The sequence below is a fragment of the Mirounga angustirostris genome, unplaced genomic scaffold (genome assembly GCF_029215605.1).
Source record: "Mirounga angustirostris isolate CCGP_5_RB_7025 unplaced genomic scaffold, mMirAng1.0.hap1 SCAF_6, whole genome shotgun sequence".
NCBI classification, from domain to species: Eukaryota; Metazoa; Chordata; class Mammalia; order Carnivora; family Phocidae; genus Mirounga; species Mirounga angustirostris.
The window spans coordinates 10,712,756-10,784,844 of NW_026991714.1; the positions used below are offsets into that span (position 1 = coordinate 10,712,756).

The window sequence follows — 72,089 nt, forward strand, 5'->3', positions numbered from 1 at the left end:
CAGACCTATTTGCCTGAAATCAGTTCATGGGATGATGATTTTCCGAACTATCATTCATTTCTACCGATGAATTACCTGTTGTTTCTACTCATTACAGTTTAGAGTAACTTTTGTTTTACTACCACACAGCATATTTCAGGTTTTTCTGTCTTTGGGGCCTATGCTTGCTGGAAAAAACAATTTCATGTCCCTTTTGAATTTTGAATTGAATTCTATCATGTTATGATTCAGGGCAAATAGCAGAGTGGGATCATCTCGTCTGCTGATATTTCAACATAGTCATCTGCCTTTCTCCCTCAATTCACAGAACTGCTTTCTTTCTCTCCGCCGCCCCCCCAAGAGAGCGAGTGAGCGAGCATGCATGCGTGTGCATGGGGGGGGGCGAAGGAGAGAATCTTCAAGCAGACTCCCCACTGAGCGCGGAGGCTGACTCGGCTCAATCTCAGGACCCTGAGAGCATGACTTGAGCTGAAATCAAGACTCCAACCCTTAGTGACTGAGCCACCCAGGTGCCCAGAACTACTTTCTTGAGTGGGAGACAGGGGGATGAAGTCAGAGCTGGGTTATGAGGAACTGGATTTGAATTTGGGCTACCTGTAGGTGTCTGTCACCTGGGGTGCGTGTCGTGGTCCTCTGCACATCTCCACCCCCCCACACTCATGTGTGCACACAAATGCAGATGCTTCCGTCCATTTCTATACAAGTCTCTTCCCCAGTCACATGTGAGCTCTTTCTGAAAGGTACATGATTTTTCTTGGTTAATTCAAGAAATGAAAGAGCTGGGCTTCCGGTGACTTTTCACATATTCATGACAACTGAAGTTAAAAAAATAATAAAGCTCAGGTACCTGCTTATAAATTAATGAGCTTTCAAAAAGAGCTCAGATTCTGAACCAGAACGTATATATAAAATTGGTCTTTAACTGGGCTGGGTTGGCAAAGCCTAAAAAAATATGAAAAAACGAAGTGGAAAAAAGTGCAAACGGCTGAAGATAGTAGATGTACCTCCGAATTGGTTAGGAGCCCTGCGATTCTTTATATATGATACCTGGTGGAACCTTTTGGAGACTGGCATTTCCATTCTGCTGTTTTGAATGGATTCTTCTCATGTTGTGATTTGATTTTGAGGGGAACATGCCTAGGACTTCACCATGTGCCCTGGCTTTGGTAGACTCTGGTGGAAATCTCCAAGCAATTCGAGGCAGCAGAGTCTTCCTTCAGGGAACCAGAAGTCAGTGCCCTACTTCAAAGGTCCAGTGGCTTCCCTCACATGTCAAATAAAAGGTAACACCACTTACAGAGCTGTGACCTGCAGCCTGCACCCGGTCCTCAGCCTCTACTCCCACTGGGCTCCCTTTTGCCCCAACGACATGCACTGTGGCCACAGGTTTTCTCTCACCTCCCCCTCCCCGGCCCCACACAGGCCTGGTTCTCCCTCTGTCATGCCATGCCTCGCACTGGCTGCTTCCCCATTCGGAAAACCTTTGCCCCAGTTTTCTGTTGCTCCTTGTTGTCCTTTGGACCTCAGTTAATGATTACTTCCTCAAAATGACCTTCCCTGACCCCCTGCTCCTCACCAGCCCCAACTAATCTCTCAGGCGCACAGGGCTTCATTTTAATCATACTGCTCATCTCTGCGTGACATGAAAGACGTTTTTTTTTTTCCTATCTGCCTCACTCATCACTGGATCATAAGCTCAGTGAGAGCAGGAACCTCATCTCCCTGCTTAGCTGTGTCCTTGGCACCTAAGACTGAGAGTGTCCTCAGGAAGTGTTTCTTGAAACTGTACTTCACCAGAGAAGCATGAGCATCTTATTTTTCTCAGTCTCCTGTCAAAGAGGCCGTGCCATATGTTTTATTAATTTTTTTTTCTCTTTTAATGTGGGTGACAGTGGGTTTTGCCATCCAAATGTTTTGAATTCTTACGTATTCAAATTTATCCTTCATGGTTTCTCATTCTGACGACATGATTAGAAAATTCTTCACATCAGAATTGTAAAAATATCCACCTAAATTTTCTTCTAGTGTTTTTATGCATTCGATTTACATTTAAATAATTAACCCATCCTGAATTTATTTTAGAATAAGACCCATGGTAAGAATCTAAATTAAATTTTATTCAAACTGCTAGCTAGTTGTCCTAACACCATTTATTGGAAAATTTTTCATTTCTCTACCGATTCAAAATGACAGCTTAACGATATGCTAAATTCCTCTGTACGCTGGTGTCTTTCTCAGGGCCTTTTTCTGTTCCGTTGATCTGTCAGCCTACTTCTGCCCCAGAACCCCAACATTTTGGTTATCATAGCTTGATTATAGCATAGCTTCTAGTCTGGTAGGACAAGTTTCTCTTTCTCTACCACCCCCACCCTGCCCCCCAGCATTATTTTCTTTTTAAAGGTTTTCTTTTTTCTCAAATTAACTTTAGAATTCTTTTGTCAATTTTTTAAAAAAAAATTGCTAGTGGGATTTATTGGGGTTGCTTGAGTGGACTATATTACTAGTTTTAGGCTTGTTCATCTAAATATTTGGGCTGTTTCTTGATTGATTGTAATGGTTTGTGTCCTCCGGGACTTTATTTTCATTTTCTTCTTAAATCCGATGTTCTCTGGAGAATAAGACACCCTTAAAGTCTTCCACCCCATTTATCCCATTTCTGTATGTTTCCTATGGCTTGCTTTATTGCATCTCTCTATACCCCACTATTTTCATCTGGGTTGAGTCAGGTGGGGCTAGAGTCAAATTATTCTGAAGGTCTTGAGAGACTTTCTCTTTGAAAGAGTGACTAGAGCCTTCCAAGATCTTCAAGGTTTTGGAAAGCAGAGAAGAGCTTGCCAGGTGCCAGCCCTTCAGGTCAAACAATAATCCCCAGCAGGCCGTGTGCTCATCTTCTCAAAGCAGGTAATTCGTTTGTCACACTGAGTTTGCGAAAGTAAGACAAACATTCATTTTGAACTCACTTTCCAGATGCACCAGCAGCTTGACTTGGAGGGCCTAGGTGTTGACAAGTAGCCACCTAACCTGAAAAGAGACATTATGTCAGGGGAAGTGTTGCATGGGGGCAAACAAAAGCAAGTAAGATTAACTTCTGTTGGTAAGAGCTCAGGCTCTGGGCTTGAGCTGTCTTGTTCGATTGCTGACTCCATTATTCACCCACTGTCTCTAGGGCCAGGTACTTCACCTTTCTGTCCCTCAGTGGCATCATCTGTCAAAGCCCCCGCTTTGACAGTGATCATCCTTCCTGCATGGTTTGCTAGGAAGATTACGTGTGATATGCCCTGTAAGTGCTGAGAACAGTGTCTCACTCAATACCTAATGACTATCATTTTACTTACTCTCGTTCAGTTATTGTACTGGACTGAGAGGTCCTTAGAATCAAGGAGTATCCTCCTGAATCTAGCAGAGTGCTCAACATGTAATAAGGCACTCAGGGAATGGGTGCCAAATTCAACCTCCTTCCTGTTCTTGGAGTAGAATTTGCACCACAACAAGCTATATTTACCCATGCATGTGTTTATAAATTTGTTCTGTGTGTTTTTATCTTCTTTCCCGGGTCTTTGGTTCCTCTCTCTGCTGGCTCTTTCTCCCCTACCCACACCCCCAAATATTCTTAATAACCAGCCGGAATAGTCCTGTCTTATTGCTGTCCCAGTTCTTGTATATCCCCAAACCCCTCTGACTGTTTCCATTTCTCCATGCCTTCCCGGAATTTTCCAGTGACCACCTACCCAATGACCACACTTGACGACGATTTTCATTCCTTCCTTATCTGACTTGATTTGTATGAATTTCCACTAGGTCACAAACTCCACGAGAGGAAGAACTATCTGCCTTATTCTCTATTGAACTCCTGGTGCTTAGAATGATCTCTGTACATAGTAGATACTCAATAAATATTGTTGAATGAATACATTTGTAAATAGGAGTCACACTGTTGGCCATTCCTTTCTTCTTAAGACATTCTTTCCATCTTCATCCATAGAAACAGCACACTTTTGTTTTCTTCTGGCAATTCTTTGATTTCGTTCCTTTCTTCGTCCATCTCTCAAATGTTGGTATCCCTCACAGTTCAGTTCTTGGCTCCCCTCTTCTCTTAAAAGCTTCCTCCAGGCCCTCTTATATATCTATGTCTTCAAACACCGTCTATACAATACGGGTGACTTTCCCGTCTTCATCTGTACCCCAGTTAATATGAACGTCTTTAGACAATTTAGTCAATTGCCTGTAGAACACCTTGATATCTCTCTGACATTTAAAAAATATTTCCCAAATGAAGCTTATTATTTTTTTCAGAACTTTATGCTGAAAATGTAAAATAAAACAATAAGTGATTAGTTAGAAGCCAAATATTGCCATAATTGGTTACAAGTGCTAATTTGGAGGGCACTATTTTGTGTGATAAATGGTCCTACTGACTGAGCCCCAGCATTGTTTGGACCTACATAGTTCTGAACTGAGTGAATTGAGAGTGGGATACTCCTGTTTACAAAGCAAGCACCCTCTCTTATGTGCAGGTGTAGACAGTCCTTGGCAATATGGTTGTGTGGTTGCTGAAGGCTAAGACATGATCTCCATCATATGTCCTTAGGCAATCATGAACCAGCTTGAGACCACTTGGTGGTGGCTCATTTTTGAGTTGGGAAGCACAACACCTAAATCCAAGTGTAGTTCCTCCTCCTTGTGTTCTGGCACTCAACTTACTGTGATGGTCCTCACTGGGGCACTCACCTCGGACCCCTGCCGCCGGCTGTCCCATCTCAGTGTGGCCATCTGCTGTATTGCATGGCCATCCCCGGGTGTGCAGCCTGTCTGACACGGGTACGGTGGCTGCTATTCATCCTCATTCATTCTGTTTCTCTGGGATCAGTGCTCCCCTTTGCCTAAGGGCAATGTCCCAGGATTGTCCGGGAAAGTCTGTCCAGTTTCTCTCCATCGCCCTGTCCTACGTCATTGTTTTCAGCCAAATTGTCTATGTTCACAAAGGACGGGCTGGGCAGTGGTCCACTGAGCCTCAGTTTGCTCTTCTGGGCTCAGTGAGATTTGGAGCAAACCAAATCTGAGGCTCAGTTTCCTCATTTGTGGAAATGAGATTGGACTTTTGTGAAGTTGATGTCGGGCATCCTTTTCTGTTTCCAGGAGTCTAGTACGCACACTATGTAACAGTGGCAACAGACTGACCCATACACTCAGTAGTTGTCTACTGAACACCTGCTATAATGCAGGCATTGTCTTAGGTGCTGCGAGAAAGCAGTGAACAAAGCAGCCTCGGTTCTATGTGGGGGGCTACACTCTGGCTGGGGTTGCCAGGTAAGCAAGTTCATGCATGCATATGTCAGGTGGTGATGAGAATGATAGTACAGTTACTGAGTGGCTGATGAGCAGAGACCTCAAGGAAATGAGTGCTCTTCAGAAATCTGCCTGCTAGCCGTTCAGAGACAAGTGAACCCTCCCCCCACAATCCATTCCATACTTTTCTTCCCTGTCAGTCTGCTACTGTAAGCTTATATCCGTGGACTTCCCATTTCTCAGCAAAGCTCTCAGAAAGACAGAAAAGACAATGGGACAGGCTCTCCACTTGCCATCATTTCCAGCTCCACTCCAAACCTTGAGCAGAGAGGAGGATGGCCAGTGGCCAGCTGCACCTTAAACCCCAGGCACAGCTTCTGGGACAGTGGAAGGAGATGCCTCACAGCAGAACAGCCTCCCTGTGTGAGTGCTCTCCTTGCCCCACACGTAGCACCCTGGAGCAGTTAGTGAGAGGAGACAAGTGTTGACACGGAAGACTGTAGAAAGGACTTGTCAGCTTGTTTCGTGGGGCAAACGGCTACAGCTGGGCCATCTGCCACCTCAGCCCTCTTCAGAATACTCCACCTGCTCAGGTTGGGGTGCTGGGAAAATCACATGTGACTTGTGTGCCCTTATACCTACTTTTCATTCCACCTCCCATTCCTAAGGCTTTTTTGGGAAAAGGATGATAAAGTGAAGTGGAACTTCCTCTTGCCAAATTTATTTTCAGTACCCTTCTCTTCGCCTTATTTGGAGCTTCACTGCAATTTAAACAGTTGATGGTGATTTGAACATAGCTCTAATCTGGTGAAGCTAATGGACACATTTACCTCCCAGTTCCTCAGGGGTTCAAGGACAAAGAGGTAAGCTTTGAGAGGTCCCACTTCTGCTTCCCTTCTTTTGTGTGTCCCATACCAGGAACCCCAAATAAAACTAAGTAAGATAGAATTGTGTTAGGAAGAAGGAAATTGCCCAGAGTCTTCTGTTCCTTGAAAGAACTCTTTGGGTAAACTATCAGTGGATCAATTTATTAGCCACTAGTGGGCTTAGGGTCATACATACACATTCATTGAAAAGAAGCCAGTTTAAGGAATCTTAATACTCACTAGGTAAAATAAAACACTCAAATAATAAAGGAGATTCTCTTTTTCCACCTCATTTTTCAGAGCAGATATTTCAAGTGAATTTTTTTTTTCCTCAGGTAGAGCAAACCAATGACAGAATGGCTTCCCATTCGTGAGGTAGTCCTCACCTGGCTTTCTCCTCTCAAATTTTCATAGATCCCAAAATGAACTAGCTGAATGAGGGAAGGGACATTTTATTTTTCAGTGGTAACTGAGGACAGGAGGAGGAAGTGAGGTGTAATTTAAAGGATTAGGTCCGAGCCAAGGTCCTTGAAAAGCTTGGGAGCTAGAAATTAATTATAGGAAGAAGTAAATAATGGTATGAGCTAACATTTATTGTTAATGCCTTTCTTGAACTCTCATAATAATGAGCTATCATTTATTGCTTAGTGTGTAGGTAATATGGTGAGCATTTTACAAGTGCTACTCATTTTATTCTCACAATTGCCTGAGGTGGAGACAACAATCAAACTGTTTATAGATAAAGGAATTGAAGCAGAAAGATATTACATAGAGCAGTCCACTGCCCCCCCCACCCCCCATCCATGGCGGGGGCAGTGGACTGAATGAGCAGAGACCTCAAGGAAATGAGTACTCTTCAGAAATCTGCCTGCTAGTCAGATTACTGCTAGGCACAGTAAGAGATTAACAATAATAATAAAATAGAACAATTATAACAATGTACTGTAGTAAAAGTTACGTGAGTGTGACCCCTTCCTCCCTCTCTTTCTCTCTCAGAATATCGTAATGTGCTGTACTCACCCTCCCTCTTGTGATGATGAGATGATAAAATGCCTGCTTGATAAGATAAGTGAGGGGAATGACGTGGGCATTGGGACGTAGTGGTGGGCCGCTATTGATCTTCCCACGGTGTCTGGAGGATCATCTGCTTCCGGGCTGTAGGTAACAAACCACCGAAAGTGAAACCATGGATAAGGGGGCACTACTGTCACTTGTTCAAGGTCAGGTGCCTAGTAAGTGGAGTATTTGGGAAGGCCCCCCGCTGGTTCCAGGACCAGCACTTTACCTCCATGCAACACCGCCTCACGGAATGGCTCTCTGAGTTTTGGGGATGCCTGCTATAAAAGAACAGCTCTCGACGGCTCCGTTTTTGCTGCAGTCCCCAATTCGCACAGGTGTGCTGGCCACACCCCTTCCACGTGCTCACCGCAGGGTGGGGAAAACGCAACAAGAGGTGTCATCAGGCCAGGGGACAGGTAATGCCGTTTACCCGGAGTTTTTTCAAAAGAGATAGAATATTTAGTTTTATATTTCAGTGGCTTCTAATGTTGAGGGCTCTAGTTTGCACGAGATAAAATTTTTACAGTCTCCACGTCATCGTCATCGTGGGATGCCTGATGATGACATTTGGGCGGGGTTTGCTTAGGTCACTCCTGTTGGAGGTGGTCTCCGAGTCTGATTCAGAGGGAACTCAGTGTCTGGGAGAGCTGTGGGAGTAAGAGATGGATTTGTCTCCTCTGGTTTTATGTCTACAATAAGGCAGTGAGTGTATTTCCTTTGGAGGAGGAAATAAAACAAGAAAACGTCCAAGTTTAGAGATTCAAGATACTGGCTTTCAAGATTTTACCATAAGCTCTAACGTGAGGTTGACAATTTCCTGTTCTCCATTGCTGGTTCCTTTCACTATATAAATTCAGGTTTGAAAGAGGTATTACTAAATATTGGAGAGAGATATTAAAGAACTATCTTGAATAAATATATAATACCTTTAATAAAGAAACTGATATAGAGCTGATACTTTTTAAAAGAACTGAATGGATATTTAAAAGAGTACAGATTTGGTAGAAAGGGAACATTTTCCTTCACCTGGTGTATGTATAAGGAATGAGTGTCCCAGTTAAAAGTCAAACCCCCAAATTTTTGCAACCATGATGGGTAAAAACTATACAACCTACCATTTAAACTTGCTACATATTTTATACCTAATTAAAATTGGAAATATCAATATTTCCTTAGGAAAGACTATCCCTTTGTTCTAGAAGGTTAGTTAGAATATGCCATCTGATTACCAGTTTTTAAGCAAGTTTTGAGTCAAAGTTCAAAAGTGTCATTAACCGGAATAAAACGGTGTAAGAAAATAGGTGTCTTGCTTGGTCATGTAAATTGTAATATATGGCTGGGTCAGAGCTATATTCACTTTTTCTTTTAATGCTCTGGAATTTTTCAGAGGAGAGGAAATGGGGGACATAAATGTTTCCGGCTTTGTGTGAGTGTAGAGTACCCCACGCTACAATCTGTGGCATGTTCCTAGGGGCTTGTAGGTTTTGGCTAGAGTAATGACTGACAGATGAGTACGTATTGATAAGATTATAGAAATGACTTACCCCCACACTATTCACCACTTGATGGCGTGGGCAAGTTCAGCACAGCTACCCCTGGGGGAACTTTTTGTCCTAACTGTAGGGTTATTTTCAAACAAAATGACTAAGGTTTGGGGAAATGTACTAATGTTTGATATCATATTCCGATAAGATTGTCCTTCTGGGTCCAGAGAATGAGACCACACTTCCTGGGAATTCCCTGGATGGGTCAGGGAAGGAGAGTATGTGCCTCATTACGCATCCTGAGTGGAGGCAGAGACTGAGGCAAGAAATGGGAATTTGCATGATGGAGTGAAGTGGACATTTTTCCCATGTGGGGTTGGTAGCACATGGGAAACACAGATACATTTGGTACCCTTGAAAAAGTGGGATGACCTAGCCCAATCATTCACTTATTTATCTAATTTCCAAAAAATACGTATGGATACTATGTGCTAAGCACAGGAATACAACAGTGAAAAAGTAGACATTGTCCCTGTCCTCAGAGAGCTTATGGTCTAGAGGGGGAGATAAGTATTAAATGAATAGCCTTTTATGATGTAATGTATGGTGATTAACATAACAATTAAAAATTTTAAAAAATAAATGAACAGTCTTTTAAATTAATTAATTAATCAACCAATTGTGGTGAAATACACATAACGTCAAAGTTATTGTGTTGCTCATTTTTAGGTGTATACTCCAGTGGCGGGAGGTCCATTCCCGTTGGGCGCTTATCACCATCATCCATCCTAGAATTTTTCATCTTCCCAGACTGACACTCTGTACCCATTAAGCAATAACTCCTCATCCCTCCCTCCTCTCTAGGTCCTGGAAGCCACCATTCTACTTTTTGTCTCTATAAATTTGACCACCATATACATCTCACGTAAGTATAGTCACAGAGTTTGTCTTCTTGTGACTGGCTTATTTCACTTCAGATAAAGTCCTCAAGGTTCAACTGTATTATACCATCTGTCCTAATTTCCTTTCTTTTTTAAGGCTGAATAATATTCCTTTGTGTATGCAGACCACATTTTGTTTCTCTGTTCACCTATTGAGGGACACCTAGGTTGCTTCTGCCTTTCAGCTATCGTGAATAATGCTGCTATGAACACAGATGTGCAAGCATTTCTTTGAGACCCTGCTTTCCATTCCTTTGAGTAGCAAATGGCTTTTTAAATATGAAAAATAAAACACACCTCTGAAATATGAAATAAAAGGGCACACCAAGCGGTGAATATAAAAAGGCCATTGTTGTCTGTGTAGTGAGAGGCTCATCACGGCAGCCTCCTGGAAAAATGGCCACTTAAGACAAGGCCAAGATTAGCCCAGAGTTAACCAGGGGAGGGAATAGAAGGGAGAGCATTCTAGGTGGCCAGAGAACAAGCCAGAGGCTTGAGGCAGCCTAGCACAGAGCACTGGAAGAATCTCATGTGCGGATTGACCTGGAAGTCCACAAGGAGGTAAGATATGCAGAGTAAGCAGAGTAAGATATGCAAATACTGGCAAACCTCAGTTTGCCCGGTTATGATCATTTCTTTATTCCTGGACGTTTAATAAAACCTTTTCAGAAAGTTCTACTGTATCTCAAGAATCACAAAGACCAGGCTAATAGCACATCAAATTATTGCTGAGTATGTGTGAATCATGTTTAAGTTTGTGGCTATTGGCAGAGTCAAATACAGTGGTGAAGTTACAGCTATAAAAATTGGGCATAGGGGCGCCTGAGTGGCTCAGTCGGTTAAGCATCTGCCTTCGGTTCAGGTTATGATCTCCAGGTCCTGGGATGGAGTCCCACATCTTGCTCCCTGTTCAGCGGGGAGCCTGCTTCTTCTTCTCCCTCTGCCCCTCTCCTCTGCTCGTGCCCCCCCATAAATAAATAAATAAAATCTTTAAAAAATATTGGGCATATACTTCATAGGGGATGAAAAGCTTGAATCTTGGCCATTTGGGGTGTGTGTGTGTGTGTGTGTGTGTGTGTGTGTGTGTGTGTGTGTGAGTGATAAGAATGTAAAACACACATATAATAATCAGTATGTCTTGTTAATCAGTTAACTGCTGGGGCAAGCTCGTCATAGTAAAAGGATAGCAAGCTGAAAGTAACAGCAGTCTGGAGCCCTGTGTCCTTGCCCAGGGAAAGGAGCTTACAGTCAACACTAATATATTAAAATAATCAGACACTTTGTGTATGAATAGAGGACTCTGGTAGTGTTTTAGAAAAGATTTTAAAAATATCTACTTGCGGGTCTTTTTAAAACCATTACCTGGTAAAATTCCCATCTCTACTGATCCTGTTCATCAGACCATGTACACTATAAAAATAAAACTCAAGGGACGCCCGAGTCGCTCAGTTGGTTAAGCGTCTGCCTTCGGCTCAGGTCATGATTCCAGGGTCCTGGGATCGAGTCCTGCATTGGGCTCCTTGCTCAACGGGGACCCTCCTTCTCTCTCCGCTTGTGCTCTCCTCTACTCTCTCTCTGACAAATTAAAAAACAAAAGCAAAAACAAAAAAACCTCTGTCCTTGGCCAGTGAATATATTTTTAGGAATCCTGATAAATTTATGTAAGTGGGTGCATAGGATATATTCTACGTACTACAAACGATTTGGATGCATATAAGATTGTGCTTTCCTAGTTAACAGACTACTGGAGATTGGAGGGTGCAGAGAAATGAGGTGTATTATTGCTTGATGGATCTCAGACCAGGCGTGTCATACAAAGAGAGTGAAACATCTCATTCATTAGCAGTGCAGCCCTGTGAGCTGTTCCCCTTGCAGTTCTCATAGAACTGCAAGTGGTCTCTGTAAATGCTAACACCTTCACATTTTTTTTTTTTTTTACCACTTCTGGCATAATTTCTAAAGTTCACTGCACATTTCCTTATTGTCTTAAATGTTGGTAGACATTTGTGACATGGAAGAAACATGCTTATTTGAGGTAAAAATAGCTGCTGGTGTCATTTCTCTCTCTGGGAATTACCTGTACCGTGCACAGTAGGTAAAGGGGTGGCCCCAGGCTGTTGTATTTTTTGAGGGTTATGATCCTCTCTAGTCACACAAGATGAAACCAGGAATGTCCGCCTGACTCAGGCCCGTCCCACAGATCCGAACTGTGAGAATTTAGGTTTGGGACACAGAGACACTGAAACAGACGAGCGAGGCTGGCTGAGGGGTGCCTTAACTCTGTCGGGGATGGCGAGCTACCCCGGGCCAGACAATGCTCCCTACCGGCAAGCTGAGGCTCCGGGGCAATGGAGAGCCGTCAGTCACAGGAAAGCAGACAGGAGATGCGGTCCAAGCAAAGGGGCCACCTCCAGGCAGGGTAACAGGATCACATGACACAAAGCAGAGCAACTTCTGGATAAGGACGGCCCCTAGGTTTTGTTATCCTGTTTTTGAAATTGTTAGACACTTTGAAACCTCCTGATACCCAGTATTCCTCTGCTACTTCACTTCAGGCACCATTCCGTCCCCTGAACTGTGCTAACAGCTTCTGATGCATGCTCCCCAGGTTGGTCTTTGCACCTGTGACTCCTTCTGCCTGAATTTTCTTTTCTTCCTCCTTGCATCTTGCATGTGTGCCATTCTACTAAAGCTTCAAGGCCCAGATCAGATCACATTTTCTTCAAGGCTTCCTTGGATCACGGAGCCAAGGGAACCTCTCCCTCTCTTGAACTCCCACAGTGCTCTATGAACCTGCTGGTGGCTATCCGCTGTCAGAGTCAGCCATACACATTTCTTCTGCCTGGTGATTGACTACCAGCCTCTTATGAGCAGGATCTCTTTCGAAGTCAAATCTCCAATGTACCTGGCATGCGACACAGGACAAAGTAGCTGTTCCTTAAATATATTTAAATGAACGAAAGCATGAACATCTCTTCAGCTACAAGAATTCAGGATCAACATTTTTTGGTTTATCCTAGATCTCACCATAATTGTACAAAATTATGTTCTCAGAAATGTTTTTTGTCTCCACAGCCACCATCTTTAAAATCAAATCTATGTGGTTGTCCAACTGTAATAGGTAACGGTTTCCCCTTTGACCTTGTAATAAGAAATCCTAACTTTGTAATAAGAAATCTCCTTTAACCATGTAATGAGAAATCAGAAATCTATCTGATTTTTGAGCTGGTACTATCTTCCTCTTTCCAGAGTAATCAGGCAAGTCCCAAAGGAGCCCGGCATCCGAGGCACTCCTGGTGTTAGGATTGGGATGGGGAGGATGCAAGGTAATGAGCAAAGTCTGGGCTGGGTGACTTAGCCATTATTTCCTATCTATGACTTAGGGCTCTGTCAAGGAAAGGTACCAAATAATGCATTTTTGAAGTGGCAGCATTGCAAGCAAGTGATGATGACAGAAGAACTTTGATTTGCTCCCTCTCTTATGTGATTTAAAAAGCAGGAAAGGAGGAAGCAGGAAAAAGAAAAAAGAAAAAAACCCAAACTCTCTGAAGCTGCTGAGCTACTGACGTCCTTGCTTTCCCAGTGCAGCATTAAGCGTAGGCCAAGTGCGTAGTGAATGCGTAAGCAGGAATATTTAATATGCGTGATATAATTATGTGGTGTTGGTTCACTGATTTCCCAGCGTTATTCTGCACATCTCTCTCAAAGGAGCTATCCCAGTGAAATGAGATTTTAATAAAAGGAATCTGTATGGTATATTGTTGAACATTCAGGACACTGCCTGCCTTCCCCAGTGATGCTGGGCTGAGAACACGATTCTATTTGAAAATATGATGTTTAGATATAAATGTAATTTGCCAGAGCAAAATAATTTCTCTCCAGGATCAATTGAACACATGCATTTTATAGGCTGTCCTTTTGTAGGACATTTTTTTTTTTTTTTTAGGTGGGTTCTGTTCATTTGTTTGAGTTCTTTCCTCCAGTTGTTGCATTGGAGCCTTGTGTTCCAAAGGTGAATCGTTCTTAAAAATTCAGGAATCAATAATTTAGTTGGGTTCAGGACAGCTCACTGCAGCCTGCTCTTTGATGCCTGCAAATCTCCACGGATGCAGTAGCTTTCACAAATGTAACATACAAGCTGCTGTTGAAACCAATCTGACTCATTTAACATCAGTATGCACACTCAGAGCAAGGTGGACATAAGGATGATTTTCGATTTCCCTTCTCCTCCCTTTCTGACTACCGGCCAAGATGAAAAATTTCTTGGCTGTCAAGGTGTAAGCTATTGTTGGTCTCCTTGTTAGAGTCATGCAGAGCAGTGTAATGCTGACCTTTGAAGAGCTCGGCAATCCTTGTAGACGTTATCTAAATGAGTACTCACACCCAGGTTTTGGAGAGAGGCCCAAAAAGTCAAATATGTTTCTAGCCAGCAAAAGCGCCTCTGTAGCTGCCCCTCCAGCAGCCTCATCAAGAGATGGAGATCTGCAATGCATTAATTTCCATATCTCAGCTCTCCTACCTCCCCATCATTCTGGGTGTGTGTGTGTGTGTGTGTGTGTGTGTGAGAGAGAGAGAGAGAGAGAGAGAATGCCCTAGTCACAGCAGACAAAGAGGCAAAGATTAAGGAAAGAAGAAGCTTTGGCACTTTTACTCCAAATAAGGCTAGGTCACCAGTAACTTCCTACCTGTCCTCAGGAATGAGGACCAGAACAAAGGAAAGAGCTGGGCTGGAGACATGAATTTGGGTTCTTTCCCGTCTCCAATCCATTGTATAACCAGTAAGATGTCCCCTGCCTCTTCAAGCCTCTACTTTCTTCCTTGTGTGTGGGGATAACTGGGGCACGTGCCTCTTGCCATGCGTGGGTTTGCTGGGTAGTAGCCGGGAAGGGCTGGACTGGGGAGAAAGAATAATCTCAGAGGGGGCAGAGCAGGGATGATGAAAGCCTGGAAAGTCAGAGAAAGAACATGAGTGACTGCAGAGTGGGTGTTCCAGAGAGATGGAGGTGAAGAGAACAGAAGGTGAGCTCTGACCTCAAAGGAAACCAAAGCCCGAGGTGATGCTGGGTTACCAACCCCACCCAACATGGGTAGGAGATTTCAGAGTGGAATCATAGGTCCTGCTGTGGAATTGCTAGGTCCTTCTCCTGGTTTATTGATTCCCGGACAACCCTTGTATTAGAGATGCTCCCACCACAAACACCTAAGACCTGACAAGACCGAGGGTCTGACCAAAGGAGGAATGGAGCATCCAGCAGCAACTACACGGACAGTCAGGCATCCTGGGCACAACGGAGCCATCTTCACTTGCAATCCAGTTAATGGGGGAAGGTGATGGGGCATCTGAGCACAATTCCCAAGATGTCTCACTGAGTGCACTTGAGGGGGCTTCCACATTATGGGATTCAGGGGAGCGTGCCAGCTTTCAGGAGATGACCAAATTGGGGCTGACTCAACGTTTGGAGAAGAGTGGCATACAAGGTGATTTAATAGAGCTAAGTGCTAGAAACCAAGACCAAGGAAGAAATATATCTCTAGAAACTGGAGACCCAAAATGGTTAGAAGGTGTGATTTGGGGGAATGACAGCAGGTAAATCTATTTAAATATTTAGTTTTTGAATTTTGTTTATTTCTAAATCTCCCCATTAGAATGTAAGTACCAAGAAGACAAGGGTTTTTGTTTGTGCTGTCACTTGCTGTGTTCCCAATGTTTGGAATAAAGCCTGGCATCTAGAAAGTCCTCTGCAAATATTTGTTAAATAACTGACTCCAGATTGTTCAGGAGCTGGTGGGTGTGCTTGTGTGTGTGGTGGTGTGGTGGGGCAGTCTGCAACTTCATGTGATTAAACATGGTTCACTTGAGGAACAGGGTCCTTCTGTGGCTGGCAAACCAGATGGGAGCAGACAGGCAATCTTCTCTGCCATGGGGCTGCCATTCTCTGCATTGATAACATTGGCCAGTTTTATTTGATATATGGTCACTGTGGCTTATAGTCAGGCTTTTGAATCAATGACTATTAAATAAAAGTAGGCAACATTCAGATTGCAGAGTACAAAGGAGGAATTTGGGGCAATAAAATGGTTTTCATTTTAATTTGCCTCCAGTTTTATATCAGAGAGTAACACGATGTCAATAATCAGGAGAGAGAAGGGAGACCCAGAACTACAGCCTGGTGAATCCCCAAACTGGGTAACCTTCTGCCACTTTAACACACCAAGAGATGGATATCATGTACCCATTCCTGGTTGTGTGTCTGTCTCGCCCTAAGGAAGCTCCTTGTTGGTGAAGGGAGCAGGGGACTCTGGTACCCTAGGGCTGTCACACCATAGAGGGCACTTTGAACCCAAGTTAACAAACCTTCCAGGTTCTAGAATCTTGAGAACTAAAAGACCTCTGTGGACACAGGAGAAGAGGATGATAGCAGGAGTCCTAACCTAGACACTGTCTGGGGGCTCTGTCTCTAATTCCTTCTCTGGCCTGGGGGACATCGTGGACCTCTCCAGGCCTCTGTTTTCTCATCTTCAGATGGACATAGCATTGTTGTGAGGATCAGAGGGGAAAACTCTGGAAGCCTTACATGATGGTAAAGGAGTATCAATACTTCTATATCTCAAATCTAATTAATGACTGGCAAATATATTTAAATCAATGCTTGTCTGGCTTTAGTGTTGGGACTATGTGTGCATGTCATGTAGATGAAGTAAACCTCCAACGCTTTCTCCTGAAGCATTAAAGTCATCAAAGCCAACTGTGATTAGTATTATTACTTGGTGGGGAGGTGAGAGAAGGGGTTCTGTGGATGGTATTCTGAGGGGTATCATGGATCCTGAGGGAGTTATCCTGGTGATCTCTGGATAGAGTCACCACCACTGAGCTCACTGTGAATGTGACAGAGCAGGAAATACGGAGTAAATCTGCGGTCTCCTTGCCTCCAGCCGCCTGCCCCAGACTTCTGGTGGGAGCTCTATGCCACACAGATATCTGTGCACAGTGTTAAAGGCACTTAAAAAAATTTTTTTTTAAAGATTTTATTTATTTTAGAGAGAGAGAGTGAGCAAGAGCAGAAACAAGGGGAGCGGCAGAAGGCGAGGGAGAAGCAGACACCCCACCGAGCGCAGAGCCTGACTCGGGGCTCGATCCCAGGACTTTGAGATCACGACCCAAGCTGAAGGCAGATGCTTAACCGACTGAGCCACCCAGGTGCCCCAAAGGCTCTTTGTTTTTTTAAAGTTAAACATCAGTGTGAAATCACTGTGCTAGATCCCCAAGGAAAGCTTTCTCCTTACTGTGCCTCCCGCCTTCCGAAGGGTGACAGAGCTCCCACTTAGTAGAAACCCACCTCATGAAAGCCCAAGGCAATCCATTTTAGAAGGATCACCAGAAACTGCCCTTGTCAACCCCCCAGCTTGGACTGTTTTCTGCTCCCAGCTGTTCTGCGGTCCCTGCGAGCTGGGTTCTGGCTCCGCCCATTTCACACTATTTTTAAAGTTGTTACTCTTTTGGATATGACTGTTGATATTTTCTTAGAAAGTTACCATTTTTTCTTGGCAGTATATATCATTTCTTTCCTTAAATGTCATTTCATTACAGCCAGGGTCTAGAATGTCTCCCAGTACAACTTCTCCTCAAGAGTTACACAGGAAATCAGTGGGAAAACAGGATTCCTTCTCAACTGTTTTTTTTTTTTCCTTCTCTTGTCAGAAAGATGGATTCTTGCAACTTTTCTGATCTATGTCCTGTAGCATATACTTAAATTCTGGATCTTTCCATCTGCTTTCCCATCGCACGAAAACACATACGAGCTCATGGCAAGCTTTAGAGACAGGACAGGTATCATCATTACCATTTTACAAAGGAGAGAATCGAACCTTTATATGCTGAGTGACTTTTTCAAAGTTATCAGCTAGTAAGCAGTGAGGTATTGAATCTCGGGTGTCCTGGTGTGGTGGTGGCAGAGTTTGTGGTGGTGTGAATGTGTTTAACTGTACCACGTGCCATTTATAGATCGGGAAGTGGCTTAGCCAAGCAGTTGAAACTGCAGGCTTCTGGAAACTGCCTGGTTGTGACTTTGGACATGTAGCATATCTGTCTGCATTGGCTTCCTCATCTGTAAATGAGGGTAATAATAACACTCCTATGAATGGGGATAATATGAGTACTCATCTCATACTTACATGTAAAATACCTAAAACGGGGCACAGCACATCCTAAGCACTCAGTAATTAATTGCTAATATTTTAATAGTTTATTAATCAGATTTTCTCCCATTTGAATTTATTTTAAAATTTTAACTTTGGGGGCGTCTGGGTGACTCATACAGTTAAGTGTCTGACTTTGGCTCAGGTCATGATCTTGGGGTCCTGGGATTGAGCCCCATGCTGAGCCCCACATGGAGCCTCCTGTTGGGTTCCATGCTCAGTGGGGAGTCTGCTTGTCCCTCTTCCTCTTCCCATCCTTTGGCTTGTGCTTGCTCTCAAATAAACAAATAAAATCTTTAAACAAATTAACTTTTATTTTATTATATTTTATTTCATCTATTTATCTTTATTAAAAATTTGATTTGGGGTGTCTGGGTAGTTCAGTTGGTTAAGCGAATGCCTTAGGCTCAGGACATGATACTGGAGTCCTAGGATCGAGCCCCGCATCGGGCTCCTCCTGCTCTGTGGGGAGCCTGCTTCTCCCTCTCCCTCTGCCTGCCACTCCCCCTGTTGTGCTCTCTCTCTCTGTCAAATAAATAAATAAATCTTTAAAAAAATTTGATTTGGGCATTTTGAATTTTAATGTTCTCATATGGATCAAACATTCAAATGATCAAAATGTATATTCTTAACATTTTCCCTTTTCTTCCTGTTTCCTATCCTTCCCAGTGTCAACTCCTGTCCTCAGAATGGCACCACTGTTACTAGCTTCTTTTTGTGTATCTGTCCAGGGGTTTTCTCTGAATATCCAGGGAAATATAAATATTTAATTCCTCAGACTCACAAACTTTTACATGAATAGTAACTTACTCTGCCCCTTGTTTTGTGTCTTTGTTTTCTTTCTTAATACTAGCCTTAGTGTTATTCCTATCCCATGTACTTAGAGCTTTCTTACATTTTTCTTTTCTCTGTATTCAATTTTACACCTGCATTCTATTCCATTGTATGAATGCATCTCCCTGACGGACAGGTAGGCGATTTCCTATCTTTTGCTATTATTACAAAACGTGATAGAATGAATGACTTTGCACTTATGTTATTTTGCGTGAGCATATTTGTAACATGAATTGGACAGGTCTCAGCATCCAAAAGTATGTTTGCTTCCAATTTGATAAGTACCATTAGCCACATTTCCTTCTGTAAGATGAAACCAATTCAAACTCCTGCCAACAATGTAGGAGCGTGAGTGAGGGCTTCCCCACAGCTTCACCGACACAGGAACAATTACATCCCAACTTTAAACTGACATAGGGAAATTGATATATTTTTGGTGCTGTGTTTTCGTGTTTTCCTAATAATTTTCATAGTCACTTGTTTTAGTCTTCGGTCATTAGAGGCTGTTTTAAAGTGCTTTATATATGCTTTACCCGTTGCCCATTTCTTATGATACTTATTTCTAGATATTTTATCACATTTTGTTGCTAGTATAAATGGAATCTTCCATTCTCTTCTCTATAATTTGTTGGTGTTTGCATGGGTGTAAGTCATTGATTTCTGCATATTAATTTTGTTCTCCATAACCTCACTGAATTCTCTAATATATACAGTGAGTTTTCAGTTGATTCTCTTGGATTTTCTAGATATACAGGGATAGCTGCAAATACTGATACTTGTCTTTATCTTTCCATTTTTTTACCCTTCTCTTGTCTGCTTCCAATGGGTAATAATTTATTACGATGTTAAACAAGAGTGGTGAAGTGGTATCTCTTTTATCCCTGGCATCAGGGGGAATACATATGGTGTTTTCCTATTAAGTATGGTGCTGGCTATTGGGCTTATTTTATAAATCTGTATTGGCTAGCTTTCTCCACAGAAACAGAAGCAGCAGGATGGTTCTGTTTCTAAAAGAAGATATATTATGAGGAATTGGCTTATACAATTATGGAATCTGCAAGCTGGAGACCGAGGACAGCAAGTGGTGAAATTCGGTCCACATCTGAAAGCTTGAGAATCAGGGGAGCCAAGGATGTAAAGCCCAGTCCACATATATGCATTTTTTTTCTGACATATGTACACGTGTATAGATATAGTGTGTGTCTTTTTTTATTCTTATCTTGAGTGCCTTTTATCAGTTCAATTATTTGAGTAATGTCAAATATCTTTTCAACATCTGAGATGATTATTTGATTTTCTCTTTCAATGTATGATTAAGATAAATTTTCTTAATATATTTCCCAATATTAAAGTATCCCAGAATAGTTTCATTTCCTGGAGTATATCCCACTTGCTTATGGTGTATGTATGATTCTTAATGCCCCACTAATTTGTTTTTGTTGTTGCTGACAATTTATTTGGGATTTTTGCATCTAAATGAGTAAGTGTCTACATTAATAAATGTTATCTTTTTTTGTGTACTGTTGGTTTTTGTTACCAATGTTGTATTTACTTTTTATTATGAATTTAGAAGTTTTCAAATTTGAATTTATTTACTTGGAACTGAGAGAAGGAGTCTTTTGTGATTCTTTTGTTTTCTTCAGTTCCTGAATTATTTCCCACAAACTAGTTTTTTATTGTTTTTATAAGCTCTCCAACTTTTTTCTTGATTAGGCAATCTAGTAATCGATCTAGTTTTTGCTTTTGCTTTTTGGTTTATTGTTTGTTTATTTTTTCCTAAGATCCAGCTTTTGAATCTGTTTGTTGGTCCTACTATTTTTCTGTTTTTTTTTTTTTTTTTTTTTTCTAACTCATTAATTTCTGCTTTTGTCTTTTACAAATTCTTCCCTATTGTTTCCTTCGGGGTATTTTGTTTATTCTTTTTCTAACTTCTTGAGTTGTATACTTATTTATTTTCATTCTTTCTTACTTTCTGATATATGTATGGGAAGTTATCAATCTATAAGAATTAAAGGGTATAAATGTACACACTTCGAAGGTGTAACATGTCATAGAGACCAAGAAGAGTCTGTTCCCTGCTCTCTTTCTTTGGTGACTCTCACAGTATTAGGCACGTACTATGTTCCCAATAATTATTTGATTCAACAAATGCAAAGTAAACAGATCCATGGCAGAAGAAAGTGCCCCCTTTTCTTGCCCTTCTACCCTGCAATACAAGTTTTGTTGCATCATTGTTGTTAGTAAGCCCATGGGCTTTTGCTTCAGCAGAAACACTGGAGTGCTTTAGCCAAAATGATTCCTCGCCAGCCAGGGATCCTGAAGATTGACTGCTTGATTTCTCAACAGGAAAATATTTTGATAAACTGTTTGAGTTGGCGGCAATGCCTCCAGATTCCTTGCCCGAGGGCACAGGGTTTAGGTCCATCTGTAGATCCATTCAATAATAATGACAGCTTGTATTATAGAGGACTTAGTTTGGAAGAGTCTGGTGTTCCTTAAACAGACTGTGTCTTTCACCCTCTTACCATCCCAGAGAGGTAGAAGGAAGAACATCAGGGACATAAGGAGAAACTAGAATCCCGTCTCTTGCTAAGAATTTTTATCTCCTGTCAATGATGATCTATAACCTTTTTACACTAAATATGGTCATTTAAAATAATATATAGTTATATATTATTATTTAACATATACGTGTATATATTATAAAATCAGCTTTGAGGCATAATCTATATACAATTTACCAATTTGAAGTGCACAATTCAGTGAGATTTAACAAATGTATACAATTATGAAAGCATCATAAACATCCATTTTCATCATCCCAAAGAGAACTGTCATGTCCCTTCGCAGTCAATACAATTACCTAAATTCCTGGCAACCACAGATAAACCTCTTTCTTATCACTACACTTTTTTTAGAATTTCATGTAAATGAAATCGTATAGTATGTAATCTTTGTGACTGCTTTCTTTCACTTAGCATCAGTTCCTTTAAAATCCATCCAGGTTGTTGTATCCATCAGTAGTTTGTTACATTCTTATGCTAAGATGTATTCCATTGTGTGGATATACCAGTTTGTATAAATATTCACCAGTTGATGGTTATTTGGATTCTTCACAGTTCTGGGTATTTTAAATAATGCTGCCATGTCCATTCACACAAGAATCTTTTTTTTTTTTTTTTTTTTTAAGATTTTATTTATTTATTTGACAGGGAGAAACACAGCGAGAGAGGGAACACAAGCCGGGGGAGTGGGAGAGAGAAGCAGGCTTCCCGCTGAGCAGGGAGCCCGATGTGGGGCTCGATCCCAGGACCCTGGGATCATGACCTGAGCCGAAGGCAGACGCTTAACGACTGAGCCACCCAGGTGCCCCTACACAAGAATCTTTTAGTGAACATAGGTTTTCATGACTTTTAGGTAAATATCTAGAAGTAGAATTGTAGTATGATAGGTGTATATTTAACTTTATAAGAAACAAATTATTTCTCCAAATGGCTGTGCCATTTGCATTCCCACCAGCAAAGAGAGTTCCAGTTCTTCCACATCCTCATCAACACTTAATTTTGGCTATTCTAATGAGAATTAAGTGGTATCTCATTGTGGATTTAATTCACATTTCCTTAAAAAATAATAGTGATGTGAATTTTCATGTACTTTGCCATTAGTATATCTTCTTTGGTGAAGTGTCTGTTCAAATCTTTTGCCAACTTTTTAATTGGGTTGTCATTTTATTATTGAATTGTAAGAGTTCTTTATATATTCTGGATACCAGATTTAAATTAGATGCATGTTTTGCAAATATTTTTCTCAGTCTGTTGGTTGCCTTTTCATTTTATTAACAGTGTTGTTGAAAAGCAAAAGTGTTTGATTTTGACAAAGTTCAATTTATCAGTGTTTTATAGTGTGTTCCCAATAATTATTTGATATATCCTATTTAATAAATCTGACTAATTCAAGTACACAAAGATTTTCTCCTCTATTTCCTCTAGAATTTTTATAGCTTCAACATTAGATTTAGGCCTGTGATCCATTTTGAGTTAATTTTTGTATATTATTGGGGTAAAGGTCAAGGTTTATTATTTTCATATATAGATATTCAAGTGTTCCAGCATCATTTGTTATAAAAATTGTCAATTTGCACCTTGTTGAAGATCGATGATCATATATGTTGGATTCTTTGTGATTATCTGTATAGATATTAGGTTGTCTGCAATACAAGTGAATTTTTTTCTTCTTTATTTCACTGTATGTTTTTATTTATTTTTCTCCCCTTATTAAATTGGCTAAGACCTCCAGTACAATGTTGAATAGAAGTGATGAGAGCAGGCATTTTTGGCTTATTCTCAAATTTAAGGGAAAACATTCAGTTCTTCATCACCAAAAGGGATTTGTTGCCACAGAAGACCTGAAGGATGGTTAAGGCAAGATGTTTATGAATAAGCCCAAACAAGCCTATGCAGAGAGAGGATGTAGGACCTGAATCTTTTTACCACCCATAAGAAGAAATACTCTGACTCTCATGTCCCTCTTGCCACCAACTTATGATAAATTTGCCCATACTCCTTTCCTAAGCTGAGACCTGGAGAAGCTAGTTTAGTATCTCAAGGTCACCTGGTAATCCAGTGACGCAATGAGGAACAGATTCCAGATAAAAAATTTCAGGCTCTTAAACTATGAAGCTGGGTTGGATCATCATGACGGTCTCTGAGCCTGTGTAGGAGATCTCATGTCTAGGTAGCTCCAACTCGGCTCCCTGTGAGAACTTTAGGTACCCTTACCCTCTTCATCTCTGTCCTTTCTCCATGGCCCTGTAGGGGACCAGGACAAGCTATCCCAAAATGTGCCACCATGGCATATTGATTATTTTGAATTGAAGCTATGTGGGAAATGGCTGATGCAAGAACACCCAGACCCTCCTCTGCCCCCTGAAAGCAGGAAACAAATCTCCCACATGAAAGATACCCACCCTGTACCAAAAAGTAAAAAGACATCCTTATTGGCAGAGATAGAAACTTTAAAGCTGAGAAAGCTGTAGAAACAAACCTTGATACTTTTTACTAATCTATTATTTCAGCTCAAATTCTGTTTAGAATTCCTTACTAATAAAGCTCTCAAACATCTGTCAATTCCTCATAAATTTATTATCTCTCTCTCTCTCTCTCTAAAATGTATAAAAACGGTCTGCTTTGATAATTTCTTTGGGTCTCAATTTCATTGTATGGCCTTTGTGCACATGTAATAAAACTTTCATTTTTTCCTGTTAATCTGACTCATGTCAATTTAATTCCTAAACCAGCTGGAAGAAGCCTGGAGGGTAAAATAAATGTTTTCCTGCCCTACAGTCTTTATTTTGATATAGTTACTTCTCCCTACCATTGTGGTAAAGAGGCAACATCAAAGCTAAAATAACTTTTCCCAACCATGCCCCTGCCTCATATTTCCATTTAGAAAACTCAGAAATAGGTCCTAAGGCTGAAATCTTTGTCACAGAGGGTTTTTTTTTTTTTTTTTTTTCTCCCTTGATAATTGTCAACCAAAGCTTCCTCACTGCTGGAATCAATACTGCCCCAAATGGCTAACTTCTGAGGCCATTCACATAATAAAGAAGTGATTCCACAGAGGTTGCTAGCATGGAGATCATCATACTGGAGCAGAAAAAATCTCACACAATCGAAACTATGTAGCCCATTTTTAGAGGCTTGGATGCTGCTTGGAATAATCTCTAAGGTTAACTAGGCCATTTGCACGTTCAGAAGAAATACCTTCTTGCTTGTTAGGAAAGAGATATTGTTGGATTTTAGCAAGCATTTTGTCCTTTGTTACTAGAAGCTTTCCCAGTCAGGCAGAGGGCTAGTTAATTAGGAAGGCTGAGGTCACAAGCTGGTTTATTGGAACAGTAGCTGCTAAATGACAGATTTATTGTTTATCAGGGATCTTGAAGGTGATGTTTTGGTGTTCAGCTTCTCCTTATCCAAGGTTTGGGGATATTACCACACTCTCAATCTTGCACCATCCTTGTTAGGATCTTGTTCAATGTATAATGGTGGTATAGCGGTTTAAGGTGAGAGTAGATCTGTTCCCTGGGCCTCATATGCTTGAAGACCTATGGTCATCAAACTTTCTCTCTTCTGGCAAGGCAGAGAGGGATAAGAGAAAGCTGATGAAAATATCACAGTTTTGTTTCAATTAGTAAGTCAGTCTGGTCAACAAGAAAGATGCCTACAGATTTTAATTGGTCTCAGGGGAGGAGATCAGAATGTTCTAAGATGTCCTTGCTCACCCTGATATTGCATTATCTGGGCCACAGGGCAGCTGCAATCTTTCCTCCAGGGCTCAGAATGTCTGCCTGAAAATAAAATTCAAACTTTAAGTATTAACCTTTTTACCACCATGTTGCTTCAAAACAGATATTCTTTTTTTTAAAATTTTTTATTCTTATGTTAATCCCCATACATTACATCATTAGTTTTAGATGAAGTGTTCCATGATTCATTGTTTGCATATAACACCCAGTGCTCCATGCAGAATGTGCCCTCCTCAATACCCACCACCAGGCTAACCCATCCCCCCCCCCCCCCCCCCCCCTATAACCCTCAGTTTGTTTTTCAGAGTCCATTGTCTCTCATGGTTTGTCCACCCCTCCGATTTCCCCCGCTTCATTCTTCCCCTCCCGCTACCTTCTTCTTCTTCTTTTTTTTTTCGTAACATATATTGCATTATTTGCAAAACAGATATTCTTAAGTGGAATTAGCATTAGACATGCAAAGTCTGTCCCATTTCTAAACAGGCTGATCTTATTCCTAGAATACTAACCCCAGAGGACACAAATATTGGGGGAGAGGAAATTCCATCCAGGAAGAGGGATCAGAAATAGCTTAGATGAAACTGAGGTCTGTGTTCTCATGCTAATTTCACTTATAATTCCAGAAGCCAATCCCTTCACTTCTCTGTGCCTTGGATTCTCCATCAATATAATGGGGATGCTTATGTTCTCCCAGAAAATGACTTGTATTTGCAATCATCAAATCCATGGCACAAATCCTTACTTGTTCTAGGTTATGAAAAGGTTTCACTATCAAATGATAGCATCTATTCTAAGAGCTTCTCTCCTACCTACAATTTCACATGAAACTCATACGCTGCATTAGTCAGGGTAAGCTAAGTTTTGCTGTGGCAACAAACCTTCAGATCCCTAAGGTTTATTCCTCACTTACACTACAGTCTGATATAGGCCATTCTGCTTTGCTTGGTGGCTACTTTTTTTTTTTTTTTTAAGATTTTATTTTTACTTATTTGTCAGAGAGAGAGACAGAACACAAGCAGGGGGAGAGGCAGGCAGAGGGAGAAGCAGGCTCCCCGCCAAGCAAGGAGCCCGTCGTGGGGCTCCATCCCAGGACCCTGGGATCATGACCTGAGCCGAAGGCAGCGGCTTAAGCGACTGAGCCACCCAGGCGCCCCTTGGTGGCTACTTTTTAACAGTGGTCAGATTTGAGTTGCTTCTAGCTTACAACTTTGCTGTCTCTGGGTTCTTTGCTTCCAGCCATAGTGGCAGGAGAGAGAGCCTGCATGGAGCTCATGTCCCCTTTTTACTGCCCCAGACAGCAAATATCACACATTGCTTCACTCACACTCACTCCCATGAACCAGAATCAGTCACGTGACCCCGTCACAAATGCAAGGGAGGCTGGGAAATATGGGGGAGCTTGTAGAATATTTGGAGAGCACTAGCGTTTATGTCACCTGTTATTATTTGTTTTGTTATGTCCAACCCAGGCAGGGATTCAAAAATGAGGAAATGTCCATTCGAAAAACTTGCCAGGTACTACCAGCTAGAGATACAAAGATAAATAAGACTCAGGTCCAGCTGAGGAATTCTTAATTGGGGAACGGAGGCGGGGAAGGCTGCACAAGAGGAAATGACTGGGCTATACGTAATAGCCTGGAGGTATAAATGAAATTTATGGAAGGCAGAGGCAGGAGTGATGAACCTTGTAATAGTCAGGCAAGGCTCTACAAAAGAACGGACTTGAAAGGTGGTCCTCTGGTTCTTGAAGGAGAGTTAGGAGTTCACCAGGTGGTGGTGTTGGGATGAATGGATCCCGTAGTAGAGAAAAAGAAGCTTAGAGTCAGACTTCCTTTCTTTTCCAGCTGAAGTCAACAGGAGACACTTCCTTCAGTCCACCGGGTTAAGCCTCTTTAAAAACAGTGAGTTGGTAAACGCGAAGGCCTCCAGTTCACAGCACCCCAAATAATGGGTAAAAATGAGAAGAGAGAAAATAGATGGAATAAAGATTTTGAAGACAGCGGAGGAGAGGCCCTCACAAATTACTCCCTGCTAGGGTGGCTCAATAAAATTTTGGTTGGCACCAGGGGCCTGTCTGCATTGGTATTCAATTATTGGGCAGAAAAGCTCTGAGAGTAGGGGCGCCTGGGTGGCTCAGTCAGTTAAGCGTCTGCCTTCGGCTCAGGTCATGGTCCCAGGACTCTGGGATCGAGCCCCGCATCGGGCTCCCTGCTCGGCGGGAAGCCTGCTTCTCCCTCTCCCACTCCCCCTGCTTGTGTTCCCTCTCTCGCTGTCTCTCTCTCTCTGTGTCAATTAAATAAATAAATAAAATCTTAAAAAAAAAAAAAAAAGCTCTGAGAGTAATGATTGCTGCCTTTGCCTGAGGGTCCCTCTCACTCATTATTTACCACCCCTATCACCCTGGAAGACTGACATTTAGGCCTAAGAAAATAGGATCCAAACCCAAAAACATTATTTCCAGAAAATGACAGGATATAGAATAAAACCCTCTGGAGCGTACTGCCCCATCAGGGGCTTGAACAGCTACTTTTAATGTGGGGCCTTTCAGAAAAGGTTACTAGTCATAAGACCTGGCATTTGCATAGCATTTAATCATTTGCAAAGCACTTTTAAATATCCATTAGGTGGGGGCGCCTGGGTGGCTCAGTTGGTTAAGCGACTGCCTTCGGCTCAGGTCATGATCCTGGAGTCTCTGGATCGAGTCCCGCATCGGGCTCCCTGCTCGGCAGGGAGTCTGCCTCTCCCTCTGACCCTCCCCCCTCTCATGTGCTCTCTCTCTCTCATTCTCTCTCTGTCAAATAAATAAATAAAATCTTAAAAAAAAAAAGATGTTTTAAAAAAAATAATAAATAAATAAATATCCATTAGGTGAGCCTCTAAAAAAAATGAAGACCAGTGTTGAGAAGGATGTGGGGAGCTGGTCACTTCTTTGCATTATCGGAAGAAAATGTAAATCGCTGTAGCCTTTTTGGAGGGCAATTTGGCAAACCTAAGCAATCACACCTTTAGGGCTTTATCCTCTAACCACATTTGTGCAAAAGCTAAAGAGAAACATACAAGTAAGTTTATTGCATGATAATGTAAAATAGAAAAAGGTGAGGGCAAAACTTACTACCAATTGGGGAATATCCAAAAAATTCATTATATGCTGGAACTAGGAAACAATACATATCTATTAGAAAATGAGAGAAATTTGAGGCCTTGCTATGGAAGAGTATCCATGATAAATTACTTAGTAGAAGTCCCAAGATGTGCAGTGTGTGTGTGTGTGTGTGTGTGTGTGTGATTTGTATAAGCACAGGTATTACTTCTACAATATTCAGTGGTTAACTCTTGGGAGTGGGCTTGAGGTTGAGAGGGACATTATATATGTACTTTACATAATTCCTTATGAGAACACAAAACTGACCTCTTGCCCTGCTTTATAAGTGTGTATATCACCCTTAACAAGACAGGCAGGAGGAAAGCAAACAACAATAAGCACTAGGAGGGTTACCCTGTCCCCATGAAGTCCCCCAAATAAAGGAGATCTTAGTTAGGCCAGTTGCCGTAAGTTCCAAATTCCTTACCGAACAGCATCATCTACCAACAGTAGCTGGTGCTCAGGGATACAAAGGATGCAAGAACACCTGACTCCAGGGTCCCAAACTGGCCAGGTCTGGTCACTTGCCGCTGATAAAACCCAAAGGCAGAAAAACAAACGGTAGTGAAACAAGAAAGGGATTTACTTCAGTGAGGCCAACACTGGGAAAACAGTGGACTACCCTCGCAGATTGTCTCCAAAATGCAGAAAATATTTCCAGGTATACTAGGAAAACATGGGGCAAAAGTAGGTGCGTACCTGCAGGGAGGCAGTGAAGGTTCAATCAATCATGGGCAGAGTCCGTCACAGGCGGGCAGGGTCTTGCTGGCTCAGGGCGTTCCTGGCAGCTGGAGGGCAGAGTTTTGGTTCCCATCTGGGGATGCTTTGCCCACAGGGTCTTCCACCTGAGCCAAGGGACAAGCTGGAAACAAGAACCCAACTAAAATGTTTGAGGTCAAAATGGAGGCAGCCAAAGTCCTCTTCCACCTTGACCTTTCCAATGGCTGATATCTGTGTGTGACTTTGCCATGTGCTAGCCATTTGTTAAAATGGCTCTTTTCCCAGTGTGAGCGGACAACCTGTAATCTGTGTCTTTTCTTTACATACCTGGAGTATATATTCTTTAACCCGGTGAACTATCCTAGAACTATAGTTCTCAATCATTGCACATCAGAATCACATGGGGAAGTTTTAAAAACGATTCATGTGTAGGTTCCATCCCCAGAGATCCTGATTTAATTAGTCTGGGGTGTCAGGGCACCAAGACTTTAAAATTTCCCCAAGAAATTCCAATACACAACCAAGGTTGAGGACCACTGTTCTCAAATTTAGACTCACTTGTGCAAGTAAATGACTATCATTTTCTAAATGCTTTTGTCTCTACACATTCTTTTCAGCAATTTTTCCCGCAAACTATTTACAGCCACCATGTATTATTTTAAAATTACAGAAAAAAAGAAAAATGTTCTCGATACAAAAAAAAAAAATCATATTGCTAATTGATTTTGGAAAGTTCTAGATTTTCTCAATACTGTGTGCGGTAGGTGTAAATGAATGCATCCTCTCCACTTACCAGTGAGGAGATTGAGGCACGGAGGGGATGATGGGATTCACCGAATTCTGCATCAACCAAACAAAGAATGGGATTCATACCTATGTCATCTCAGTATAGACCTGGACCATCCACAGAACGCCCGCTCCGGCACCTCTGGGCTAGGATCGGGCCATAGATGAGACTCCTTGCCAACCAGCTCCAGGAAGTTGGGAGAAGAGAAAAATCTAGAGGCGGTCACTCCGGTTAAAAGTGACAAAATTCAGGCTTCAGGTCCTGCTCTTCCGCTGTCAGCCATGTGACAATCTCCTGACATCTCTGGCCTCCAGCTTTCCAACCTTCCTTATCCTGTATCCCTCCCTGCCCAGACTCCCCTCTGTGCTGTTCTGTATGGGGCATCCATGGGCCACAGGTAGCTATTGAGCCCTTGAAATGTGCCGAGTATGACTGAGGTACTAAATTTTTAGTTTGTTTGTTTGTTTTAAAGATTTTATTTATTTATTTATTTGAGATAGAGCAGGCGCTCGAGAGAGAGAGAGAGAGAGAGAGAGAGAGAGCACAAGCAGAGGAGAGGGGCAGAGGGAGAGGGAGAAGCAGGCTCCCCACTGAGCCAGGAGTCCGATGCGGGGCTTGATCCCAGGACTCTGGATCATGACCTGAGCCGAAGGCAGACGCTTAGCCGACAGAGCCACCCAGGCCCCCCTTCGGTTTGTTTTAAATTTAAATGACTTCAGACAAAAATGTATGTAGCCACATACGGCTAGCGGTGGGGTAGTAAACAGTGCTGTTCAGAGTGGTTTTGGAGAACACCCCACCCACCCTGAGAATGATTGCAGAACAGGCAAGATGTATTTGATGACACCGGGCTTATACATGGGGTGAAGGCTGATTTTTTAAAAACTGGCTTGAGAACTGTTATGTACAGCATAAAGTCAAAACAATTCAGCTTGGCATTTGCAATCCAGCTGCTGTGTCTGCACTTACATTCCAGCCATACCGATATTCATTAGGCTCCAAAAGACCATCATTTTTTCTCATGCCGTTCCCTCTGCCTCTGATGCTGGCCACCATTCTCTTTACCTGGATTCTGCCGTTCCCTCAAGACACAGCTGAATGCATCTGCCCCTGGGAAGCCCTTTGACCTTCGCCAGCTCCCCGGTGCAGGGACCCACTCCCTACTAGAACTTCCAGCACTCGACTAGCTTTCATCTCTTTACATTCAGGTTAGTGGTTCAGGTCTCAGGAGGAGACCCACGGAGATGGCACAAGGTGGTATGGTCAGTCCTCCGATGGAGAGAGATCTGGATTGCTCTGGAAACCCAGAGAAGGGGCCCCCAGAGCCAGGCTGGAGAGAGGGGGTCCTTTGAGAAGCAGCTGTGAAGACAGGATAATAGGAGCAACAACATTTTTTGAGGGCAGAAGCCTGTGGGGTAAAATAGGGCTGGAGCTGGAGCTGGCGAGGCTGAGCAGGCTGGCAGACCACGCCGCGGACACGCTGTAGCTTCCAGAGCAGCGTCGGGGCCGGGAGCCAAGCGTGCTCCCCGCGACTGAAGACCTTTGAGGTACCTGAACCGCCAGCCGCAGAGGGCGATGCACGAAGTAAAAATACCTGGGAAATCACTTCGTAAGTGACTAAGTGCTACACAAATAACAGTCATTTTTATGGGAAACCTGTAGGAATAGCTTTAGTGGTGACATCAGGAGAGCAATACAGCGCTAACCAGGAGGCCCGCAGGTGGAAATTGACCAATTAAACTACAGAGTTGTTTTGAAATTGAATAAGAGACAGTATGCAAAATGCAGGCTTTAGTTTTGCTATCACAACCTCTTTCTAAATGAGTTTAGATTTAGGATTTGGCAACTGGTGAGGCTGCGAAACCCCTTTCCCCTGGGGTATTAAAGATTGAGAACAACCAAGCAACAAGTGTTGAGTAAGTGTCTGCCATGTGCTTGTCCCAGTGCTGAATGCCACAGGGGATTAGAACCCTGAGAGGAGGCTAGTTCTTTGGAGGAACACGTTGGCGAGAGGCGACCTAAACTCATAAATGACAGAAACAGAAGGGACCACACAGGTATTTTGTCTGTAATCTGGACAGACACAATACAATCTGCTCAGAGGAAGGAAGCAGCACTTGTTATGGGCTGGGAAACCAGGCAGAACCCACCCGAGACTGTGTTCTATCAACTCCTCTAATCAAGGTTAAGTAACTGACGTGACAGAAACAAGATAAAGATGGGAGTGAAATCAGCGAGATGGAAGGAATGGAAATCTGAAATGAAAGTTTCAGATTCAGTAGGATCTTCCTTGGGGTTCTGGACACAATGTCCCACCTGTCACCCACGCTTCTGGGATAAACTCATGTTTCCCTCTGAGTTTCTGAGCCACTGACCTGAACTTTACTCACCCCATCCTTCGTGCTTTCCAGGTGAGGGGCAGTTCCGGTGCTCTCCCAGCCATAGATGGGTCTAATCGACGGTCCCCCCCCACCCCCGGCCCTGGCCTCAGAGTCCCTTTTCAGGGAGTGGGAGGCTTGGGCTGAGTCATCCCAGTGATAAACGCTGTAGTCACTCTAGGGAGGTGTCCCCAGATGCCCCTTCTGGAGGGCAACCAAGTGAGTAACCCTGCCAGTGTCACATGGTCCTGGAATGGAGCTGGCTTGTGCCCAGGCCAAGTCCATGCGATGAACAAGTTGCTCACAACACACACAAACCCTGATGGGTTCCACTGAAGGGACTGGAGGTCTGCCTGGGGGTCTTATAGACTTACCTGAGCCTGTAGAAGGAAGGCTTATGACCCAGTGGACAGGCAACTGATTCTCCCATGATGGAGCTCTAGAGAATGTTCCTGGGGAAATGCTGTTCGCAAATCCCTGGGTGGAGATGTGAGGGAATCATCTGTCCTCTTCCACGTATTTCCTTGTTCTCCTCATCACAGCTTCTGTGGCTGACATAGAAATGTCAGCAGCTTGCTCACTCTGTGCAGAGAAGGAGAGAAGCGGCAGTCTCCCAGACACAGGATGGTGTGAAAGCTAAGAGCCATTGTCAGACTGTGAGTCAGGAACTCAGGTGACCAGAATGCTTCCCCTGGGAGTTGACTGCGGTGGCTAGAGTTGTGAGAGACGGCACAGCAGCCCAAGAGCTGAGCTTTGTGTGGCCTCACCCAAGGGAATTTCTTCCCAGGTCCCTTGTATTACTCATGGTGAGGTTTGGATATTTGCTTTGGGTGTTAGTATGCATGTCCTTCCAGCTGAACTTCCAGGTCCCTTGAATTCTCATATTCTCTCTCTTCCTCCCTCCTGCCCCATCTCCTCTTACTTCCTTCTGTCTCTCCCTCTCCCCACTCCCATCCCAGATTGACATCTGTGCCCTGCAGACACTCCATTTCATGAGGGCCATTAGTTTTCGGTGGTCAGCTTGTTCTTTCTCTCTCTCTCTGCATCCCCTTCAGTGTCTGTCCAGGGGCTCATGGCCAAAGTCTGGGTACCAGAAGTGGCAGCCCATCAGCAGGTGGCAGAAGATGCTTAGATTACCTGCCCCAAGGGCTTGTCCTGCGGAAGCACGCAGCTCATCATTTCCAACAGGAAGCCATTCCATTTTCTGGGGTTAGCTATGAAGGCCAATGCTATTCCAGCCTCCGAGAACACCATCAGTGGCTTCTATATCTGAAAATGGAGATAAATTAGAATAACTTGTGTGTGTGTGAGCTTTGACTTTCTAAATTCTTTCCTTCTTTCCTTCATTCAACCAGTATTTTTTTAGCATCTTTTTTATTAGCAAAACATTCCCTTATATTCAGAATAATAGCCCAGGGACACAGGACCATGTGAACACTGCTCATTTTGTAGATGGGCAAACTGAGTTCTAGAGAGTTAATTGTGGGTCACCCTGATTCCTGGTGGGAAAATAGGGTCTAGAGATTAGGTCTTCTGATCCTCCACCACAAGGGCGCCTTTTTCTAGAATAGGTAAGTTTGTATATGTAAGGATCAGATTGGTGAAGATAAACAGTTCCGGCTTTGGAGCTAAGAAACATGAGTTCCAGATCCAGCCCAGCCCTAACTAGCTCTGGGGCCTAACATATAACAACATTTCTCTGAGCCTCTGCTTCAGAAAAAAATGAAGTGATGAGCATAAATGACTTCCAAAGTGTCTCTAAACCCCATTGTTCCAAAAGTCTGACTCCCTAGAACTAAGGAAATGGTCCTGAATGAAGAAGAGTCTGGGTCTTTCCATCTGGCTTAGCTACAGTGTGGCTTGCAGCATTCAGCCTGCACAGCCCATGGGTTGACTGCCCTGGTAAAGCAGCAGGAATATTTTCTAGGTTGATCTGTCTGTGTAGGTACACCAGAAAGCAACCTAGAGTGTCCTTATTGAGTATGGCCAAGGGCCCCCAAATAGCCCACGATACCTTGTCACTGGCCTATAGGGAGATCTCCTAGAGTGAAGATACCTTTTGGTGTTGATTTCTTTTCTTTTCTTCTTTTTTTTTTTTTTTTTTTTAACTACCTGGGATATTCAATTACCAGTGTTTCACCATGTGATGTTCACCCACCTTGGCAGGTCACCCATTAGCACTTATTAAAACACTGGCATAGATGAATTGATCAAATTAGCCCTATGCCTCCTACTTAAGTGAATAATTACCCGGAGAACCTGGGACTCAAATGGTGGGGTAGAGAGAAAGAAGGTTGGAGGCAGTGTCTAGGAGATTCAGACAAGATACCAGTGGTAGTGGGGGTAAATAAAGGGAGTGGGGCCTTGTAGGGAATAAATGAAGCATTGCTGATAATAAACTTGATCAATGTGCCAGGACAGCTGCAGGAGTTCAGCTTCTTTCAAAAAGAAAGAGGACTAGCATTAGCAGTGGCTAAAATCTTGGGACTGGAGGAGATGCCTGGAGATTACTTAGCCCAGTGACCTGGTCCTGGACACGAAATCACTTGTGTCATCTAAAAGAGAAAATTCTATTATCTACCATTGATTTAGTGTCCACTATGTGTCAGATATTATTTCTAAACTTCACAACAACCCTGAAAAAGAAATATGATGATCTCCATTCTATGTGAGAACCTGAGAACTTTGCCCAAAGCCACGTAGGAGAGCTCGGGTTTCTTTAACCTGACAGTTGATGTCTTCTCCATTCTACTGCAAGCTCTATCAGTGCCAATCTTGCAGACTTCCAAGGAGGAGAGCTTAGTAATATTTTCCACTGACTCTACACACAGCCAATAATATTGATACCAAGGGAGGTCCTTGCTTTGGGTATAAAGCCCCTCTATATCCAGTACAAGTCTTCTTCTTTTCATTATGTCTTCATTGAAGATAAAGCCCAACTGATTAGAATTCTTTCTATGCTGCCTCTTCATAAAAATATCCTTCTGGGTCCTGATTTTGGGGAAATAAACTTTTGACTTTAATTGTTGGTAATTGTTTTTGGTGCTGTGATTTGAACTGTGGGTTCTTGGGTGGGTTTGAGCAGTGATAGTAAGTGGCCTCTCTTGGCCCAAGTCCAGCCTACCCATTGAGTTTCATTATAGTAGTCCATCCACAATGTCCCCCAAGCCCTCTTGTCCCTTCTACTGCTTTTAGTGTGTATGAACCTTTGTTATGACACTTGCATTAGCACTTTACTTTGTTCTGGAGTAGTTTGTTCACTAGACTAATTTCCTCTATTAAGTGGAGACTGAGTATTCCAAATGGAGCAAGATAATTTGCAGTAAGATTCATTTCTGTGTTGTCCTTTCTGATGTAAGTTGTTCCTCCTTTACATCCCAAGAAGATAGCCAAACCTTTCTATTACCTTGACTGAAATATTTATTAGTGGCTTTTGTGTTACAGGGCCCAAAGCAGATGTTACCAGACCCCCAGAGGACAATCTAAGGAGGTTTTTGTGATTGGAAGCTTCATCTGTGTAAGTTAGAGGTAAGTTTTCCAGTGTGGGGGAGATCCAAGTGTTCAGATAAATAGAATCTGCTGGACTGGGGTTGGGGAAGGAGTTTTTCTTGAGAGGAGACAAGATTCTGTAAGTTCAGTAAGCAGTGAGGCATACCTCACTATGACTCTAAGGAGAAGGCAGGCTCTCAAGGGGAGTGGTTTCTTGGTTACTTACACACGCTGGACAGTATTTGAGCAGAGGTTTGGCAGAGGACAGTGGGGCTGTCTACATTCATAGACAATGAGCAGGCCATCAAAAACTAGTGTTCACTAAAGGTCAAAGGCCTTTCTCAGAACTCTGGACTGGTTTAGACCCCAAGACTCTTCTATGAACCTAAGATAAAAAGCAGCCTGTCATAATAAAGATTAGAATTTACATTTACCTTGATGAGTGAAGGTCTCAAGCAGATTGAATTTGATTTAAAACAATAAAAGAACTCTATATTTCTCCTAGTTGAAAATAATAAAGTAAAAAGCAATACCTAATACCTTCATCTTTTCTCACCCTACCTTAACCATCATACAACTTCTCTGGTTTATAATGCTTCTCAGTATATCTTTTGGGTTATTTCAGCAGCCTATGACCAACTCAAGTTTGGTGAGTTGCTGTAAGGACTCACTTTCTCTTACAACAAAATTTATTATAGCAAAGATTCACAGCAAAAGCAACAGGAGAAGGATACACATTGGGTGGAGTCTAGAGATGTGAGATATAGGCTTCTGAGTCCTGCCCCATCTGGGGCCAGGCAGTCTATACTTTTTCTCTAGAAAAACTACAGCGACATGTGTAGAATGTCTCTGCCCAGGGAGGACCATTCCAATCTCAGCATCTGAAGCTTCTAAGGAGGGCTGACCATATAGGTATATACTTCTATGCAGTTAGCCTTGCTAACCAAACTCCCCTAACAATGAAACCAGATACATCATGACTCTCGCTAAATAATCTTGCAAAGTCTTGACTAGCTGGTACAGCATGGCCCCTTTATCTAGGCATATACAACATCATCAGTCAGTAACGCGAGAACACAAGGAGTTGCCCAAGTGTCAGTTATGGTTCCAGGCTTCCCTGGACATGAAATAACTCAGCAACCAGACTTGCAGTGTCAATTTCTTCTCCATAGTTGCTAATTAAATGCATGACATTTATAAAGATATAAGAGAACTACTAGAATTGTCAAGTATTTAAATACCACCATATCATTAGCTGTCTTTCTGTTCTGGATCATTTTTTAAAATATATTTTTTAAGATTTTATTTATTTATTTAAGATGGTAGAGAGGGGCAAAGAGAGAGGGAGTCTTAAGCAGACTCCAGGCTCAGCATGGAGCCCAATGCAGGGCTTGATCTCACGACCCTGAGATCATGACCTGAGCCAAAACCAAGAGTAGGACACCTAACTGGCTGCACCACCCAGGTGTCCCTGTTCTGGATCATTTTTTTACATGAATAAACACACACACACACAAACACACACAGACCTTCTTAATTACTTCATTATATACATGTTAACCATTGAGAACAACAAAACTTAATTGAAGTGTGTTGTTGATATCAAACATGCCACCTCACTCACCAGGGTACTCTCATGGCTGGGTTGGAGCTCCTCCCAAGTATGTTCTCAGAACTTTATACTTTTCTTACTCACATCTCATCCATTTGTATAATTAATGCTCATTTATTGATGGTTCTCCCTCTCTAGAAGGTGAGCATCTTGGGTATCCAGACTATGTCCTGTTCATAGATATAAACTCAGCACCTGATGTAGGACCTGGGCCCTAGTAGGTGGTCAATAAATATTTTTCAAAGAATGAATAAATGAGTGAGTGAATGAATTTTTCTTGTCTGGCAGCTCTAAACCCTCAATTATGATCCTTTCCTGAGCAAACATTTTCTGCCTATTATGGATCCTTGTAATTCAGTGGTCAAAACTGTGAATATTACATGTAAACTCTCCAGGTCCTACTGTATTATTAGGTGGAGACTTTCTTCCCAGCATCTTCTAGTTGATAGGAAAAATTCTGGAGCTTCCCCTGACATTAGCCCCCGAAGATTCAGTCTCAAGCACCTGTCATATGCCCAGCACATGAAAAGTCCACATAAGACTCAGAAGTCCCACATTTCAAGCTCAATTCCCCAGACACCCTATTTCTCCCACATTTTACCTTCTTCCCACTCCCTTTCCTTTGTTTTTGGCTTTTAAAAAATTTGACTTTTTTTCTAAAATTTCCTTCTCCTGTTTTCTCCCATAATTATCTTTTTTGTTTGTTTGTTTGTTTAATGGGGAGCCCATGGGCTGCCTCTCCCTCTAGGAACTGACAACACTGCTAGATGGGGCTACTGCTTGCTCAGGAGATGTAATACAGGGGATCCCATGATCCTTGAGAGTGGCCCAGACACTAGCACCAGAAACTCTGAAAACCTAAAAGCCAAGAATAATGCTTTAGAATTTTCTTGCTCCCCCCAAATTCATTTTCAATAGTGAGATCTCTTTAAAAAGGGCTTCAGAAATAACTTCAGCATTGGTGTATGTAGAGTAATCTAGGGTGGAGCCCACATGATATACTTGGAACATGAGAGGAAATGATGACTCCAGAAGATGTCAGATTTGTGGTGCAACCTCTAGTTCACCGTCTACACACATTCGGCTGTGGGCTACTGGGGCAGGAACTGTATCCCTATCTCCATATTTCCAGTCCCTGATATAGTGCTTATGACAGAATAAGTGATTAAAAATTATGGGTTGTTTGAGAAAAAAGAAAACTTCAAAAGTAGTGCTTGCAAAATTTGAAATCTAGTCAATTAAATTAATCCAAAATATAAAGCATAAAACAAACAAGTTTCTTTTCTGTTCTGTCAGTATGAGGGAGAGATAAGGCAATGTTCTTAGATAATCAGTGTCGTGAACTTGGCCCTCTTTCATAGGTCCCAACTAAAATATATTCAAAGTATGCTTATAATTTGCCCCTAAAGTTCGAGGCAGACTAGAACAATCTGTGGTCCCATTTTCATTTGTATTGGAGGGGGGTGCAGGACGAGGAAGGAGAACAGGTAATAGAATCCACACTAACTTAAGGAGGATAATGTGTAAATACCTCTTCCTCCCATCACCACCAACCCCATCCTAAAACATATTCCATCACACTGTATTTGAATCTCAACCTTTCTAAACCAAAACTACATGGAACATTTTTATTTGAGTAAATATATTTCTTACTTTGGTCAACTCGTAATCTCTCCTAAATGAGGATTCTTTATCCATACTGATAACAAAAAAAATATTTTTAAAAAATCGAAATGCTGGACTTCCAAGAAATAAAATCACAAAAGTTCCTCTTGCCCATGGTAACCTGCTTTATAATCAGGTATTCAGTGGAGCAAACTACAGTAGACTCTCTTGAAATGAAACTGCCTGGATAATCATTATTAAATAAGAAAGACTTATTTTGTGCACAGCTTGAGCTAAAGAAAACATAACAGCTTAGGTAGATGAGCTTTTGAATTCCATGGACTTGGGTTTGGGTCCCAAACTAGTACTACTTTACTAAGAGTCTTATATTGGTCAATGTACTTAGCTTCTATGAGCTTACGTTTCTTGCTTTGTAAAATGGATATATTGATAACTATTTCATTATTTGGGGTAAGGATTCATTTAAATAAATGAATTTATGTAAATTTCTGGGCCCAATGCCTGGCACATAAAAAGTGGTCAATAATTGTTAGCTATTATAAGGATGGAATGAGGTTCAAGGGATGATAAAATATGGTTCCCACCTTTAAGACGCCTTTCATCTAGTTCCAGAGTCAAAACCAACATTCACAAAACATGATGAATACTGAAGATTGGTATTGAAACAAATGTTAAGTTATTTGATTGTAAGGATTAGGGGATTTGTCAGTGGGACTTGTGTATCTATGAGTACCGATGCTGAGTTGCAATGTATCATCTTTTTTGGATATTAAATACAAAATGAATTTAATTACATTTATTAAAAAATTAATTAAAAATTTAAAAAGATTTCTTACAGATTACAAATTAAAAATAAAAACACTTGGTGTATTTTTCATCTCAACTCAAGTATTTCTAAATATTTGGACATCTAAGCAAGGAGGGCTATTCTTTCCTGCATAATTTAAGGACACATGTTGGTTACATGTGGAGGGTATTTCAGGTTGATGGACTAAAAGTGGCTCCTTTGCAGTTTTCTTGTGGGTCTGAGGTTGTTATTGTGCTGTTGGTCACAGCTCCCAAGAATGGGTCACGGACAAGGGGCAAGAATGTAAACCAGGATACAACCCATAACTGAGCACATATTCCTAAATTCAGACTCTCTTCTGGGTTTTTGTTGGGTGAGGGTTCAGGGAACACATTCATCAAATGCTGTTCCAAGCACAATGTCAACCCTCCCCATAATTTCAGAGTAAACAGACCTCAGTAAGTGACAGGTATAAAATATTGTGGACAAGGTCAAGACCATTAAGAGATCCTTGAAGAACCTCATGTACTCACTGGGGTAAGAGGAGTCATGGCAGGCCCCTGTTTCACAGGGAGGTCACTGCCTGGAGTCATGGGACCAAAGTGCAGGACAAGACATAGTGATTGCCTGTGGTCAGGCGTATGAGCCCTTCCCCCCATTGGGCTCTGACACTGGCTTGTCACCAAGGGCTGCAGCTGCCTTCCATCCCCCCACCTCCCCCAGCCTATTTCTGGCTCTGGATTGGGACATAAATATTCAACACTATCTCCAGGAAGAAATTTAGAATCAGAGACTATTGGGGTTGGAGGGGACCTTAACGGTCACCCCATCCAAGGACCATCCTGAAGTGTGAGTCCCTTCTGCTCCATCTTTCCAAGTAGCTGATTAGCTGTTGTGTAAGAATAGCTGCTGATGGGGATTTGATCCCTATACAGATGCGGGCTTCTCTCTCAGGACTATTCTTGCAAATATCAATCCACTTCTAGATTGGATGGTCCTTGAGGACTGACTGTGTGCTATTTACCATCATAACCACGATGCCTAGTGCAGAGTCTAGCATTTAGTAAGTGCTGGTTGAATTATAATAATAGTTAACAGTTATTGAGTGCTTAGTGTATGCCAGACCCTATACTAATCACCTTCCCTGCATTGACTCATTTAACCTTCAAAACAGCCCTTCATGATAAATATTCTTCTTATCCCTGTTTTTGCAGAATAAAAAACATTAGATTCAGAGAGACTAAGTAAATTGCCTGAGGTCATGTAGCCAGTTAATGATAAAGTGGGGATTTAATGCAAGTGTGCAGCTCTGAGGTTGAACTCTTAATTGTTAGTGTAGATAAATGAAAATAAATAAATAAATACACAAATGAAAAATCAGTAGACCTGTAACTTCTACCATTATTCTTAAATCTCCATTTGTGGCTGGTCTAATGCTTTTTCATATGACACGAGTCATATTTCAAGCCAACCTCAGGTCGTTTTCCCCTCTTCTTCCCTTTTTCAACTGCGCATCATTGTTTATATGTTCCTTGTAGGAGTAGTTCCAAGTACCTTCATCTTCATCACCCATCTTATACAGACTCAGCTAGTGAATTTCCTTTAAATGATCTTGGCTATTAATATGAGATCTTTTACCTGGTAGGATTTTGAACTGCTTGCCCTTGCTCTCATTTGGCAAGCGTCTTCCTGATGGGCACTTTTGATGGGCCAAGCTTCTTTCAAGGGTGGAGTCATACATGCCCTGCAAAGCCAGCATCCAGCTGCTCACTGACTACTTACTAGCCCCCATGCCCTGTTGTGCTACCTGAGTGATAAGATTCTGCCCAATTGTACCCCCCCCACACACACATAGACAGCTGGCTGTTCTGCAGATGCTGCAGTGGTGAGCTCCGAGGCACTCTCTCACCTCAAGTTCCTGGACCCAGAGTCTGGTCTCATCAGCATGGAGCCTCGTAGAAGATTACGTGTTTAATACAAATGACACATCTGAATTTTCTTTTATGTCATCTGGGGTACATTAGGTATAAAACTGATACACACACACACACACACATGCATCAGTTGTGTCATTGGATGCTCCTAACAGCTGCTTCTAAAGTGGGTTGAACTGGGGCTACATGACTTTCAAAGACAGCACAGCCCATCAGTGACAGATCAGGAGCCAGAACAAGGACTTGAGACTTCCGGGCCCCCAGCCCCAGGCTGGGGCTCCTTTTGTTGCACCACACAGCTTTCGAGTCCAGATGTCTAGAAAGCCACTTCCCGCTTGGAGCCCTGCAGGCCTCTCCACTACTGATTTAACATGAAGCAGCTCTGGGAGCTGAGTTATAAATAAAACTCATGTTGGCTCTAGGAAGGAAGGAAATCAAGTATTCTGCCAAATTGCCATTTTTCACGAGGCCCCGACCAGCCCACTTCTTAACAGCCCCTGGTTTCTCAGGTTGGTGCAGTTTCTCACCTCTCCCTCTTCTTTCTGCATTGTGCTGGGGTGGAGGTGACTAGGGAAGTTGAAGCATCGATGTCCCTCTACCCATATTGCTCCATTTTCATCTTACTATTCTTGTGCCTCCTAAATCTTGTGTGAAGCTAACAGGAAAAAGTCATCTATTTGGAGAAAACACATCCCGTGGCTCTACAAAGGAAGCACATAGTCTAGGGAAGATTAAAAAGGGAAGCAACTTGATCATTTATAATAATGTCCCCCCCACCCCCACAGACCTCATCCATGCAGACCTCATCCATGCAGCAGGCCCTGAAAACAGACATGCTTACAGAGGTCAGGCAGGTAGGCCAAGGAGTGGAGCAGGCCAGGTATGAAAAATGAATGGAGAAAGGTGAGGACTGTGCCATATCAGAAGGTTCATGTCCAAGGGGGCAGCTGTTCACTCCAGTTAAATGTTGCTGCCAGAACTTCTGACTTGTCAAGAGGAGCCAGACATTAGGGTTTATATAAATTGTTAAATGTCTGCAACGAATTCAATTAAAAATAACAAAATGAAGGCGCCATGTGGGACATGTGTGTCTCCCGGTTCTCATTCTGCAACTCTGCAATAGGAATGCTCTTACAGATGAGGCAGAAGCTAATATTCCATTGCTCGGAAAAGCTGAAGCCAAGATGGTTGAAGCACATCGTCCCGTGGTACCACTGGCACATGGCAGAGCTGGATTTTGTCTAACTCCAGAGCCAAGCTCTTTCCACCAGGTTGTGTTGCCTCCCATACCAACAAGGACATTGAAACAAACCAGTCTCAACTAACAAGATGGGGTATCGACACATGGATCCTAAGAACAGGCAACTGGTCTACAAGTTACCACCTCCCAGAAATTCCTTGTCTTCTCTGGGCCTCCATGTCCTCATTGGTTAAGCGAGGTACCAGGATGAGAGGACAGCTGAGACCTCCAGATTGGGACTGCATGTCAGCTTTGTGAGGTATGGTATCCCCACACCCTAGCACAGCGCGTGGCATGTAGAAGACCCTCCATAAACATTTCTTGTCTGAATGAGAATCTTACAAAATGCATTGTGAAGTACCTACAATGTCTAAAAGAAAGGTTACTCCATCCATTCATTCGTTCAATTTGCAGAGAGGTATTGAGCACCTGCCATGGATGGAGTAATGTTCTATGGGCTCCATGAGACTGCATAAATGAATTATTCCTACATAAGGAGGATAATAATGATAAGAGCCAAGCTTTGCAACACTCATCACGCATATGGTCAATACTGTCCCAAGCACATTGTATATAGTCGTTTATTTAAATCCTTGCAATATCCTATTGGAATAGGGTCTATGATTCTTATCCCCACTTTACAGGTGAAAAAGCTGAGGTGAAAAGAAGCTAAGAAATATGCCTAAGGCTACACAGCTAGTTCAGCCGAACCCGATTTTAACATCAGCTGTCAGGCTGCAGGGTCCACGTTCCTAACCACAGTGCTACACACTTGTCAAGGAAGGAAGAAAAATAACATTTTAAAAAATCCTGCTTCTTGCCAGGTACTGACTTAACTAAACACTTCCGAAAAACACTAAAGATTTATTTCTTATAGTAATGCAATAGGTTGATACTTTTATCCCCATCTTCTTATCAACTTGCTCGGTTGCCCAGCTAGCAAACTAAAGCACAGGCTAGAAATGACAAGGCTGCAAGTGAGGGCCAGTGACACTGCCCAGGGAGTTCACAGAAAGGGGACTTTGGGTCCAGAACAGGGGAAGAGAACCCCGTTCTCTGCTCCCATTGCTGTCACATTTGGCTTCCTGTTGCTTTGGCCCCTGGATGGAGTCATTCTTGAGAGCTTCACCTTCCCTGGTGGCCCAGAGGGCAGCAGTGGCCAATCTGGGACCCTGGACCTCAAGCCCCTTACTTGTTTGTGCTTCCAATAGATTATCTGTGTCAGGCTCATGATTGGTCATCCAAAATTCTTTCCAGAATTATCTGGTATTTCCACTACAATGCAGAGGTGCTTTAATTCCTAGTACAAAAGTGGATTTTCTCTGAAGACCACACTTCTGAGGAGCTAAGGGTCTGCTTCTTCCTCAGATGGGGAGGAGGCACTCAGGGCAAGTAGGCAGGAAGTGGGGGTGCCCCAGAGTTCTGGTCTTGGAAGTGTGGCTGGGCAGAGAGGAAAGCAGTTCATCATTGTTTGGGTTGGTGAATGCCTGGCCCCAGAGCCAGGCCTGGGTCTGTGTGGTCTTCGGCCGGACAGTAAGCCGCAGTGGCAGGGCTGTCTCCCAGGATTAAGCTCTGGGAGTGGACCTCCAGGCTGTGGCTGGGATGGGAGCGCCCTCAGTTAATAAATGAAGCAGAAAGCATTAGCCCTCTGGGTTCCTCTGACCCTGTGATTTGCTTGATTCTCCAGGAATAAACAAAATCCAACTACTACCCTATTCAACATGCAAAGTGTTATCTCCAGCTCAGAGAGAACTGAATGCAAAAGCCATTGTGTCTAAACATTGACCAGATGTGTGAAAAACTTATTTTAATGAGGGACGCTGTGACTCACTAAACAGTAAAACATGGGTCCTGATGTTTTAAATTACCTTTTGATGGTTTGAAAAATCCATGTGCTCTTTTAGTGGAAAGACCACATTGGAACATTGGAATCTGAATTCATGGTATGATTTTCAGACAGAGCTCTTGTGTGCTTAAAGACCATCACTCAGGGACTTGGGGGCTGAGAGCAAAGCTTGACTCTCTGCCCCCAATTCTGGTCTTGAAAAAAAAAAATTATTGTCCTCTCCTGCATGTCCTGAGCTTTCTGTCCACTCCCCTGCCAGGATACTTGTCCTGACCTCATCCCCATTAACCCCACTTCCAGGTTAACCCCTAACAAGTCGCCCTGCTTCCCACCTCACTGTCACTTGGAGGAATGCGGCCACACAGATCCTTCCTTTTTGCCTTCCTACTCTGCATATGGGCTTCCATTATGCCTTCTTACTGGTGAATGCTCGAGTCCTATGCCATGTTGAGTAATCCACTGGAATTTAAAACATGAGGGAGACTGAGTGTCTCTACTTGGAGACTTAAGAGGAGTGGAGGAAGAAGGGCCTGTGTAATGAACTGAGTGTTGATGTTCCCCTGTTCCCCCTCAATTCATGTGTTGAAACCTAACCCCTAAGGTGAAAGTGTCCTGAGGGCAGAGCACTTAAAGAATGGGATCAGTGTCTTTGTAAAGGAAACCCCAGAGAACTACCTCATCCCTTCCACTATATAAGGTTCTAGCAAAAAGATAACCATTCATGAACCAGGAAGTGGGTTCTGAACAGACAACAAAACTGCTAGTGCCTGGATCTTGGACTTCCCAGCCTCTGGAGCTGTGAGAAATAAATGCTGGTTGGTTATAGGTCATCTAGGCTACGGCATTTTTGTTATGGCAACCCAAATGGACTAAGACAGCATGTAAATCATTGAATGCAATATAATGTAAATTCTATTATAGAAATGTATGCAAGGTTCAGGTGGAAAACTCAAAGATGAGAGGGGTCAACTATCCTTAGAGCAGGTAGTCATGGAAGGTTTTCCGGAGGAGATGGTATTTGAGTTAATTACTTAAAAATGTAAGTCGCTATTCCGAAGAGGGAGAAGACAGAAAAGGACATTCCATGCAGAGGCTTAAGGAGAACTGTCACATAACAGAACGTGAATATAAGGTGGAGAGAGACAAGGCTAGGGAATCAGGACAGGCTGGATTATGCAGGGTGTTAAGTGCCATACCGTGGTCTTCACATTTAGGTTTCAGGGAGCCAGGGAAGGATTTGAAGGGGGGAGAAATATATTTGGGTTTTCATTTTGAAAGGTCACCATGGTTGTAGGGGGGAGGAAAGAAAGTAGCAAGACTGTCAGCAGAGTAAGACCTAGACATGGAGTCCAATGGTCCATGAAAGAAACAGTAAGTCTTAAATCGAGAAGGTCACAGTGAATGTGGAAAGAAGGGCTTGAAAGAAAAAGTGAAGAAAAGGAGAATCAACAGTACCCAGATGGTGACCAGAATTGATGCATCAAAGAAAGAGAAAAACAGGGGTCAGCTCCAAGGTTTCTGGCTTAATGAATGATGCCAAGATCCACTCAGTCACAAGAATAAGAAAAACAGAGGAGCAGATTGAAGGAAGTAGGATCATGGGTGGTCAGTCCCATGGGACACTGAGACAGACATGTCCAGCAGGCAACTGACAATACAGATAAGGCATTCTGGGGAGCCCTGGCCTTCAGCCACTGACTGAGAATCAGGATCAAAATGTTATGTTTAAGCCATAAGAGCGTGTGAGATCCTTAATGGGAAACATAACTCCATGTGTCTATCAGAGGTGCCGTGTGACCATAGCCCCCACAATCTTTATGGCTTTGCCCTGTCTCCTGTGGACAGTCTGACACTTGGACAAATGTATCATTTTCTCCTTGCCCTGCTTATGGACACAGAGCCATACTGCATTTCAGATCCCATCAACACCCTAGATTTCTGGATAACGAAAACAGCAAATATATGTAAATGAGCTGTACCAAATGTCTCGAGAGGGAATAACTCCCCTCCAGCCTTATGTAGGAGCACATGTAAAACAAAGAAAAACAAAAGCAGGAGGGCATCCTGGGGCTTGTTGATCCTGGCTCTAGGATTGACTGCTTAGGAAGTATGCAAAGCCAATAATGACTTATGTCCTCAAATATTACTTATTATTCACATAGCATAATCACAATAAATACTGAGAGGAGCCCACACATTGTTTGTTTTGCCATTTGAACCACAATTTAATGTCTACCCAGAATGGCATCTCCATAGAAGAGCTATTAGTTTGCCGAGCTAAGTGATATTTAAGGAGCAGTCAATTCTACAGATTCTTTGTGCTTAATTTGCAGGTAAGTTCCAATTAAACCTATGTTGTATTTCATCAAGTTAAATTGCAGCAACTGTTGAGTTAGGAAAAAATGTAAAATGACTTTGTCCGGTACCCAGTTAGACTGTGGTTTGCCCTGATCATGATTAGCGAAGGATATGGGGATACTTGGAATTCTAGAGCATAAGTCCATACTCGTTCTATGAGAAGGTACGATTATTTAAGTCTAGACAGTAAGTATTTACTAAAGACTCACAGTCTGTGAGATCTCCAAAAATATATACAATATAGTTTATTGCTCCAAGAATTGAGACTATGGAGAGCGCTATTGCTGGGGGCACACCCATGAAATGCCAGTTGGGGTCATTCCGGCTGCCATAGTGATCAGTTGTCTAAGAGTAGACCAGGTTGCTCGATAATTGATCTGTTTTCCTTGTCCATAATATAAGAGATAATAACACTTGCCCCTCTCCATCTTTACAGGGCAGTTATCCAATGGCTAATGTCTACAAAATGCTAAATGCATTCCAGCACTATTTAAAAGATTGTACACATATTAATGAATTCAGTCTTCACAACATCCCTCAGAAATAGATATTATTCTAGGGGGGCACTTGATGTAATGAGCACTGGGAGTTATACGCAACTGGTGAATCACTAAATTCTATCCCTGAAACTAATAATACATTATATGCTGACTAAATTGAATTAAAATTAAAAAGTAGATATTATTATCCTCATTTTGCAAATTAGGAAACTGAGGCACAGGGGCATCTGGGTGGCTCAGTTGGTTAAGCAACTGCCTTTGGCTCAGGTCAGGATCTTGGGGTCCTGGGATGGAGCCCTGCATTGGGCTCTCTGCTCAGTGGGCAGTCTGGTTCTCCTTCTGCCCCTCCCCCTCTGGTCATGTTGTCGCTCTCTCAAATAAATAAATAAATAAATAAAATCTTTTAAAAAAAGGAAACTGAGGCACAGAGAGTTTAATAAAATCCTGCTGAAGATTATTTTATGAACTGCCCACAACTCTGAGGGTTAGAAAGTTCTTTCCATGTTGAATCCAAATCTGTCTATAACTCCTACCTGGCTGGGCACACCTCTGTCCTCTGGATCCAAACAAAATAAAGGTAACTGTTCTTCCCCATGTCAGCCCGTCAGTATTTGAGGATAGTGGTCATGTCTTTTCTCCAGTATTCTGTACTCAGCTAAGTAACCTCAGTTCCGGAAACCATTGCGAATATATCCACTTTGAAGGGGTCCCTCCTGTGCTATTATCTGAGCGATAGACACCATGCAGTCAATGTGCCAACAGTCAGAAAGCGTTCCTATTTAGCATTAAGCAGATCACTCCCCATCCACAAAATGGAGAGAAAAGCTCGTTTCTGTAAGCATTGCTTCTTTGCCTCTTCTTAGCTCATACCGGTAATACTAAGACCCATAAATACATCCTATCTCAGTCAATAATAAAGACAGCTAAAATATATTATGGCTTTTTACCAGCCAGTCACTCACTATTCTGTGATGTACGTTTTAATTTAATGAATCATCGCAACAAACCTATGGGTTAGATGCTATTTTTATTCCTGTTTCAATGAATGAAGAAACAGGGCACAGAGCAGTTAGGGCTTGATTCTGGACTGTGCAGCATATGACTGCACAGTGACTAGCTATTTGTAAGGACTGATGATGCAGAAGTACCACAGTGGCTTGAAAGAGTATATTTTTCAGGAACTCATAGAGTATGGTTTTTAATAGGTACTTTTTTAGTATGTACTTTGTCTTTTTTGTCTAAGCAACCTCTTGTCTCATGAATCTCTCACACGATTCTCAGATTTGAAGTTGAATATAACAAGAATGAAGTACTTCCTTGAACTCAGACAGGACCAACCACCTAGGGGCCTCCAGTCAAGCTCCGCTAACATTCCACCTGCCTGGCTGATCAGGACCTGCCCCAGCAATGAGCCACAGGTCAGTTCGAGAAAAGCCCAAGGTCAGTGGGAGACAGTTTGTCAGCCCAGGAAAGGTGTTGTGTTATGTGGTTGTGAAATATGGCCTCCGCCCTCGAGTATGTTTCACGATGTCAGGGTGGCATTTTTTGCAAGATACTTTTGTATCTTGGAAACAATAAATAGGTGTGTATTACCTACTTGTCTTATATCTGTCTATCTATCTATCTATCTATCTATCTATCTATCTATCTATCTATCTATCTATTATCACCTATCCTTTGTAGTTGGTATCTGGACTTTGTAGTTCTAGCATCTATTTTACCTAAGAAGATGGGATTTTAAAGTGAAAACATTCTTGGGGCACCTGGGTTAAGCATCTGACTCTTGATTTCGGCTCAGGTCATGATCTCAGGGTGGTGGGATCAAGTCCCACATCCAGCTCTGCACTGGCATGGAACCTGCTTAAGATTCTCTCTCCTTCTGCTCCTCCCCACCTCTAAAAAATAAATAAAATAAAGTGAACACATTCTTGTAAGTGGGCACAATTCTGCCCCTTTAGTGTGATAGCACAGGAAGAAAAAACAGAATTCTAAAGAAGAAAAATCCCTGGAATAAAAGATCAACTGCAGGTGATTAAAAAAAATGAGGGTAAGGTGGGAGAGGTACAGAGAGAGGGGAAGGAAAGAAGAGACAAACTTGGATAACCTAAGAATCTAAGAAAAGGATGGTAAAATCAAACCCAGCCCCCAGGACCACAAAATGTCATCCCCTAAACACATGGCCAAATGCTGATGCCTACATAATCATATAAACTATTTCTAATGTAGTAGCTCGATAAGGGTGAAGAGCAGATTCACCTGCCAGTGGAATGGTCGACCCAGGTCTCCAAACTATTATCCATATTAATTTGAAGTGAAAACCTGCTACTTAAATCAGTGTGGAAAGAATTTTTCACAGGATATCTGAGTAATTGCCTGCCAGATACCATGCTGCTTTTTTGGGGGGGGGCAGGCGGGGTGGGGGTGGCAGGGTGGAAGTGTGATGACCATGTTTCCCAATGACCTGGCTGTAACCTGGCCCCGGCCCCCAGTGACCCACATCTTTCCTTTCTCCTTTTTCTCTTCCCATCACCCAAGCAGAGAGGCTTCTCTTGGGGATATAAAGTCACAGACATCTCTCTGGTCTGCAGAATGAGGCAAAGTTACTCTTTCCTTTTGAGCAAACTTCTGGTGGCTTGCTCTGGAAGGACACCACTGGCGTTGGGCAACTTCAAGTGCCATGGCAATGCATTTCCAGGCAAGATGGGCACACCCCACTTTCCCTGGTGGTATCTCGCCTTTCAGTGCACTTAGCACTCAGCAAAACCACACTACATAAGAGGGGATTGCATTTGTTTCCTTCCATGGCCACCCCAAGGCAGGGCAATCATTCCATCTTAGGGCCCAGCTGGCCAGATAATGGGCAAAGTGAGAACAAGCTGGGATTTGCTCCCTGCATCATCCACCAGCTGTCTGCACAACCTCAGAGGCAGACCTGACCTGCTTTCATGATGAACCGTGATGTTAGGAGAAGGGAAATCCAGCTGGATGAATCAGTCCCAGGTGGACTTCTCAGGCAGCAGCATCTGGAGACTTCATCTTCTGGACTGCACATGGAATGCGCTCGGTCTGGAAGTCATTAGACACAAGCCCAGATCACCCTGATGTCATCTTTAAAAGGTGACCTGATCCCAAAGCATAAAACTGACCCTTACACGACTCTCCCAAACTACACGCTTATGGCTGACCCTAAATTTTCAGCAGATGCTCTAATCTTTTCACCACTGCCATGTTTGGAATAGTCTTTGGGGTACCTGAGCACACTAATGAGGTACTGCTGAGTTTAACTTCAACTTTGACTTCAATGCAGCCTCTAGCTAACATTTACCAGCTTATTTCAATGTAAGCCAGGGTTAAAGGGCTAGCTCCTTTTCCACATCCCTGACACAAAACGGATGCTACTATGGGCAACCAGGGAGGCCAGTGGTATGGGATCAGCAGCCCCTTCTATGTGGGATCAGGAGCTACAGAGCCCATGCCCACACCTGAGCTCAGATTACTGTACATGGCATCCATTAACTGGCTCTTCCTTTTGCTAGGAGACCCACCAGGGGGCTAACACTCCACACAGGAGTCCCACTGACCCACCTGCTCTTGTGACATTGCCTTATATAGACCATCTTGGCAACCATCTCTTCTAGCAGTTATCATAGGGAAGTTGCCAAATAACTTCAAAGCAATGCTAGCAAATTTGCTTCAAAGCAGAAGGGCCATCCACTTCCTTTGCATTTCTCCCTCTCTCTTTCTTTCTTCCTTCCCTCCTTCCTTCCACCCTTCCTCTTTCCGTCTCTCCCTTTCTTCCTTCCTTCTTTCTTTACTTCCTTTCTTTCTGTTACAGAGTTTCAAACTTTACCTTAAACCTATTGATTTAGTTTAATAAACCCTTGATGTGTTAATGTTGTGCCAGCCAGTTTTGTAACCACTGATCTAAAATGCCTTTCTTAGTTTTAATCTAGTTGTAAGAGTCTACAACATGAATATGATCACAGGTACAAACTTAGGTCTATAATTCTCTGATTGTGTTATTCCCTTGGCTGGGTTGATAATCCCCTTTCTCTGCTTCTTCATAATGAGTCAGGCATGAAGAAAGGCTATGCTGTAATTGCTGTCCCACTTTCACAGGCTGAGAATCTATGGATGATGTCTGTACCTGTGCTTTCTCATTTGTAAAAGCAACTTCCTAGTCCTCACCCTAGATCATGATTTATCCACAGAAGTGTTCACTGAAGCAGTATAACAGAATATACTGGAAATCAATAAATTCCAAACATCGAGAATTTATTAAGTACATTATGACACATCCCTCAACACAACGCTATGCTGCTTTAAGATTATATTTGCAAAGAATCTTGTATAGAAAACCTCTTTTTGTAGTGAGTACTTATGGTATAATATTAGCAGAGAAATAGTGCATAACATTTTATACATAATATCGTAACTATTTAAAATATGCATGGAAAAATAATGAAAATAGATTCACTAAGATATTAACAGTGGTTTTCTCCAGGTGGATGTATTTTTATATTTCTAATTCAATTTCCCTAGATTAAAAAAAATTCTACAGTGATTATATTATTAACTTCTATATTAACATGTCAAAGGCTATTTGACAAATTTTATGTGGATATTATGAGAATAAAATGAGATAATAAATGGAAGGCAGCTGAAAAAATGTGGTAAGCATTGTTGTTTTTATGGTGATTACTCAACTTCAGGGGAAGCAGTAATAAAACCTTAATGTAAAAATTATCCAAGAACAGTTTGTACCATCTCCATAGACAGGTGATAATTGTATGTCAAATTAGCACATCACCCTTCCAGTTCTGCTTAAAATGATGATGTCAGTCCTTAGAAACCTCAGTGGAGAATACTAATCTGTATCTCAGAGGTGAAGTATGCTATGTCTCAAGCACCTGATGTCTATCGGTGCACTTCACATTGTCCAAAATCACTTCCTGGGGAAAGTGCACCATGGCTTGGCTCAGCCTCCCTTGGTCCAGGAAAGGCTGGTCCAGCCCCGACTTCGGGGACTATCCCCTTAGCACCTTGGGCAGTGGAAAGATCTAGGGATGGGTGAGCTCTGGATTTCCCACCTTCCGTGCCTTCTCAGCTCTGGTGTGCACCTGGTGAGAAGCATAACCACTTTGGGAGATGACATTTGCCCAGGCCAGATGCTCAGCTATAATATCTCTTCCTCTTCTTTCATGTCTCCCAGGGGTCATAATCCCAGTCTCTAAATATAAACTGTGTCATCTTAAAATATATACCCTCTTCTGCCAGCCTTTTTATTTTCTCCCAGATGACATTACCCAAGTTTCTATTAATAAAGATAAGGCCAAGGGGGCAAACATGGCTCTCTACTCCTCTACCAGGGGGGCGTTAGGGCTCCAGGTGTGCAGACATGAGCTGCCCCATTGCCTTTCTCTGGGAAAGTCTGGAAACTTCTCTCATGAGACTCTGGCAGGTGGCATTAGCCACCTGGGACCACACACATGCTTGCTACTCATTTTCACATTGTAATCAGCCTTGACCACCAGCATTGCACCCATAGAGAAGAATCCCTGAGGGATGGGCCCAGCAAGGAGGAGTGAACAGTAGGAGCCCCATAAACCCAGCCAGGCCCCAGCTGTCCAGCATAGCTGCCACCTACACTTTCTGATTCCCACCATCAATGGCAGGGCTAGCCCTTCCTAATATCAGGAAGGTGCCAACGCAAGAGCAACCTAATGGCCCATACAGCCCTTGTCCTCACCTCTGGCCTTGCCCCAGGGAACACACAGGGAAGAACTCGATACTCATTCTCACTGATCTCTGCCCATACCATCCAAGAACCTCCAAATAAACCCTGCTTACTCCAGTTCTAATAATAGCCACTTCGCATTGAGAGCTTACTATGGGCCAGACACTTCAAGCACTTATGACTGATCTTCACAATATCCCTATAAGGTGACCAGTATTCTGTTTAATAGATGCAGAGATCAAGGCTCAGAGAAGTTAAATAACTACCCCCCATCACATATCTCAATGTGGTAGTATCTGGGTTCAAACTCTGACCCAACAGACTCTAATTCTCCTAAACCATTTCACTTTCTTCCAGTGTACTATTGCAAGTGTTTTCAAGACTTTCAATTACTTCCCATCCTCTGAAAGTAGAGGAGTGGGGTCAAGGACATGCTATACTTATTTGCCCCAGGTTCACTTGAAGTGACCTCAGTGAGCCGGACATTAATTTGTAGCTATCCTTTCCGCAATTGAGAAGGACCGAAATGTTACCCGAGCTGCCCTGGTGGGGATTATCCTTTCGGGGACTTAGGACATCAAGCAGTCTTCTTAAAAGGGGAACTGAGGCTGTGTGGTATCATTTTATACCAGAGTGCACAAAGGCTGAGGGAATTTGGTTCTAATATTAACAGCTCAGGGTTCCTCTTGCCAGAAAGACAAATGTGACAAATGTCCCTCCTGAGATAACGCGTGGGCTAGGATATAAGTTTATGGGAAGAAAAGACCCTACGAAATGATCCGCTAGCTAATGGCTCGTGAGATCTTCACAAGGAAAGTCAGACCAGATTGTCATCCCAGGACGGCAGCTTGTCGCTGGGCCTCTATTGCTCAAAAATGAACTTGAATGGGTTCTGGGAAATTTCTTGTCTAGTTATATACATCATGGGGAAAGAGTGGTTGTCGTGGCACTGAGGGTGTCGGCTTGTGCCCAGTTCCCTCATGACCTTCTGCCTAGTATCTTAGCTGGGACTGCCATTCTGATTCACATGGAGAAGCTGGTGGGGGGACCCAAACAAATGTGATGGGGAGGACTGGCCTCCATTCAGCGCAACCCGAGTCCGGGCAGCCCTTTCTGGAAACTGGCATCACAGCCCTCTAGTCTGTCCTGTGGACCCGCAGTCAAGGGTCCTGACCAGCAACCCTGGCTATGTTAAGGCATTTTTTTTTAAATCACATCTACATTCCCCATCTTCTATCCTCATGTGTATTTTGGTATATGTTGTCAGAATCCAACTCAAACAACATATTACGAGTTACCTAACCATGGAGTGAAAATAAGGAGAATCAAAAGGACTTATTCCCTACATCCTGGAAAAGGTCACAATCTCAAAAAAAAGGCGTAAGACAAGTTACTAGAGGAATATAACAGCAACCCAGGATATAATGCTGTGTCATTTCTGAGGAGGAAGAAGTAACGTTCTCTCTGAAGACTGATTCTTACAGCAGCAGGTGGGAAAGAAGCATCACAAGTCACTGGAGCAATGTGGTATTATCCACACTCTTTATGGTGGCATGAACACTATGAGCACTGAGGGGGAGAAAACAGTATTGGCCTCCCTCTTCGGACGTACAAAATAAATTAGAACTGGAAAAACAAACGAATTAAGTATTTAAAAAGAAAACCACAGAAAAATGGCAAGATAATAATAGAAAGAAGTGATCTGAAACCTCAAGAGGTAAGAACTTTTTAAGTATAGAAGGAATGGAAGAAGTCTCCAAGGAATCTGGTCAATTACAGATTTGGGTCCTCCAAAATTTAAAAGTTCTATGTGCTTAAAAAGTCACTGCAATATATCCTCAAATGAAAACATTTTCCCCTTGGGGCGCCTGGGTGGCTCAGTTGGTTAAGCGACTGCCTTCGGCTCAGGTCATGATCCTGGAGTCCCGGGATCGAGTCCCGCATCGGGCTCCCTGCTCGGCGGGGAGTCTGCTTCTCCCTCTGACCCTCCTCCCTCTCATGCTCTCTGTCTCAAATAAATAAATAAAATCTTTAAAAAAAAAAAAAAAGAAAACATTTTCCCCCCAGTTAATTCAGAACAAAACTGCAGCAAGCTGGACTGGCAAAAGATTAATATCTTTATTCATCTCCATAGTGCATGGCAAATGCCCAGTCAACCCATTAGAGGAATGGGTTCCTCATCACTCCATTTTGCAGACGAGGATACTGACACCAAACAGCAAAGGAACTCACCAAAGGGACAAGAGAATTCACGGCGGAGCTGGAGCCAAATTCATGGGGCTCCTGGCTCATGGGCGGGACTTTTCCACCTGTTATCAGCTGCAGAACCGCATGTGAGTTTCTTTAAGCTGGGACTGGGGAGTAATCACCTTCTCCATAGAAAGGAGGATGACCACCCGTAGCACAACTGCAATCAGGTCTGAAACAAACTGAATTTTTGGAAAAGATTGGGATTTCAGAGAGATGGTTATTTATCTCAAAGAAAGTAAATATTATGTAACAAGGAGAACCGAAAAATGATTAGGCTGCAGTAACCCCTCCAAAACAAATTTATATATGTTGTTGTTCTTTATTATGTAGCTGTTCTTTTTTTTAATTTAATTTAATTTTATTGTGTTATGTTAGTCACCATACGTAGCTGTTCTGAAGTATAATGTTGAGAAGACAGAACACATACTGATTAAAATTAGAATGTGCTAATAATCCTAAAGAAGACTTATTTAAATGCTCATAATGTGTTAATGTTTAGTTTTTGATAATAAATAAGGAAATTATTATAGAAATCTTTTGAGGGATTTTGGAAAAAGTAACAATACATTCAGAGTAGCGTATACACACATGCACACACACAGAGGGAGTAATATATATATATATATATATATATATATATATATATACATTGTTTCTATTCCATAGATTCTAAACAATGGACTGAGTGTACTTTGTAATCCTCCTGCTACATATATACACATTTAGGTTATAATAACCTGTGATGTGTGCATTCTCCTGGGAGAAAGAGGTCAGGGTGATAAGGTGAGCTTTATGATCCCAAGTCTGGTGGATAATGACTGTCAGACAGAGAAGAATTAAAAGAAAAATTTCCATAAGCCCCAAATGCAGCATTCAAAAGCAACATTTAAATCAGATCATGTCATATTTTTACAGAGGAGTCATCTTTTACAGGAAAATTTTTTTTTCCCCAACACATGAAGGACAAAAAAATGAGACCCATGAGGATGATTCTTCCCAATGCAGCTATTTAATTGATCTATTTGGAACTCTTATAGCATGTTGCTGCATGCTAATTGGAAGTCATTTTAAAGCAGAATCAGCTTGGATCACAATTGATTTAATGCAGGGTAGCTGGTTTGCCCAACTTGGGAGGAAATTATGCATGAAAACCCAGCTTTTACAAGCCCCAGGGAGGGAGCATTTATTTGGATGAGGCAGAACAACAAATCTAGAAGAGCAGGGATGACACAGACGTTGGCGGCCTTTCAGAAGTGACCTGCCAAATCTTCAGTTACTCACTCCTCACATCCCTCCAGTGCGGGGCGACAGACCCGCGGAGCTCACTCTGCCCACAAACCCTTCCCGCTGGAGATTTCCCAACCCCAGTGGCCATGTTCACAATGTGCCTTTTGGAAAAGATGGGTTGGATAACTCCCAATTTACCATACTGACTCTAGATACCTGACAATAACACCACTAGAACCTCCTCTTGCTGGGTTATAAAAGTTTGCTTTCTTTCTTTTTTGTTTTGGTCTTTTTAAAGTGCACCTAAAATTCAAATTATTTCAGGAGGAGGAGTTAAATGTGCTGCCCTGAAAGATGACACCTTGGGACTTTGTTAGCTCATCTGTGAGTATGAATACCTAGCGGAAAACAAGAATGATGCTCAGGCAGGCACCCGGATATTGGGAGTAGTAAGATCATCATGAAGGAGAAAAAGGGCAAAAGAAGACCAGGACAAGCCTGAACTGGGCTACATGGACCTTGTCTTTCACCTTGAACGTGTACAACATAAGGGACCAATCTCTGATCTGGGATTCTAACATTTTCTCTGTTGGACTTACTGTGCAGCTCAGGAGGGGAGAATCATCATTTACCACCTGTAGGTATTAACTGTAAAATGGATGCACCAAGAGGATAATTTTGCTTCCCCAGATATTTAACTGCTGAACTTGGCAGTGCCATAATCGTGTTAGGTAGGCAGAATGGCACATGCCTCTCCAACCCTCCACAGCCCCCTTCTCTACCTGGTACTTTCTTCCCCAAACTCTTCTTCGTTAATATTCAAAGTGCATATCTTTATGTGAATGTTTAATAAACAATTTCAGAAGCAGATACCGTATTTAATGCCATTGGATAAGTTTGGCAATAGGACCTTTCTTTTGGCATTGTGGCTTCGTTGAAATGAATGAATAGTGACAAAGTGTGACTGTGTAATATAACCAGGGAATTTAGTATGGAATTGTATACTTTTTTTTCCCAAAGGCAATGTGTGTCTCTTTTGAGTTTAAAATTGACTTTAAATTTCCAGTTACTGAAAGTTTTGCTGAGAGGCTAGGGTGATACAGACATCATGCAAAATAAGTGTAATAAAAAAATGGGCGATTGGCTAGTTACTTGATCAATTCACCGATGTCCCTTATTTGGAGTACTTTGACGTGAATTCACGGATTCTGGAGCGGAAGAAGATGGAACTATTGTATTGTTAATACATCTACACGTTTATTTATGCATGAGCTTGTTTTAACTGAGTACCTACTTTGTGTGTTGTGTGGTTCAGAGCTCTGGAGTTGCAGTGCTGAGTAAGAGGGATTTTTCCCTGCAGGGACTTACAGAAGAGCAGATGGTAGACAGTGATACAGGCTGATGCAGACACATAGGCAAAGTGGAAGAGAGCAGTCCCAGATAGCTGGGTCTCCTGGAAGGCTTCCCAAAGGAGACGGCATGTGATCTGGCCTTGGAGGATGAGTGGAATTTTTACAGGGAAGCCTGCCATGGGGGGGTTTCTGTGGGGGGATGAAGAGGGTGAGCAGAGGTACAGGAGGTGGAGGAAGAAGTGTAGCCGCAGGTGGTTTGATTTGGGTGGAAAACACTCCAAGTGAAAAGGCATTGGACAGATGGGAATGACCTCAGTGGGAACTGGGTCTTGGAGCTTTGCAGGCTCCCTTGGTGGGAAATGAGGAGCTGCTCTCCCATGCTCCAGGTTTTTGTAAAAGGAAATGAGGTGATCGGCTCTGTGCTTTAGGATCCTGGATGGGGCAGAGGCAGCAAAGGGCAATGGGATGGGGGAAGGAATGTCTCATTTCGAAGAGTTCAAATCATTCTGAGGTTTGGATGGATTTATTCCAGCTAATCAAAAGGCACAGTGCAGTGAAGAAAGGCATTAAAAATTAAGAGGTCTGAATTCTAGCCTTAGCTTTGTTTCTAATTAGTTTTGTATCAGGATGAGTCACTTCATGTCTCTGATCCTTAATGTTCTCATCTGTGCAGGAGTGTGTGTGTGTGTGTGTGTGTGTCGATTTCTAAGGTGGATTACTTGCATTCTAAGGTGAGTTATACAATCCTGTATGTTGAGTACATCCCTCATTTCCTCCTTCCATATTTTCATCTCAAAATTTCCAAAATGATTTAAATAGGATACTTAGATATTTCTGCCTTATTCTAGAACAAGCCATTTCCCTTGAGATGGCTACATAGCATTTACCCCTCAGATGTTCTCTCATTGTGTTTTTAAATTTGTCAGTTACATCTGATATCCAGGAAAAGAAGAAGCCAACACACTACTGCCACCATATCTCTCTGTTTTGGTCTCGGTCTCTAAACTTTAGGGTCTAATGGACCGGACAGCTAAGAGACACCCCTCTGTATCACTAGTGTGTTCTTAAGGAGAGCTAGTCACTGAGCAAAGTCGGGAGGTGGTACCATGAAGGACAACTAGTCCAGACTAGAAGACAGGGTTAGCTTGTTTTTCCTCTGGTCCTCACGTGGATAAACCTCTCCTCGCCATTTTACTCCATCATGGCTATCCTGCTAAAGACAACGCGCATTTTCCAAAAGAAGACTTTACTGACACCTTGACTGCTGTTTCAAAATGGAGAAATGTTAACAGGATGAAAATTGTGTAGGGCAAATATTCATGAATAAATGTGGGCTAATGGAAGTCGCTTCTATAAAATATCGATGCTTAGAAATAAATGAGAATTCTGTCAGTCATCTAAATGACTATATATTGGGGATTATATAAAGCAGATTGCCTATTTTTTTAAACTTTTTGTCCGATTATTTATATATGGTCCTTACATTTTATTATTTGATTTTTATTTTATGTTTAATTTATGGACAGCATTTTTCACCAACCCATACAGTCTACTAAGAAAAGCAATCCCTTCTGGGCAGGAGGAATTTGGCAAAAAGACAGAACCATCAAATGCAGTGGGTCTCAGCTTCTTAGACTCTACCATCCTAACCTACTCTTGTCAAATCCACTCTGCAACCATAATTTTTCACAGTCAGATGTTTTCAATTTGTCTTCGAATATGATGTTGACTCAAACATTTGGCAGATTTATAATTTCTCCACTTTCCCCTGCCACTCATTCTCGGGTTTTAGATTTTCTCATTTAATAGTTGTAGCAGTGTTTTATACTTTCTATAAATCTTCATGAAGTTTCTAAACCCAGTGTCATACAAGTTGAGAATTGCTATCTAACAAAATCCTTTCAGGAACTGAGTGCTGTATTTTATAGTTCTGCATTAATTAATCCTCTGCCTAAGGTAATGAGTAGGTCTGAAGGTACTTTTTAAACTTACAATACACACAGCTTGATTCTTGCCACTGGAGAACAGAGCTGGGGCAGGCAAGGTCTTCTCTTCAACCCTGTGATTTGCCTGGGAGCCCTGACTTTGTCTGACCTGGAGATGGGAGCAGTAGGTACCCGAGGTTCTGCCCTCCTCCCATCCCTGTGCTTTGATATCACAGAGAATTCATTTCTTTGGGGCACCTGGGTGGCTCAGCCAGTTAAGTGTCTGCCTTGGCCTCAGGTCATGATCTCAGGGTCCTGGGATAGAATCCCTAGTCAGGCTCCCTGCTCAGCAGGGAGTCTGCTTCTTTCTCCCCTTCCACCCCTCCCCCTGCGCATGTTCTCTCTCTCAAATAAATACGATCTTTTTTAAAAAAGGAATTCATTTCTTCCTCTGCCTCTGTGTAAGCAGACGTTTCCTGGGCTGGCACCATCACCCCTTCTATAACTCCTTCCCTGCTCGCTTCAGCCACCAGGAAGCTCATCTACCTCTGAGCATCTCTAGCACTGAATACCTGTTTTACCATTTAATCATACTCTGCTTTATACCATCTCCTGAAAGCTGGGTCTACTCTTGACTGAAATTCCCCAAAGATAGAGAGCATAGCCATATTGGATTAGGGATGTTCTGTTATGAATCTCAGCAATTTTTACAGCAGTAGACATAAATAGATAGATGCATGTAGAATAACTACACAAGTGAAAAAAAAAGAGAGAGAGAGAGAGAGAAAGAAAGAGAATGAACTTCACTAATCCCAGACACATTATCCAGTCCACTATCTCTGGGATATTCCTAGCACAGCCAAGATAGAGGGGCATCAGAGCTATATTTAAGTTCCTCAGAAGGAGATTGAGAAGTGTGTGTGTGTGTGTGTGTGTGTGTTTAGTCTCAGGGATGTCTTTATGCAAGTTACATGCTTTGTAACTTACATGTAACTTATACATGTACATACTTAGCAACATGATATTCTGTGATTATATGACACTTTAGGTTTATATTTAGAAGATATAGAGCTTTTATGGGTCTTCCCTTAAAGGAGAGTCCTGGCAAGCCGCAAGCATCTCCCAAAACAAGAACTTCTCTATAGTTAGCTACCAACTATTATGTGACCTTGAGTATGTTACTGTTCATCTGTGGCCCTCCAAGTCCTCAAGTGAAAAGTGAAACAAGTAAGTCTGATGACCTCCAAGTTTCCTTCCAGAGCTGGGTCCTGAGCACCAGCTCATTGTTGCTATTGTCTCCCTTCTTCAGAAACTAAGAGAATGCTCATGACATGTTATTCCGAGTTTTCTGAAGTTCAGGGACACAGTGGAGCAATATACCTGGAGCTGCCCAAGTGTTCTAGGCTGTCTCTCCACTCATATCCTCATTCTCTCTACTACAGTGTAGTAGAGGAGACTCTAGTCTCCTAGGAGACTAGAGCGCCATATTCTGCCCTCATGCCTCATTTGGCTGACATCTGTTCTCTTCATGTCATAAACAAAAGCTTCAAAGCTAAGTGGCCCACCCCACCTGTTTCCTCAAAAACATAGCAGTGTTCGGAGAGATCATGCAGGGGTGGCTCTTGTGTCCTAGGTGAAAGAGCGGGATCAGCTGTGATCTGGAACCACAAGGATCTGGTGTGGAACCCTGAGATTTTATGCTTCTGCCTTTTCTGGGCATGTCAATTCAGCTAACATTTACTCACTATTCTCAAGTGCCAGAGGTTGTACTTGGTAAGTACAAAGATATATGAGAAGCAGAACTATCTTTCAGAAACCCACAGCATGATTGCAGAGTGATACAAAGCAATGTGGGAATGTGGGGTATATAGAGGTCTAAACCACATGCCCACCTCCAGAGACCTGGCACAGCATTTGATGAACTTGACAGTGGATAGCTCTGTGGACTTTGAGACCAAGGACCAGGCCTGGGAAACTGGGCTTTAGATCCTAGCAAAGAGGCTAGACCATGCCAACTTACCTCAGAGAATCACTAGGTGAGTTAACAACTCACCTTGATGCCTTCTGTGTCCAGGATCATAGGTGTTTTTAGCAGACAAACGTGATTTTGTTTGGAAATTTGGTTGGTGCCGTACGCATTTAACCCATTTAACCCAGCCTAGAAATTCTGTGCTGAAATCCTTGGAGATAGGTTTTCTAAGAAGACAGAGAATGTGCCCACACTTTGGGGATCCTTTTACTAAATTGCAGCCTTAGTGGGCAAGTAGCCTTCTCTGCTATCAGCTGTCATTTCATAGGAGGAATGCTCAAGCAGACATCATCAATGCAACCCACTGTCACAAACAGGCAGTAGAACAGGAAGTAGTTAGAAACTTCCACGGTGTGACAGAAATTGTCAGTGCTCGGACTTACAGCTCCTGCTCTTTCCACCTCAGTGAATAAGAGCCACCTTTCAACCACCAAACTTTGCATCTCTTTGCTCAATGGCTTTCTCTGGCCACCAGAGGCTGGTTTCCCACCTGTGCCATGGGTCCGAAATACCAGGGAACTGATGTCCCCCTCACAAGAGCTTTTGACCTATACCAAGGGAGTGAGCATATTAATACTCCACTTCCCCCACACCTCTGGACATCTGAGGGGATGTCTTCTGAAACATGCGACCCATGGAGCTCCCAGCAGGAGTAAACTTCTATTGCCCAAAGTGGTCATTTATTCATTACTCTTTATTAGCCACCTTTTCTTGTCATCCCCAACCCCACTCCCTACAATTGTTTGCAATCTTCTCCCAAATAAATGACTTGCTCCCTAGTTTCTTTCTCAACAACTGCTCCTGCAGGTGAGGAAAGACACAAACTAAGACACATCTTCAACATGGCATATCAGATACCTGGAATCAGGGACTCACAAGAAAGGATAGAAACTGGGTCATTGCATGCTCAGTAAATCTGTGGGCTGGAGACTCAGAGCTATGAATGGCTTATGTTACTACCATGATTTTTTTTTAAAAGATTTTATTTATTTATTTATTTATTTATTTATTTATTTATTTATTTATTTATTTATTTAGAGGATGAGAGAGAGAGAGAATGTGTGCCAGGGGAGGTGCAGGGGAAGAGGGAGAGAGAGAGAATCTCCAGCAGACTCTGTGCTGAGTGTGAAGCCAGACTCAGAGCTCAATTTCATGATCCTGAGATCATGAGCTGAACTGAAATCAAGAGACTGGGCCACCCAGGTGCCCATCACCATGATTTTTACCTTCACCACTGCTTCCCCTCCTACAGGCAGGTGTGACACAGGGAAGTAATGGTTTCAGGAGGTGGAGACAGTGGTTATAGAAATAGCAGAAGGACCCGGGGTTGGACAGGAAGAAGCCAGTATCTTACCAGTGTGTCTGCACATGGCATGCTTGACTGGGTGGGCTGTGGAAAGAAAGTGTAATGGACTCTTAGTATAAGAGCAATTCCCTGAGGGACTGTCTCTGTCACAGATGTGACATTTTCCCCTCATAAGCAAACCCGTTCACAAGACAAGGTTGGCATTTTCTTGAGTTTTACCCATAAAGACATGAGCACCCAACGCTTCTCCTAAAGCTGCTGGTTCCCTTGGGCTTGGAGGGTTCCTCCCCCATTGCAAGGCTCCTGGCATGAGAAGTGGGTCCTCAGAACCATGAACCCCCTAGATAGAGGTCTATAAGCACTTGACTGTCCCCATCTCCCCCTGTCAGCAGCCCCTTGCTGGGATTTTCAGTTCTGTTCTTAACCTGGATATTTCCTACATGATTTGTGCTATAAAAATAAACTAGTCATGACAATAATAAGAAATGTAGACTAAAAAAATATATAGAAATAGCAAATTGCTCCATTTCATTTGCTTAAAATTCCCCCAAATCCAATTTGAAGGAAATTGCTAGTAACCCACGAACTTCCCCTAGGCTGCCCCCCTGGGTCTCCCCACCAGCTATGGGTAACCTTTCCTTCTGTTGTGTACTCTTTTACTCTGTGGGTCTTTGCCTCTTTTTCTAGAGCAACAAAGTACTTGAGCAACTTCCCAGGTCTGCTGGCACTCTCTCCTACACATTCTACTTGTTGCTCCCCAGCTTGGTTGATTGAAGGTAGGAAGTCTGGGACCCAGGCTTCACTCTGGGTACCACCCCGGAGGGCTGGACCTCATGTTGGAAGCCAAGCTACTGCCCTCACTGTCTGGCTGCTGAGGAGCATTTATCATGTTCTGATTAATTAGGATTGAAAGTGATTCATAGAACAGCAGGTACGGGGGCTGGAATCAGGGAAGAGGGTAAAAGGGCACTGAGTTGATGTGTAACACCGATGCCTCAACATAAAATAGGTTGGCTCTGCAACTTTCACCCACAACATGGGAGGGAAGGGTTAGTTGGCATTCCTCCAGCTGGCTATTCATTGAAAACTGAACATAACTTTGTTGGAGGAAAATAAAGAAAAAAAGGCATATTGTTGAACATTATCATTACCCTTGAAGATATCAGAACTAGGGGTTATGTAGTTCTTTTGTCTGTGACACGCTAGGGTAACAACGAATATGATCTCATCTTTCCCCATTCTATTCCAAGGGAGTCTAATTAGGATATTTTATGGGTGTGCTGTCAATGGTATAGAATAGCTAAACCAATGCCACTTAGTCATGTTTGTGATAACATCTTCTTTCAAATGATAGAAAAATACAAATAAAGAAAATTTAAAAATTTTTACACTGCCATGATTTAGACTCTTTGAATATCCTGCTTTCAGGCTCATTGAATTGTATTTTTTCTTTTTAAGCACCCAAAAAATGATTTTTCTTATTACTATTTTTTAACATTATCAGGGTGTTTTACTCTAATTGACTGAGGGTTTTTTTTTTTTTTTTTTTTTAATATAAGGGAGACTTATAATTTATTGGCCAGAAATCTCTTTTCCCAATTAGTGGTCAATTATTTATTAGAAGCCACAAAATGACAAAGACAATCTTCCACCTCAGAACTTTTAAATTATGTAATTGTTCATCAAATATTTTTCAGTTCGTTTGGTTAAAATTCTCAACATGCGTTCAAGCAAAAGAGTAGAAATCTAAGCCTATTTGTAGAAAGAATAGCAGTCATCATTCTCATTGTAATGGAATAATTCAATATTTATTTACTTGTTTAATTGCAGTGGAGTTGAGACACAATGTTACATTAGTTTCAGGTGTGTTACACAGTGATTCAACAATGGTATGTGTTATGCTTTGTAACAAGGGTAGCTACCATTATCTGTCACCAGGGATGGCAAGTTGGATCTTTTAATAGTCAATAACAGCTATTTTCTAGAGCAGTGATAACCACTTAGAAATTTTAAAAGAGATTTAAAAATATTTTTTATTGTGAATACTGATCCATTATTTTAAATATGTTATTCCTGGATTATAGTTACTTTTCATTATAAATAAGTGAGAAAAGATTTGATCTTTCATAAAAAGATATGAATTTCATTGATCTGGAATTGTACAGCAAGGATCCAGGGTATTAATAGTATGGAATGACTAAAGGATTTTTTTTTTTAATTAAAAAAAATTTTTTATTATGTTAGTCACCATACATTACATCATTAGTTTTTGATGTAGTGTTCCATGATTCATTGTTTGTGTATAACACCCAGTGCTCCATGTAGTACGTGCCCTCTTTAATACCCCTCTTTAATACCCATCACCTGGCTAACCCATCCGCCCACCCCCCGCCCCTCTAAAACCCTCAGTTTGTTTCTCAGAGTCCATAGTCTCTCATGGTTCATCCTCCCCTCCGATTTCCACCCCTTCGTTTTTCTCTTCCTACTATCTTCTTCTTCTTCTTCTTCTTCTTCTTCTTCTTCTTCTTCTTCTTCTTCTTCTTCTTCTTTTTTTTTAACATATAATGTATTATTTGTTTCAGAGGTACAGGTCTGTGACTCATCAGTCTTTTTTTTTTTTTTTAAAGATTTTATTTATTTATTTGACAGAGAGAGACACAGCGAGAGAAGGAACACAAGCAGGAGGAGTGGGAGAGGGAGAAGCAGGCTTCCTACTGAGCAGGGAGCCTGATGCGGGGCTTGACCCCAGGAACCTGAGATCATGACCTGAGCCGAAGGCAGACGCTTAACGACTGAGCCACCCAGGTGTCCCAAGGTCTGTGATTCATCAGTCTTACACAATTCACAGTGCTCACCATAGCACATACCCTCCCCAATGTCCATCACCCAGCCACCCCATCCCTCCCACTCCCCACCACTCCAGCAACCCTCAGTTTGTTTCCTGAGATTAAGAGTCTCTTAGGTTTGTCTCCCTCTCTGGTTTCATCTTGTTTCATTTTTTCCTCCCTTACCCTATGCTCCTCTGTCTTGTTTCTTGAATTCCTCATATCAGTGAGATTATATGATACTTGTCTTTCTCTGATTGACCTACTTCGATTAGCATAATACCCTCTAGTTCCATCCACGTCATTGCAAATGGCAAGATTTCATTTTTTTGATGGGCTGTATAATATTCCATTGTATATGTATACCACATCTTCTTTATCCATTCATCTGTCGATGGACATCTGGGCTCTTTCTATAGTTTGGCTATTGTGGACATTGCTGCTATAAACATTGGGGTGCACGTACCCCCTCAGATCACTGCATTTGTATCTTTGTGGTAAATACCCAGTAGTGCAATTGCTGGGTCATAGGGTAGCTCTATTTTCAACTTTTTGAGGAACCTCCATACTGTTTTCCACAGTGGCTGCACCAGCTTGCATTCCCACCATCAGGTAAGAGGGTTCCCCTTTCTCCGCATCCTCGCCAACATCTGTTGTTTCCTGACATGTTAATTTTAGCCATTCTGACTGGTGTGAGGTGGTATCTCACTGAGGTTTTGATTTGTATTTCCCTGATGCTGAGTGATGTTGAGCACTTTTTCATGTGTCCGTTGGCCATTTGGATGTCTTCTTTGGAAAAATATCTGTTCATGTCTTCTGCCCATTTCTTGATTGGATTATTTGTTCTTTGGGTGTTGAGTTTGATAAGTTCTTTATAGATTTTGGACACTAGCCCTTTATCAGATATGTCATTTGCAAATATCTTCTCCCATTCTGTCAGTTGTCTTTTGGTTTTGTTGAGTGTTTCCTTTGCTGTGCAAAAGCTTTTTATCTTGATGAAGTTCCAATAGTTCATTTTTGCCCTTGCTTCCCTTGCCTTTGGCAATGTGTCTAGGAAGAAGTTGCTGAGGCTGAGGTTGAAGAGGTTGCTGCCTATGTTCTCTTCTAGGATTTTGATGGATTCCTGTCTCACATTTAGGCCATTCATACATTTTGAGTCTATTTTTGTGTGTGGTGTAAGGAAGTGGTCCAGTTTCATTCTTCTGCATGTGGCTGTCCAATTTTCCCAACACCATTTGTTGAAGAGACTGTCTTTTTTCCATTGGACATTCTTTCCTGCTTTGTCGAAGATTAGTTGACCATAGAGTTGAGGGTCTGTTTCTGGGCTCTCTATTCTGTTCCATTGATCTATGTGTCTGTTTTTGTGCCAGTACCATACTGTTTTGATGATGACAGCTTTGTAATAGAGCTTGAAGTTGAGAATTGTGATGCCACTGGCTTTGCTTTTCTTTTTCAACATTCTTCTGGCCATTTGGGGTCTTTTCTGGTTCCATACAAATTTTAGGATTATTTGTTCCATTTCTTTGAAAAAAGTGGATGGTATTTTTTTCCTTTTTTTTTTTATTATTATGTTTTGTTAATCACCATGCATTACATCATTAGCTTTTGATGTAGTGTTCCATGATTCATTGTTTGTGTATAACACTCAGTGCTCCATGCAGAACATGCCCTCTTTAATACCCATCACCAGGTTAACCCATCCCCCCACCCCCCTCCCCTCTAGAACCCTCAGTTTGTTTCTCAGGGTCCATAGTCTCTCATGGTTCGTATCCCCCTCTGATTTCCCCCCCTTCATTCTTCCCCTCCTGCTATCTTCTTCTTCTTTTTTTTTTTTTAACATATATTGTATTATTTGTTTCAGAGGTACAGATCTGTGATTCATCAATCTTACACAATTCACAGCGCTCACCATAGCATATACCCTCCCCAATGTCTATCACTCAGCCATCCCATCCCTCTCACCCCCCACCACTCCAGCAACCCTCAGTTTGTTTCCTGAGATTAAGAATTCCTCATATCAGTGAGGTCATATGATACATGTCTTTGTCTGATTGACTTATTTCGCTCAGCATAACACCCTCCAGTTCCATCCATGTCATTGCAAATGGCAAGATTTCATTCCTTCTGATGGCTGCATAATATTCCATTGTATATATATACCACATCTTCTTTATCTATTCATCTGTCGATGGATATCTTGGCTTTTTAAAAGTAGATGGTATTTTGATAGGGATTGCATTAAATGTGTAAATTGCTCTAGGTAGCATAGACATTTTCACAATATTTGTTTTTCCAATCCATGAGCATGGAACGTTTTTCCATTTCTTTGTGTCTTCCTCAATTTCTTTCATGAGAATTCTATAGTTTTTTGAGTACAGATTCTTTGCCTCCTTGGTTAGATTTATTCCTAGGTATCTTATGGTTTTGGTTGCAATTGTAAATGGGATTGACTCCTTAATTTCACTTTCTTCTATCTTGTTGTTGGTATATAGAAATGCCACTGATTTCTGTGCATTGATTTTATATCCTGCTACTTGACTGAATTCCTGTATGAGTTCTAGCAGTTTTGGGGTGGAATCTTTTGGGTTTTCCACATAAAGTATCATATCATCTGCAAACAGTGAGAGTTTGACTTCTTCTTTGCTAATAGGGATGCCTTTTATTTCTTTTTATTGTCTGATTCCTGAGGCTAGGACTTTTAATACTATGTTGAATAGCAGTGGTGATAGTGGATATCCCTGCCATGTTCCTGACCTTAGGGGAAAAGCTCTCAGTTTTTCCCCATTGATAATAATATTCGCTGGGGGTTTCTCATAGTTGGCTTTTATGATAATGAGGTATGTACCCTTTATCCCTACACTCTGAAGAGTTTTAATCAAGAAAGGATACTGTATTTTGTCAAATGCTTTTTCTGCATCTATTGAGAGGATCATATGGTTCTTGTTCTTTCTCTTATTAATGTATTGTATCACATTGATTGATTTGTGGATGTTGAACCAACCTTGCAGTCCAGGAATGAATCCCACTTGGTCGTAGTGAATAATCCTTTTAATGTACTGTTGGATCCTATTGGCTAGTATTTTGGTGAGAATTTTTGCATCCATGTTCTTCAGGGATATCGGTCTGTAATTCTCCTTTTTGATGGGGTCTTCATCTGGTTTTGAGATCAAGGTAATGGTGGCCTCATAAAACGAGTTTGGAAGTTTTCCTTCCATTTCTATTTTTTGGAACAGTTTCAGAAGAATAGGTATTAATTCTCCTTTAAATGTTTGGTAGAATTCCCCTGGGAAGCCACCTGGCCCTGGGCTGTTGTTTTTTGGGAGATTTTTGATTACTGCTTCAATTTCCTTACTGGTTATGGGTCTGTTCAGGTTTTCTATTTCTTCCTGGTTCAGTTTTGGCGGTTTATACTTCTCTAGGAATGCACCCATTTCTTCCACATTGTCTAATTTGCTGGCATATCATTCCTCATAATATGTTCTTATAATTGTTTGTATTTCTTTGGTGTTGGTTGTGATTGCTCCTCTTTCATCCATGATTTTATTTATTTGGGTTGTTTCTCTTTTTTGATAAGTCTGGCCAGGGGTTTATCAATCTTATTAATTCTTTCAAAGAACCAGCTCCTAGTTTTGTTGATCTGTTCTCTGTTCTTTTGGTTTCTGTTTCATTGATTTCTGTTCTGATCTTTACTATTTCTCTTCTCCTGCTGGGTGTAGGCTTTATTTGCTGTTCTTTCTCCAGCTCCTTTAGGTGTAGGGTTAGGTTGTGTATTTGAGAACTTTCTTGTTTCTTGAGAAAGGTTTGTATTACTATATACTTTCCTCTTAGGACCACCTTTGCTGCATCCCAAAGATTTTGAACAGTTGTGTTTTCATTTTCATTGGTTTCCATGAATTTTTTTAATTCTTCTTTAATTTCCTGGTTGACCCATTCATTCTTTAGTAGGATGCTTGTTAGTCTCCATTTATTTGAGTTCTTTCTGACTTTCCTCTTGTGATTGAGTTCTAGTTTCAAAGCACTGTGGTCTGAAAATAGGCAGGGAATGATCCCAATCTTTTGGTACTGGTTGGGACCTGATTTGTGACCTAGGATGTGATCTTTTCTGGAGAATGTTCTATGGGCACTAGAGAAGAATGTGTATTCTGTTGCTTTGGGATGGAATGTTCTGAATATATCTGTGAAGTCCATTTGGTCCAGTGTGTCTTTTAAAGCCTTTATTTCCTTGTTGATCTTTTGCTTAGATGATCTGTCCATATCAGTGAGGGTGGTCTTAAAATCCCCTACTATTATTTTATTGTTGTCGATGTGTTTCTTTTATTTTGTTATTAATTGGCTTATATAATTGGCTGCTCCCATGTTAGGGGCATAGATATTTACAATTGTTAGATCTTCTTGTTGGATAGACCCTTTAAGTAGGATATAGTGTCCTTCCTCATCTCTTATTATAGTCCTTGGTTTAAATCTAATTTGTCTGATATAAGGATTGCCACCCCAGCTTTCTTTTGATGTCCATTAGCATGGTAAATGGTTTTGCACCCCCTCATTTTCAATCTGGGGGTGTCTTTGGGTCTAAAATGAGTCTCTTGCAGATAACATATTGATGGGTCTTGTTTTTTTTATCCAATCTGATAGCCTGTGTCTTTGATTTGGGCATTTAGCCCATTTACATTCAGGGTAACTATTGAAAGATATGAATTCAGTGCCACTGTATTGCCTATAAGGTAACAGTTACTGTATATTGTCTCTGTTCCTTTCTGGTCTATGTTACTTTTAGGCTCTCTCTTTGCTTAGAGGACCCCTTTCAATATTTCTTGTAGGGCTGGTTTGGTGTTTGCAAATTCTTTTAGTTTTTGTTTGTCCTGGAAGATTTTTATCTCTCCTTCTATTTTCAATTACAACCTAGCTGGATATAGTATTCTTGGCTGCATATTTTTCTTGCTTAGTACTCTGAAAATATCATGCCAATCCTTTCTGGCCTGCCAGGTCTCTGTGGATAGGTCTGCTGCCAGTCTAATGTTTCTACCATTGTAGGTTACAGACCTCTTGTCCCAAGCTGTTTTCAGGATCTTCTCTTTGTTTCTGAGACTTGTGAATTTTACTATTAGATGTCGGGGTGTTGACCTATTTTTATTGATTTTGAGGGGGGTTCTCTGTGCCTCCTGGATTTTGATGCCTGTTTCCTTCCCCAAATTAGGGAAGTCCTCTGTTACAATTTGGTTCAATATATCTTCTGCCCCTCTCTCTTTCTTCCTCTTCTGGGATCCCAATTATTCTAATATGTTTCATCTTATGGTATCACTTATCTCTCGAATTCTGCTCTCAGGATAAGTGGTGTTTTATCTCTCTTTTTCTCAGCTTCTTTATTCTCCATCATTTGGTCTTCTATATCACTAATTCTCTCTTCTGCCTCATTTATCCTAGCAGTTAGAGCCTCCATTTTTGATTGCACCTCACTAATAGCCTTTTTGATTTTGACTTGGTTAGATTTTAGTTCTTTTATTTCTCCAGAAAGGGATTCTCTAGTATCTTCCATGCTTTTTTTCAAGTCCAGCTAGTACCTTTATAATCGTCATTCTGAACTCTAGTTCCAACATTTTACTAATGTCTGTATTGATTAGGTCCCTGGCAGTCTGTACTGCCTCTTGTTCTTTTTTTTTGAGGTGAGTTTTTCTGTCTTGTAATTTTATCCATAGGAAAATGAATGAGAGAACAAAATACTAAAAGGGTAACAATGACCCTAGAAAAATATACACTAAACAAATCAGAAGAGACCTGAAAACAGGGGCAAAAGAAAGGGAAAGAAGAAAAAAAAATATGATCAGGCTGGTGAATAGATCAGAGCCACACACTTGATTTTGGGCGTATTTTGGTCTGTTAGAAGAAACAGCCTCCCAAAATTTTGAAGAAAGAAAAACTTATATATGTACAAAAATAAGGGTAAATACAATGAAGTGATGGAATATGACTGTAAAGATGCAAATTATAAAAGATTTTATAAAAGAAACTGATAATATAAGAAGTTGGTTGAAAAAAGAAAGAAGAAAAATTA

The 72,089-nt window shown here is 42.0% G+C and overlaps 3 long non-coding RNA genes across 9 annotated transcripts in view; 1 reads left to right on the forward strand and 2 right to left on the reverse strand.

Annotated features, from left to right (window-relative positions):
• Positions 1-8,004, reverse strand: part of LOC135364699 (uncharacterized) — a 10,303-nt gene extending 2,299 nt beyond the window's left edge. Inside the window, exons 1-4 of the long non-coding RNA XR_010412187.1 lie at positions 7,438-8,004; positions 7,173-7,307; positions 3,729-4,302; positions 1-3,021 (exon numbers count right to left, since the gene is read on the reverse strand). The exon at positions 1-3,021 is cut by the window's left edge and continues 2,299 nt beyond it. This is a non-coding gene — a long non-coding RNA (uncharacterized LOC135364699). The remainder of the gene's footprint in view (positions 3,022-3,728; positions 4,303-7,172; positions 7,308-7,437) is intronic.
• A 16,528-nt stretch (positions 8,005-24,532) lies between these two features.
• On the reverse strand, positions 24,533-32,525 carry LOC123845920 (uncharacterized). 7 transcript variants are annotated; one of them, XR_008506230.2, is made up of 6 exons: positions 32,010-32,299; positions 29,626-29,672; positions 28,812-28,974; positions 28,540-28,642; positions 24,947-25,012; positions 24,533-24,823 (listed from the first exon to the last, which is right to left on the reverse strand). It is a non-coding gene; the product is annotated as an uncharacterized LOC123845920 (long non-coding RNA). The 7 variants fall into 7 exon arrangements; XR_010412185.1 differs by having other exon boundaries at positions 24,533-24,794; positions 32,010-32,298; XR_006791131.3 differs by lacking the exons at positions 24,533-24,823; positions 32,010-32,299 and adding an exon at positions 32,372-32,525 and having other exon boundaries at positions 24,878-25,012.
• Positions 30,694-58,081, forward strand: LOC123845921 (uncharacterized). Its single transcript, XR_010412186.1, has 7 exons — positions 30,694-30,827; positions 35,442-35,525; positions 42,569-42,944; positions 48,671-48,971; positions 54,394-54,843; positions 55,261-55,459; positions 56,928-58,081. It is a non-coding gene; the product is annotated as an uncharacterized LOC123845921 (long non-coding RNA).
• Positions 58,082-72,089: the final 14,008 nt, after the last annotated feature.